The sequence below is a fragment of the Patiria miniata genome, unplaced genomic scaffold, assembly GCF_015706575.1.
Source record: "Patiria miniata isolate m_02_andy unplaced genomic scaffold, ASM1570657v1 HiC_scaffold_11, whole genome shotgun sequence".
NCBI lineage: Eukaryota > Metazoa > Echinodermata > Asteroidea > Valvatida > Asterinidae > Patiria > Patiria miniata.
Window position 1 is genome coordinate 3,421,768 of NW_024037049.1, and position 71,821 is coordinate 3,493,588.

The 71,821-nt window shown below is 42.6% G+C and overlaps 3 protein-coding genes and 2 long non-coding RNA genes across 5 annotated transcripts in view; 3 read left to right on the forward strand and 2 right to left on the reverse strand.

The window, feature by feature from the left end:
* Positions 1–11,625: 11,625 nt before the first annotated feature.
* On the forward strand, positions 11,626–12,920 carry LOC119742139. Its single transcript, XR_005272823.1, has 2 exons — positions 11,626–12,211; positions 12,539–12,920. It is a non-coding gene; the product is annotated as an uncharacterized LOC119742139 (long non-coding RNA).
* Positions 12,921–18,384: 5,464 nt separating this feature from the next.
* On the forward strand, positions 18,385–19,405 carry LOC119742142. The gene is made up of 2 exons (XR_005272824.1): positions 18,385–18,696; positions 19,024–19,405. It is a non-coding gene; the product is annotated as an uncharacterized LOC119742142 (long non-coding RNA).
* A 17,181-nt stretch (positions 19,406–36,586) lies between these two features.
* On the reverse strand, positions 36,587–43,589 carry LOC119742147 (legumain-like). The gene is made up of 12 exons (XM_038218191.1): positions 43,303–43,589; positions 42,347–42,444; positions 41,894–41,975; positions 41,627–41,712; positions 40,961–41,036; positions 40,573–40,635; positions 39,918–40,103; positions 39,155–39,328; positions 38,609–38,725; positions 38,268–38,438; positions 37,840–37,910; positions 36,587–37,316 (listed from the first exon to the last, which is right to left on the reverse strand). The coding sequence occupies exons 1-12, from the start codon at positions 43,459–43,461 to the stop codon at positions 37,283–37,285; spliced, it is 1,317 nt and encodes a 438-aa protein (XP_038074119.1). The 5' UTR covers positions 43,462–43,589; the 3' UTR covers positions 36,587–37,282.
* Positions 43,590–49,931: 6,342 nt separating this feature from the next.
* On the reverse strand, positions 49,932–53,267 carry LOC119742159 (cdc42 homolog). The gene is made up of 2 exons (XM_038218201.1): positions 52,844–53,267; positions 49,932–51,009 (listed from the first exon to the last, which is right to left on the reverse strand). Exons 1-2 carry the CDS (start codon positions 52,968–52,970, stop codon positions 50,480–50,482), a joined length of 657 nt encoding a protein of 218 aa, XP_038074129.1. The 5' UTR covers positions 52,971–53,267; the 3' UTR covers positions 49,932–50,479.
* A 137-nt stretch (positions 53,268–53,404) lies between these two features.
* The window catches only part of LOC119742179 (circularly permutated Ras protein 1-like), a 23,983-nt gene continuing 5,566 nt past the window's right edge, over positions 53,405–71,821 (forward strand). The window contains exons 1-15 of the mRNA XM_038218222.1: positions 53,405–53,551; positions 57,401–57,595; positions 59,485–59,547; positions 60,956–61,078; positions 61,690–61,872; positions 63,260–63,452; positions 64,300–64,564; positions 65,664–65,744; positions 65,992–66,040; positions 66,950–67,115; positions 68,017–68,101; positions 68,412–68,615; positions 69,922–70,111; positions 70,777–71,028; positions 71,510–71,632. Coding sequence (XP_038074150.1) covers positions 57,431–57,595; positions 59,485–59,547; positions 60,956–61,078; positions 61,690–61,872; positions 63,260–63,452; positions 64,300–64,564; positions 65,664–65,744; positions 65,992–66,040; positions 66,950–67,115; positions 68,017–68,101; positions 68,412–68,615; positions 69,922–70,111; positions 70,777–71,028; positions 71,510–71,632 — 2,142 coding nt within the window. The 5' untranslated portion in view covers positions 53,405–53,551; positions 57,401–57,430. The remainder of the gene's footprint in view (positions 53,552–57,400; positions 57,596–59,484; positions 59,548–60,955; positions 61,079–61,689; positions 61,873–63,259; positions 63,453–64,299; positions 64,565–65,663; positions 65,745–65,991; positions 66,041–66,949; positions 67,116–68,016; positions 68,102–68,411; positions 68,616–69,921; positions 70,112–70,776; positions 71,029–71,509; positions 71,633–71,821) is intronic.

Genomic DNA, 71,821 nt, shown 5'->3' on the forward strand with positions numbered 1-71,821 from the left:
ATTTGTCAGCGTATTGGCCTATTCATCCGCTATCCAACAAGCTATAGTTTGTCAAAATCCATCCATGTTAAGGTACCTTTAGACTGCGACACATGAGAGCCATGTCGGTGGCGCTGACAGCCCTTGCTATTGGACTTACTGCACAAACACGAAACTGGGGGCATCATGTACCTACGTCTGGGGCTCACTAAAAAGTTTCAAGTCTGAAGCCTTGCCGATTGGTCAGCTTGTTGGCTTATTCATCCGCTATCCATAAGCAATAATTTGTCAAAATCCATCCATGTTAAGGTACCTTTACACCGCGACACATGAGAGCCATGTCGGCTGACGCTTTCAGCCCTTGATATGGGACTCACTGCACAAAACGAAACTGGGGGCATCATGTACCAACGTCTGGGACTCACTCCAAAAGTTCCGAGTTTGAAGCCTTAGCGTTTTGTCAGCTGGTTAACCTATTCATCCGCTATCCAACAATTTATAGTTTTGTCAAAATCCATCTATGTTAAGGTACCTTTAGACCGCGACACATGAGAGTCATGTCTCCTGGCGATAACAGCCCTTGCAATGGGACTTACTGCACGAAAACGAAACTGGGGGCATCATGTACATACGTCTGAAGCTCACTCCAAAAGTTCCAAGTCTGAAGCCTTGACGATTTGTCAGCTTGTTGGCCTATTCATCCGCTATCCAACAAGCTATAGTTTGTCGAAATCCATCCATGTTAAGGTACCTTTACACCGCGACACATGAGAGCAATGTCGGCTGGCGCTGACAGCCCTTGCTATGGCACTTACTGCACAAAAACGAAACTGGGGGCATCATGTACATAAGTCTGGAGCTCACTAAAAAGATTCAAGTCTGAAGCCTTGCCGATTTATCAGCTTGTTGGCTTATTCATCCGCTATCCAATAAGCAATAGTTTGTCAAAATCCATATATGTTAAGGTACCTTTAGACCGCGACACATGAGAGCCGTGTCGGCTGGCGCTTTCAGCCCTTGCTATGGGACTTACTGCACAAAAACGAAACTGGGGGCATCATGTACCTACGTCTGGGACTCACTCAAAAAGTTCCGAGTCTGAAGCCTTAGCGATTTGTCAGCTGGTTAACCTATTTATCCGCTATCCAACAAGCTATAGTTTGTCAAAATCCATCCACGTTAAGGTACCTTTAGACCGCGACACATGAGAGCCATGTCGGCTGAGGCTGACAGACCTTGCTATGGGACTTACTGCACAAAAACGAAACTGGGGGCATCATGTACCTACGTCTAGAGTTCACTCCAAAAATTTCAAGTCTGAAGCTTTGCCGATTTATCAGCTTGTTGGCCTATTCATCCGCCATCTAACAAGCTATAGTTTGTCAAAATCCATCCATGTTAAGATACCTTTAGACCGCGACACATGAGAGCCATTTCGGCTGGCGATGACAGCCCTTGCTATGGGACTTACTGCACAAAACGAAACTGGGGGCATCATGTACATACGTCTGGAGCTCACTCCAAAAGTTTCAAAATCTGAAGCTTTGCCGGTTTGTCAGCTTGTTGGCCTATTCGTCCGCTATCCAACAAGCTATAGTTTGTCAAAATCCGTCTATGTTAAGGTACCTTTAGACCGCGACACATGAGAGCCATGTCTGCTGGCGCTGACAGCCCTTGCTATGGGACTTACTCCACAAAAACGAAACTGGGGGCATCATGTACATACGTCTGGGGCTCACTAAAAAAGTTTCAAGTCTGAAGCCTTGCCGATTTATCAGCTTGTTGGCTTATTCATCCGCTATCCAACAAGCTATAGTTTGTCAAAATCCATCGATGTTAAGGTATCTTTAGACCGCGACTCATGAGAGCCCTGTCGGATGGCGCTGACAGCCTTTGCTATGGGACCTACTGCACAAAAACGAAACTGGGGGCATCATGTACATACGTCTGGGCCTCACTAAAAAAGTTTCAAGTCTGAAGCCTTGCCGATTTATCAGCTTGTTGGCTTATTCATCCGCTATCCAATAAGCAATAGTTTGTCAAAATCCATCCATGTTAAGGTACCTTTACACGCGACACATGAGAGCCATGTCGGCTGACGCTTTCAGCCCTTGATATGGGACTCACTGCACAAAAACGAAACTGGGGGCATCATGTACCTACGTCTGGGACTCACTCCAAAAGTTCCGAGTTTGAAGCTTTGCCGGTTTGTCAGCTTGTTGGCCTATTCGTCCGCTATCCAACAAGCTATAGTTTGTCAAAATCCGTCTATGTTAAGGTACCTTTAGACCGCGACACATGAGAGCCATGTCTGCTGTCGCTGACAGCCCTTGCTATGGGACTTACTGCACAAAAACGAAACTGGGGGCATCATGTACATACGTCTGGGGCTCACTAAAAAAGTTTCAAGTCTGAAGCCTTGCCGATTTATCAGCTTGTTGGCTTATTCATCCGCTATCCAATAAGAAATAGTTTGTCAAAATCCATATATGTTAAGGTACCTTTAGACCGCGACACATGAGAGCCGTGTCGGCTGGCTCTTTCAGCCCTTGCTATGGGACTTACTGCACAAAAACGAAACTGGGGGCATCATGTACCTACGTCTGGGACTTACTCAAAAAGTTCCGAGTCTGAAGCCTTGCCGATTTGTCAGCTGGTTAACCTATTTATCCGCTATCCAACAAGCTATAGTTTGTCAAAATCCATCCATGTTAAGGTACCTTTAGACCGCGACACATGAGAGCCATGTCGGCTGAGGCTGACAGCCCTTGCTAGGGGACTTACTGCACAAAAACGAAACTTGGGGCATCATGTACATACGTCTGGAGCTCACTCCAAAAGTTTCAAAATCTGAAGCCTTGCCGGTTTGTCAGCTTGTTGGCCTATTCGTCCGCTATCCAACAAGCTATAGTTTGTCAAAATCCGTCTATGTTAAGGTACCTTTAGACCGCGACACATGAGAGCCATGTCTGCTGGCGCTGACAGCCCTTGCTATGGGACTAACTGCACAAAAACGAAACTGGGGGCATCATGTACATACGTCTGGGGCTCACTAAAAAAGTTTCAAGTCTGAAGCCTTGCCGATTTATCAGCTTGTTGGCTTATTCATCCGCTATCCAATAAGCAATAGTTTGTCAAAATCCATCCATGTTAAGCTACCTTTAGACCGCGACACATGAGAGCCATGTCGGCTGGCGCTGACAGCCCTTGCTATGGGACTTACTGCACAAAAACGAAACTGGGGGCATCATGTACATACGTCTGGGACTCACTCCAAACTTTTCAAGTCTGAAGCCTTGCCGATTTATCAGCTTGTTGGCCTATTCATCTGCTATCCAATAAGCAATAGTTTGTCAAAATCCATCCATGTTAAGGTACCTTTAGACAGCGACACATAAGAGCCATGTCGGCTGGCGCTTCCAGCCCTTGCTATGGGACTTACTCCACAAAAACGAAACTGGGGCCATGATGTACCAACGTCTAGAGTTCACTCCAAAAGTTTCAAGTCTGAAGCATTGCCGATTTGTCAGCTTGTTGGCCTATTCATCCGCCATCCAACAAGCTATAGTTTGTCAAAATCCATCCATGATAAGGTACCTTTAGAGCGCGACACATGAGAGCCATGTCGGCTGGCGCTGACTGCCCTTGCAAGATATGGGACTTACTGCACAAAAACGAAACTGGGGGCATCATGTACCTACGTCTAGAGTTCACTCCAAAAGTTTCAAGTCTGAAGCTTTGCCGATTTGTCAGCTGGTTGGCATATTCATCCGCTATCCAACAAGCTATAATTTGTCAAAATCCATCCATGTTAAGATACCTTTAGACCGCGACACATGAGAGCCATGTCGGCTGGCGCTGACAGCCCTTGCTATGGGACTTACTGCACAAAAACGAAACTGGGGGCATCATGTACCTGTGTCTGGGGCTCACTCCAAAAGTTTCAAGTCTGAAGCTTTGCCGATTTGTCATCTCGTTGGCCTATTCATCCGCCATCCAACAAGCTATAGTTTGTCAAAATCCATTCATGATAAGGTAACTTTAGAGCGCAAGACATGGGAGCCATTTCGGCTGACGCTGACAGCCCTTGATAGATATGGGACTTACTGCCAAAAAACGAAACTGGGGGCATCATGTACCTACGTCTAGAGTTCACTCCCAAAGTTTCAAGTCTGAAACCTTGCCGATTTGTCAGATTGTTGGCGTATTCGTCCGCTATCCAACAAGCTATAGTTTGTCAAAATCCGTCTATGTTAAGGTACCTTTAGACCGCGACACATGAGAGCCATGTCGGCTGGCGCTGACAGCCCTTGCTATGGGACTTACTACACAAAAACGAAACTGGGGGCATCATGTACATACGTCTGGGCCTCACTCCAAAATTTTCAAGTCTGAAGCCCTGCCGATTCATCAGCTTGTTGACTTATTCATCCACTATCCAATAAGCAATAGTTTGTCAAAATCCATCCATGATAAGGTACCTTTAGAGCGAGAGACATGAGAGCCATGTCGGCTGATACTGACAGCCCTTGCTATGGGACTTACTGCACAAAAACGAAACTGCTGGCACCATGTACCTACGTCTGGGACTCACTCCAAAAGTTCCAAGTCTGAAGCCTTGCCGATTTGTCAGCTTGTTGACCTATTCATCCGTCCTCCAACAAGCTATAGTTTGTCAAAATCCATCCATGATAAGGTACATTTAGAGCGAGAGACATGAGAGCCATGTCGGTTGGCGCTGACAGCCCTTGCTAGATATGGGACTTACTGCACAAAAACGAAACTGGGGGCAGCATGTACCTACGTCTGGGGCTACCTCCAAAAGTTTCAAGTCTGAAGCCTTGCCGGTTTGTCAGCTTGTTGACCTATTCATCCGCCATCCAACAAGCTATAGTTTGACAAAATCCATCCATGATAAGGTACCTTTAGAGCGCGAGACATGAGAGCCATGTCGGCTGGCGCAGACAGCCCTTGCTATGGGACTTACTGCACAAAAACGAAACTGGGGGCATCATGTACCTACGTCTGGGGCTCACTCCAAAAGTTTCAAATCTGAAGCTATGCCGATTTGTCAACTTGTTGGCCTATTCATCCGCTATCCAAACAGCTATAGTTTGTCAAAATCCATCCATTTAAAGGTACTTTTAGACCGTGACACATGAGAGCAATGTCGGCTTGCGCTGAAAGCCCTTGCTTTGGGACTTACTGCACAAAAACGAAACTGGGGGCATTATGTACCTACGTCTGGAGCTCACTCCAAAAGTTTCAAGTCTGAAGCCTTGCCGATTCGTCAGCTTGTTGACCTATTCATCCGCCATCCAACAAGCTATAGTTTGTCAAAATCCATCTATGTTACGGTACCTTTAGACCGCGACACATGAGAGCCATGTCGGCTGGCGCTGACAGCCCTTGCTATGGGACTTACTGCACAAAAACGAAACTGCGGGCATCATGTACCTACGTCTGGAACTCACTCCAAAAGATTCAAGTCTGAAGCCTTGCCGATTTGTCAGCTTGTTGACCTATTCATCCGCCATCCAACAAGCCATAGTTTGTCAAAATCCATCCATGTAAAGGTACCTTTATGACCGCGACACATGAGAGCCATGTCGGCTGGCGCTGACAGCTCTTGCTATGGGATTAACTGCACAAAAACGAAACTGGGGGCATCATGTACCTACGTCTAGAGTTCACTCCAAAAGTTTCAAGTCTGAAGCTTTGCCGATTTGTCAGCTTGTTGGCCTATTCATCCGCTATCCAACAAACTATAGTTTGTCAAAATCCATCTATGTAAAGTTACTTTTAGACCGTGAAACATGAGAGCCATGTCGGCTTGCGCTGAAAGCCCTTGCTATGGGACTTACTGCACAAAAACTAAACTGCGGGCATCATGTACCTACGTCTGGAGCTCACTCCGACATTTTCAAGTCTGAAGCCTTGTCGATTTTTCAGCTTGTTGACCTATTCATCCGCTATCCAACAAGCTATAGTTTGTCAAAATCCATCCATGTTAAGGTACCTTTAGACCGCGACACATGAGAGCCATGTCGGCTGGCGCTGACAGCCCTTGCTATGGGACTTACTGCAAAAAAACGAAACTGGGGGCATCATGTACCTACGTCTAGAGTTCACTCCAAAAGTTTCAAGTCTGAAGCTTTGCCGATTTGTCAGCTTGTTGGCCTATTCATCCGCCATCCAACAAGCTATAGTTTGTCAAAATCCATTCATGATAAGGTACCTTTACAGCGCGAGACATGAGAGCCATGTCGGCTGGCGCTGACAGCCCTTGCAAGATATGGGACTTACTGCACATAAATTAAACTGGGGGCATCATGTACCTACGTCTAGAGTTCACTCCAAAAGTTTCAAGCCTGAAGCTTTGCCGATTTGTCAGCTGGTTGGCATATTCATCCGCTATCCAACAAGCTATAATTTGTCAAAATCCATCCATGTTAAGATACCTTTAGACCGCGACACATGAGAGCCATGTCGGCTGGCGCTGACAGCCCTTGCTATGGGACTTACTGCACAAAAACGAAACTGGGGGCATGATGTACATACGTCTAGAGTTCACTCCAAAAGTTTCAAGTCTGAAGCTTTGCCGATTTGTCAGCTTGTTGGCCTATTCATCCGCCATCCAACAAGCTATAGTTTGTCAAAATCCATTCATGATAAGGTACCTTTAGAGCGCAAGACATGAGAGCCATTTCGGCTGGCGCTGACAGCCCTTGCTAGATAGGGGACTTACTGCACAAAAACAAAACTGGGGGCATCATGTACCTACGTCAAGAGTTCACTCCAAAAGTTTCAAGTCTGAAGCTTTGCCGATTTGTTAGTTTGTTGGCCTATTCATCCACTATCCAACAAGCTATAGTTTGTCAAAATCCATCCATGTTAAGGTACCTTTAGAGCGCCACACATGAGAGCCATTTCGGCTTGCGCTGACAGCCCTTGCTAGATATGGGACTTACTGCACAAAAAACGAAACTGGGGGCATCATGTACCTACGTCTAGAGTTCACTCCAAAAGTTTCAAGTCTGAAGCCTTGCCGATTTGTCAGATTGTTGGTTTATTCGTCTGCTATCCAACAAGCTATAGTTTGTCAAAATCCGTCTATGTTAAGGTACCTTTAGACCGCGACACATGAGAGCCATGTCGGCTGGAGCTGACAGCCCTTGCTAGGGGACTTACTGCACAAAAACGAAACTGGGGGCATCATGTACATACATCTGGGGCTCACTCCAAAAGTTTCAAGTCCGAAGCCTTGCCGATTTATCAGCTTGTTGGCTTATTCATCCACTATCCAATAAGCAATAGTTTGTCAAAATCCATCGATGATAAGGTACCTTAAGAGCGCGAGACATGAGAGCCATGTCGGCTGATACTGACAGCCCTTGCTATGGGACTTACTGCACAAAAACGAAACTGCGGGCATCATGTACCTACGTCTGAGACTCACTCCAAAAGTTCCAAGTCTGAAGCCTTGCCGATTTGTCAGCTTGTTGACCTATTCATCTGCCATCCAACAAGCTATAGTTTGTCAAAATCCATCCATGATAAGGTACATTTAGAGTGCGAGACATGAGAGCCATGTCGGTTGGCGCTGACAGACCTTGCTAGATATGGGACTTACTGCACAAAAACGAAACTGGGGGCAGCATGTACCTACGTCTGGGGCTAACTCCAAAAGTTTCAAGTCTGAAGCCTTGCCGGCTTGTCAGCTTGTTGGCTTATTCATCCGCCATCCAACAAGCTATAGTTTGTCAAAATCCATCCATGATAAGGTACCTTTAGAGCGCGAGACATGGGAGCCATGTCGGCAGAAGCTGACAGCCCTTGCTATGGGACTTACTGCACAAAAACGAAACTGGGGGCATCATGTACATACGTCTGGGACTCACTCCAAACTTTTCAAGTCTGAAGCCTTGCCGATTTATCAGCTTGTTGGCCTATTCATCTGCTATCCAATAAGCAATAGTTTGTCAAAATCCATCCATGTTAAGGTACCTTTAGACAGCGACACATGAGAGCCATGTCGGCTGGCGCTTCCAGCCCTTGCTATGGGACTTACTCCACAAAAACGAAACTGGGTGCATCATGTACCTACGTCTGGGACTCACTTCAAAAGTTCCCAGTCTGAAGCCTTGCCGATTTGTCAGCTGGTTGGCTTATTCATCCGCTATCCAACAAGCTATAATTTGTCAAAATCCATCCATGTTAAGGTACCTTTAGACCGCGACACATGAGAGCCATGTCGGCTGGCGCTGACAGCCCTTGCTATGGGACTTACTGCACAAAAACGAAACTGGGGGCATTATGTACCTACGTCTAGAGTTCACTCCAAAAGTTTCAAGCCTGAAGCTTTGCCGATTTGTCAGCTGGTTGGCATATTCATCCGCTATCCAACAAGCTATAATTTGTCAAAATCCATCCATGTTAAGATACCTTTAGACCGCGACACATGAGAGCCATGTCGGCTGGCGCTGACAGCCCTTGCTATGGGACTTACTGCACAAAAACGAAACTGGGGGCATGATGTACATACGTCTAGAGTTCACTCCAAAAGTTTCAAGTCTGAAGCTTTGCCGATTTGTCAGCTTGTTGGCCTATTCATCCGCCATCCAACAAGCTATAGTTTGTCAAAATCCATTCATGATAAGGTACCTTTAGAGCGCAAGACATGAGAGCCATTTCGGCTGGCGCTGACAGCCCTTGCTAGATAGGGGACTTACTGCACAAAAACAAAACTGGGGGCATCATGTACCTACGTCAAGAGTTCACTCCAAAAGTTTCAAGTCTGAAGCTTTGCCGATTTGTTAGTTTGTTGGCCTATTCATCCACTATCCAACAAGCTATAGTTTGTCAAAATCCATCCATGTTAAGGTACCTTTAGAGCGCCACACATGAGAGCCATTTCGGCTTGCGCTGACAGCCCTTGCTAGATATGGGACTTACTGCACAAAAAACGAAACTGGGGGCATCATGTACCTACGTCTAGAGTTCACTCCAAAAGTTTCAAGTCTGAAGCCTTGCCGATTTGTCAGATTGTTGGTTTATTCGTCTGCTATCCAACAAGCTATAGTTTGTCAAAATCCGTCTATGTTAAGGTACCTTTAGACCGCGACACATGAGAGCCATGTCGGCTGGAGCTGACAGCCCTTGCTAGGGGACTTACTGCACCAAAACGAAACTGGGGGCATCATGTACATACATCTGGGGCTCACTCCAAAAGTTTCAAGTCTGAAGCCTTGCCGATTTATCAGCTTGTTGGCTTATTCATCCACTATCCAATAAGCAATAGTTTGTCAAAATCCATCGATGATAAGGTACCTTAAGAGCGCGAGACATGAGAGCCATGTCGGCTGATACTGACAGCCCTTGCTATGGGACTTACTGCACAAAAACGAAACTGCGGGCATCATGTACCTACGTCTGGGACTCACTCCAAAAGTTCCAAGTCTGAAGCCTTGCCGATTTGTCAGCTTGTTGACCTATTCATCTGCCATCCAACAAGCTATAGTTTGTCAAAATCCATCCATGATAAGGTACATTTAGAGTGCGAGACATGAGAGCCATGTCGGTTGGCGCTGACAGACCTTGCTAGATATGGGACTTACTGCACAAAAACGAAACTGGGGGCAGCATGTACCTACGTCTGGGGCTAACTCCAAAAGTTTCAAGTCTGAAGCCTTGCCGGCTTGTCAGCTTGTTGGCTTATTCATCCGCCATCCAACAAGCTATAGTTTGTCAAAATCCATCCATGATAAGGTACCTTTAGAGCGCGAGACATGGGAGCCATGTCGGCAGAAGCTGACAGCCCTTGCTATGGGACTTACTGCACAAAAACGAAACTGGGGGCATCATGTACATACGTCTGGGACTCACTCCAAACTTTTCAAGTCTGAAGCCTTGCCGATTTATCAGCTTGTTTGCCTATTCATCTGCTATCCAATAAGCAATAGTTTGTCAAAATCCATCCATGTTAAGGTACCTTTAGACAGCGACACATGAGAGCCATGTCGGCTGGCGCTTCCAGCCCTTGCTATGGGACTTACTCCACAAAAACGAAACTGGGTGCATCATGTACCTACGTCTGGGACTCACTTCAAAAGTTCCCAGTCTGAAGCCTTGCCGATTTGTCAGCTGGTTGGCTTATTCATCCGCTATCCAACAAGCTATAATTTGTCAAAATCCATCCATGTTAAGGTACCTTTAGACCGCGACACATGAGAGCCATGTCGGCTGGCGCTGACAGCCCTTGCTATGGGACTTACTGCACAAAAACGAAACTGGGGGCATTATGTACCTACGTCTAGAGTTCACTCCAAAAGTGTCAAGTCTGAAGCTTTGCCGATTTATCAGCTTGTTGGCCTATTCATCCGCTATCCAATAAGCAATAGTTTGTCAAAATCCATCCATGTTAAGGTACCTTTAGACCGCGACACATGAGAGCCATGTCGGCCGGCGCTTTCAGCCTTTGCTATGGGACTTACTGCACAAAAACGAAACTGGGGGCAACAGGTACCTACGTCTGAAACTCACTCCAAAAGTTCCAAGTCTGAAGCCTTAGCGATTTGTCAGCTAGTTAACCTATTCATCCGCTATCCAACAAGCTATAGTTTGTCAAAATCCATCCATGTTAAGGTACCTTTAGACCGCGACACATGAGAGCCATGTCGGCTGGCGCTGACAGCCCTTGCTATGGGACTTACTGCACAAAAACGAAACTGGGGCCATGATGTACCAACGTCTAGAGTTCACTCCAAAAGTTTCAAGTCTGAAGCTTTGCCGATTTGTCAGCTTGTTGGCCTATTCATCCGCCATCCAACAAGCTATAGTTTGTCAAAATCCATTCATGATAAGGTACCTTTAGAGCGCAAGACATGAGAGCCATTTCGGCTGGCGCTGACAGCCCTTGCTAGATAGGGGACTTACTGCACAAAAACAAAACTGGGGGCATCATGTACCTACGTCAAGAGTTCACTCCAAAAGTTTCAAGTCTGAAGCTTTGCCGATTTGTTAGTTTGTTGGCCTATTCATCCACTATCCAACAAGCTATAGTTTGTCAAAATCCATCCATGTTAAGGTACCTTTAGAGCGCCACACATGAGAGCCATTTCGGCTTGCGCTGACAGCCCTTGCTAGATATGGGACTTACTGCACAAAAAACGAAACTGGGGGCATCATGTACCTACGTCTAGAGTTCACTCCAAAAGTTTCAAGTCTGAAGCCTTGCCGGCTTGTCAGCTTGTTGGCTTATTCATCCGCCATCCAACAAGCTATAGTTTGTCAAAATCCATCCATGATAAGGTACCTTTAGAGCGCGAGACATGGGAGCCATGTCGGCAGAAGCTGACAGCCCTTGCTATGGGACTTACTGCACAAAAACGAAACTGGGGGCATCATGTACCTACGTCTGGGGCTCACTCCAAAAGTTTCAAATCTGAAGCTATGCCGATTTGTCAACTTGTTGGCCTATTCATCCGCCATCCAACAAGTTATAGTTTGTCAAAATCCATCCATGTTAAGGTACCTTTAGACTGCGACTCATGAGAGCCATGTCGGCTGGCGCTGACAGCCCTTGCTATAGGACTTACTGCACAAAAACGAAACTGGGGGCATCATGTACCTACTGTAAGAAGTTTTCGTGTATTTTCCCCCTTTTCGCGAAATGGTATAGTCTCAAAAGTTTCTTCCAATAGCACTAACTGCATTTATCACAGAACCGGTCTTTGTTACTCTGTGCGCGTTATGTAACCGTTTTTTTGCAGCAAGCTTTTTCGGTAGTTGTGGGTTTTCTCTCCAGCAGCATTACAAAAGCCATGGTTGTGTGTAAATTAGGTGTTTGCAACACCTTTGGTGAATAATAGAATTCAGGTGTTTAAACAAAAGTTACTAGGGAGTTGCTTTGCCAACAGTGAAGGAACAGTGGAGTGATTGGGTGTGTGTGGGTTTCTGACGGAAAAGTGAGAGTGATCATGAAGGAATCAGATCAGAGCAGACCAGATCGTGGTAGAAAGCAGATGTGATTTTGAAGAATTGTCTTGTGTGTGTCACTGCATGAACCTGAGCCAACAGGCATAGCAAAGCTATAGCAGGCAGTTTATGTTGAATAGTTGAGAGCCTATTTGAGGCAGTAATATTTGGGCTTGAATTTCAAGGCCCCAGTGAGCAGTTTTGTGCTCAGTTAAACACACCAAGGAGATCTGGGATTTCAAGAAACCACACAACCGTAAGTGTTTATAGCTAAACTATCCACTTGTAAATTTATCATTTTGTTGAAGAAAATAATAGTATTGTTGCTCCGATTTTATGAAAACCAGTAGTAATCTTGGAAAGAAATACTGATTTTAGTACCTTTGATTTATGTTGATTAAGCATACTTTAAAGCATGATTAATATTAGTTTGAAGATCAGACTGATGTTTGAAATAAGTGTTGGATTTTTATGATGAAGTTATACCTTTCGACAAGATAACTGATGGATCATTGATTTGTAAATTACTGATGTCAAGTGAAAGATATTTATTGTAAGGATCACTTGAATATTTTGTAAATAGATGGCTGTCTGGTGAAGGACAAGGGACGAGCTGTAGCCATTAGCTGGGCATCGAACTGGTGCGGCTGTAGGACACCCAACCCAGGAGGCGGTGTATCCAACGATCAACCGGCATCAGACGATTCAAGACAGTACCGTGGGCTGATATCCTTAAAACGCCTGCTCCTCCCATTTAAAGACCCTTGTATAGAGTAAAATAATTTAAAGTAACTGCAGAGTGGAAGTTTGTTTAAAGATTAATTGCTATTCATTTAAAAGGAAACACGAAGGACATAATATGATCTAGAATGTGAATTAATGTAACAAGTGAAGAAATACCGGCCTACCACAGTTGTAAATAAGTGTTAATTGTTTGTAAATAGAACAGATATACTGAAGGAAAAGCTTATTGTGTTTAGTGTGTTTCTTTCGTTGTTGAGGAAATAAATAGTTGTAGACTATTGGACACGAATTTAGGGAAATCCTAACATTTGGGGGCTTGTCCAGGAATTGAAAAACAAAACCGGAAAAGAAACCTTTTGTTTGACTTAGTGTTGCTAGTGTTATTTTTTTTTTCTTTTTTTCCAATCCATTTCAACTTGTGAAGTCATTGAAGTGTCCTGTCACAACTATGAAAACAACGAAGGATTTACCATTAGTTTATGAAATACGAACTGAATTTCCTTCTCTGAGGTGTGTTAGATGCAACCAAATTCATGACTCCTAATCGCTGCCAGCTAGTTAGCTTTGCTTGTGCCTTAGTGGTGTTAGGTTTGTGTGGAGTAGTAATGGATGTTAAAGCAGAGGTTGAGAGTTTGACAGAACTAGGTGAAAAGTGTGGATTACAGGGAAAGGAACTGTTAGATTTTGTGTGTGCCGAGAGAGACAAACTCAAGAAAGAAAAAGATCGATTCGATCGTGATGTTAGAGCGCATACCCGCGAGAAACTTGAACTAGAAATTCAGCTAGAAAAAGCGAAGCATAGCGCAAACATTGACTCGGGTAATTCTAAGGACGGTGCACGGGCAAAAGCGCGCACTCCTAAGCTACCCTTTTTCGACGACGTTCATGATGATTTAGACGCGTATTTGCAAAGGTTCGAGCGTTATGCAACTTCGCAAGCCTGGCCAAAGAAAGAGTGGGCAATCAGTTTGAGCGCACTGCTAAAAGGCAAAGCTCTAGAAGTCTACTCTAGGTTATCCATCAATGATATAGCCGACTACGAGACACTTAAGGACGCGTTATATAAGCGCTTTCATCTCACCGAGTATGGTTTTCAGGTGAAATTTCGCACCGCGAGACCTGAAGACGGTGAAACACCTCCGCAATTCGCAGTAAGGTTAGATAACTTACTTTGTCGATGGATAGACATGTCCAAAGCCGAAAAGTCTTTCGCTGGTCTTAAGGATCTGTTCATTAGGGAGCAATTTTTAGGAAGTTGTAATGACGAGCTAGCGACTTTCTTGAAAGAACGCAAACCGCAAAGCGTTAAGGACATGGCGCACTATGCCGAGCAATACTCTGAAGCGCATGGCGGATTTAATGCACGCCCTTGTCCTCGGAAACAGCAACCGCAGCACATGCAAAGACAAATGCAGTCACCAGTTAGTAGACCACCGATGCATCCCACAAATTACGCGCAGCACAAACAGCCACCATATCAGCAACCAAATCGGTCACAAACACCGAATAGGACTTCATATCAACAGCACGATAGAGCGCAAAGAACTTGCTTTATTTGCCATAAGCCTGGTCACATCGCCCGCGACTGCAGAAGCAGAGAGTCAAAATTTTCTAAGATTGCGAATGTTATTACTTCAGCGCTAGTCAGTGTGTTAAGTGATGATCAAGATCCACAAGCACAGTCTGACCTAAATAGTTCAGCAGAGAATGATGTTCAAAGAAATCAAGTAGCGCAAACAGAAACTGCGTATCCCACTGAAACGATAGCTTGCATGATAACAGTGCCACCCCCTACACAAGCGCTTAGTGATTGTTGTACACAAGATGGTATGATCAAACTTGAGTGCGGACATCAGTTACCTTTACTCAGCGCTGCATGTAAGAGCACAGATGTAAAATGCATGCCAGTAACTAAGGGATTAGTAAACGGTACCACCGCATCGATACTGCGCGATAGTGGTTGTAGTGGAGTAGTCGTTCGTAAGGACTTAGTTCGCGTTAACCAGTTTCTTGAACACGATCGAACATGCGTAATGGCCGACGGAACAGTCAGTAATTTACCAGTAGCATACGTACCACTTGACACGCCATACTTCGTCGGTACGGTAGAGGCAGTATGCATGACAAACCCTGTTTATGATGTACTTCTCGGTAATATAGTAGGCGCAAGAAACCCCGGTGATCCGAAACCCGACTGGGTACCCGCGAACTTGCCACTAAATCCTACCCGAATTAGCCGAAATGAAAACACGAGTACACGTAACTTTAACTACGACACAGAGCCCATCGGCGCCGTGCAAACGCGCTCACAGAAATTTGCCGAAGGCAAACCGTTGAAAAAACTCAAAGTACCCGACGGTCTACCAGAAATTAGCAGAGACGAAATACGGCAAGCACAACAAGAAGATGTGACATTACTTCGAATTCGTGAATTAGTAGAAAGTAGCGAACCGCGAATGAACCGTTACGGAACCTCGCGTTTTCTAAATAGGGATGGTTTGATTTGTCGCGAATTTCAATCCCCGAAATTAGATCACGGTGATACATGTCACCAACTCGTAGTACCTCAGAAATTCCGTGTCCATGTCATGAAATTGGCACACGAATCAGTGTTAGGTGGACATCAAGGCCCAAAGAAAACGAGTGACAAAATTCTGAGCAGTTTTTTCTGGCCTGGCATTCATTCAGATATTTTGCGATTTTGTCGATCATGTGACATATGCCAGAGAACAATCTCAAAGGGCAGAGTCACCAAAGTACCGCTTGGTTCAATGCCAATTATTGATACACCTTTTCAGCGAGTCGCGATTGATATCGTAGGACCCATCCAACCCATGACCGAGCGTGGAAATCGTTACATTCTAACTATCGTAGATTACGCTACCCGCTATCCCGAGGCGATCCCGCTACCAAGCATAGAGACCACTAGGATTGCAGAAGCGATGGTGAACGTGTTTTCTCGTGTCGGCATTCCGAATGAAATCCTAACTGACCAAGGAGCTCAATTCACCTCTGGTCTCATGAAAGAAATCAGTAGACTCTTATCTATCCGTCAACTAACGACAACGCCATATCATCCCGCGTGTAACGGTCTTGTTGAACGTTTTAATGGCACACTGAAAACAATGCTTAAACGCCTTTGCGCAGACAAACCGAGAGATTGGGACAGATACGTAGCACCGCTTCTTTTCGCATATCGCGAGACACCGCAAAGTAGTCTTGGATTCGCGCCATTCGAACTGTTATACGGTCGAACAGTACGTGGCCCAATGATTATCCTCAAGGAACTTTGGACGGGAAAAGTTGAATCTCCTGAAACCAAAACAACGTATCAGTACGTACTCGATCTTCGAAATAGGTTAGAAGATACTTGCAAATTGGCACAGGAAGAACTTCGTGTAGCGACTAAGAACATGACGAAATACTACAACAAGAAAGCTCACGCAAGAACATTCAAGAAAGATGATCTTGTATTGCTCCTCCTACCCACTGATAACAATAAATTACTACTGCAGTGGAAAGGCCCATTTCGCGTACTAGAGAAAGTAGGAAGTGTGGACTACAAAATTGACCTCAACGGTAAAAGCAAAACATTCCATGCAAATCTACTGAAAAAGTACATTGGCCGAACAGAATCTCAACCCGAAACGCCCAAGTCTAAACCAGATATCTCCGACGGCGTGTTAGAATGCGCAACCGTGTCAATTATTGAATGCGAAGAACCACTCTCTGACTCCGAATCTCTCACCGAAACTGTCAAAACTATAGGTACCGATAACGAAGAAGTACTCGTGCTCCCGTCATTGAAAACCACTGAAACGGCAGCCGACGTTCAAATAGGCACAAATTTGAGTTCCGAGCAAACAAAACAAGTGAAGCGACTTCTCGGCAATTATCAAAGTACAATGACTGATATGCCTGGCAAAACAAACTTAGATGAACACGCGATTACACTGTCCTCAACAGAACCAATCCGAAGCAAGCCTTACCCACTTCCCTATGCATTACGAGAAACGGTAGATTCTGAAACCGCGGAAATGTTCGAAATGGGTATTATAGAGTCATCCAATTCGCCCTACGCATCGCCAATTGTAATCGTCAAAAAGAAAGACGGTAGCAATAGATTTTGCATTGACTTCCGCAAACTCAATAAAATCACAACATTTGATGCAGAACCCATCCCAAATCAGGAGGAAATCTTTGCCAAATTATCGAAAGATCACTACTTCTCCAAATTCGACTTAAGTAAAGGATACTGGCAAATTCCGCTTAAAGAAAGTGACAAAATAAAAACGGCATTTCTGACCCCAAATGGATTGTATCAGTTTAACGTGATGCCGTTCGGCTTAATCAATGCCCCTGCAACTTTCTCGCGTATGATGAGAACACTATTACACGGTATGGATCACGTTGATAATTTCATTGATGACATTTTAATTCATACGCAAACTTGGCCAAGTCACTTAGAAACTCTCAAAGAACTTCTACGCAGACTCCAACGCGCAAATCTAACCGCAAAGCCCAGCAAATGCGTGATAGGAATGGAAACAGTAGAATTCTTAGGACACGTAGTAGGTCAAGGTCAGCTAGCGCCACAAGATGAAAAGATCGCAAAGATTCAGTCTGCACCTCGTCCAGAGACGAAGAAACAAATGAGATCATTCTTAGGACTTGCCGGATATTATCGCAAATTTATTCCCAACTACGCGGCCAAAGCATCACCTCTCACAGACAAAACAAAAAATTCAGAGCCGAACAAAATTACATGGGATGATAGTTCTAAGAAAGCCTTCGAAACACTGAAAGCTAGTCTAATCAGTGCACCCATACTTCATCTACCAGACTGCAATGAACCATTTGTACTTAGAACTGATGCGTCCGAAGTCGGAATAGGTGCTGTACTATTACAAGAACGTGACAATCACTTATTTCCCGTTGCATATGCAAGCTGCAAACTCCTGAATCGAGAAAAAGCATACTCGACGATAGAAAAGGAATGCTTAGCGTTAGTATGGGGCGTACAGAAATTCCAGCGCTATGTTTACGGAAAACCGTTCGTGCTTCAAACTGATCATCAGCCTTTGATGTACCTGCATAAGTCTAAGGTCGCAAATGCCAGAATTATGCGGTGGGCGCTCGCTCTGCAGCCTTACAGAATTCGCATCCAGGCAATCAAAGGTTCGGAGAACGTAGGCGCTGATTATCTCAGTCGAAATGTGTGAGCAATAACAGGCACCTGTTTAAGGTTAAAGCAGCGAACCCAATTATTACGGTACACGGAAGATAGGTTTTTATGACGTTGTAAATATATTTTTGTATATAACGAAATGATCGCAGTTTTTACTTTAATTCGCTCTTTTTTGAAAATACGGTGCATTTTCTTTGAATGGGGGTTATTTGTAAGAAGTTTTCGTGTATTTTCCCCCTTTTCGCGAAATGGTATAGTCTCAAAAGTTTCTTCCAATAGCACTAACTGCATTTATCACAGAACCGGTCTTTGTAACTCTGTGCGCGTTATGTAACCGTTTTTTTGCAGCAAGCTTTTTCGGTAGTTGTGGGTTTTCTCTCCAGCAGCATTACAAAAGCCATGGTTGTGTGTAAATTAGGTGTTTGCAACACCTTTGGTGAATAATAGAATTCAGGTGTTTAAACAAAAGTTACTAGGGAGTTGCTTTGCCAACAGTGAAAGAACAGTGGAGTGATTGGGTGTGTGTGGGTTTCTGACGGAAAAGTGAGAGTGATCATGAAGGAATCAGATCAGAGCAGACCAGATCGTGGTAGAAAGCAGATGTGATTTTGAAGAATTGTCTTGTGTGTGTCACTGCATGAACCTGAGCCAACAGGCATAGCAAAGCTATAGCAGGCAGTTTATGTTGAATAGTTGAGAGCCTATTTGAGGCAGTAATATTTGGGCTTGAATTTCAAGGCCCCAGTGAGCAGTTTTGTGCTCAGTTAAACACACCAAGGAGATCTGGGATTTCAAGAAACCACACAACCGTAAGTGTTTATAGCTAAACTATCCACTTGTAAATTTATCATTTTGTTGAAGAAAATAATAGTATTGTTGCTCCGATTTTATGAAAACCAGTAGTAATCTTGGAAAGAAATACTGATTTTAGTACCTTTGATTTATGTTGATTAAGCATACTTTAAAGCATGATTAATATTAGTTTGAAGATCAGACTGATGTTTGAAATAAGTGTTGGATTTTTATGATGAAGTTATACCTTTCGACAAGATAACTGATGGATCATTGATTTGTAAATTACTGATGTCAAGTGAAAGATATTTATTGTAAGGATCACTTGAATATTTTGTAAATAGATGGCTGTCTGGTGAAGGACAAGGGACGAGCTGTAGCCATTAGCTGGGCATCGAACTGGTGCGGCTGTAGGACACCCAACCCAGGAGGCGGTGTATCCAACGATCAACCGGCATCAGACGATTCAAGACAGTACCGTGGGCTGATATCCTTAAAACGCCTGCTCCTCCCATTTAAAGACCCTTGTATAGAGTAAAATAATTTAAAGTAACTGCAGAGTGGAAGTTTGTTTAAAGATTAATTGCTATTCATTTAAAAGGAAACACGAAGGACATAATATGATCTAGAATGTGAATTAATGTAACAAGTGAAGAAATACCGGCCTACCACAGTTGTAAATAAGTGTTAATTGTTTGTAAATAGAACAGATATACTGAAGGAAAAGCTTATTGTGTTTAGTGTGTTTCTTTCGTTGTTGAGGAAATAAATAGTTGTAGACTATTGGACACGAATTTAGGGAAATCCTAACACCTACGTCTGGGGCCTACTCCAAAAGTTTCAAATCTGAAGCTATGCCGATTTGTCAACTTGTTGGCCTATTCATCCGCCATCCAACAAGTTATAGTTTGTCAAAATCCATTCATGTTAAGGTACCTTTAGACCGCGACTCAAGAGAGTCAAGTCGGCTGGCGCTGACAGCCCTTGCTATGGGATTTCCTGCACAAAAACGAAACTGGGGGCATTATATACCTACGTCTAGAGCTCACTCCAAAAGTTTCAAGTCTGAAGCCTTGCCGATTCGTCAGCTTGTTGACCTATTCATCCGCCATCCAACAAGCTATAGTTTGTCAAAATCCATCTATGTTAAGGTACCTTTAGACCGCGACACATGAGAGCCATGTCGGCTGGCGCTGACAGCCCTTGCTATGGGACTTACTGCACAAAAACGAAACTGCGGGCATCATGTACCTACGTCTGGAACTCACTCCAAAAGATTCAAGTCTGAAGCCTTGCCGATTTGTCAGCTTGTTGACCTATTCATCCGCCATCCAACAAGCTATAGTTTGTCAAAATCCATCCATGTAAAGGTACCTTTATGACCGCGACACATGAGAGCCATGTCGGCTGGAGCTGACATCCCTTGCTATGGGATTAACTGCACAAAAACGAAACTGGGGGCATCATGTACCTACGTCTAGAGTTCACTCCAAAAGTTTCAAGTCTGAAGCTTTGCCGATTTGTCAGCTTGTTGGCCTATTCATCTGCTATCCAACAAGCTATAGTTTGTCAAAAATCCATCCATGTTAAGGTACCTTTAGACCGCGACACATGAGAGCCATGTCGGCTGGCGCTGACAGCCCTTGCTATGGGACTTACTGCACAAAAACGAAACTGGGGGCATCATGTAACTACGTCTAGAGTTCACTCCAAAAGTTTCAAGTCTGAAGCCTTGCCGATTTGTCAGATTGTTGGCTTATTCGTCCGCTATCCAACAAGCTATAGTTTGTCAAAATCCGTCTATGTTAAGGAACCTTTAGACCGCGACACATGAGAGCCATGTCGGCTGGAGCTGACAGCCCTTACTATGGGACTTACTGCACAAAAACTAAACTGCGGGCGTCATGTACCTACGTCTGGAGCTCACTCCGACATTTTCAAGTCTGAAGCTTTGCCGCTTTGTCAGCTTGTTGGCCTATTCGTCCGCTATCCAACAAGCTATTGTTTGTCAAAATCCGTCTATGTTAAGGTACTTTTAGACCGTGAAACATGAGAGCCAAGTCGGCTTCCGCTGAAAGCCCTTGCTATGGGACTTACTGCACAAAAACTAAACTGCGGGCATCATGTACCTACGTCTGGAGCTCACTCCGACATTTTCAAGTCTGAAGCTTTGCCGATTTGTCAGCTTGTTGGCCTATTCATCCGCCATCCAACAAGCTATAGTTTGTCAAAATCCATCCATGATAAGGTACCTTTAGAGCGCGAGACATGAGAGCAATGTCGGCTGGCGCTGACAGCCCTTGCTATGGGACTTACTGCGCAAAAACGAAACTGGGGGCATCATGTACCTACGTCTGAGGCTCACTCCAAAAGTTTCAAGTCTGAAGCCTTGCCAATTTGTCAGCTTGTTGACCGATTCATCCGCCATCCAACAAGCTATAGTTTTTCAAAATCCATCCATGATAAGGTACCTTTCGAGCGCGAGAGATGAGAGCCATGTCGGCTGGCGCTGACAGCCCTTGCTATGGGACTTACTGCACAAAAACGAAACTGGGGGCATCAGGTACATACGTCTGGGGCTCACTCCAAAAGTTTCAAGTCTGAAGCCTTGCCGATTTGTCAGCTTGTTGACCTATTAATCCGCAATCCAACAAGCTATAGTTTGTCAAAATCCATCCATGATAAGGTACCTTTAGAGCGCGAGACATGAGAGCCAAGTCGGCTTCCGCTGAAAGCCCTTGCTATGGGACTTACTGCACAAAAACTAAACTGCGGGCATCATGTACCTACGTCTGGAGCTCACTCCGACATTTTCAAGTCTGAAGCTTTGCCGATTTGTCAGCTTGTTGGCCTATTCATCCGCCATCCAACAAGCTATAGTTTGTCAAAATCCATCCATGATAAGGTACCTTTAGAGCGCGAGACATGAGAGCAATGTCGGCTGGCGCTGACAGCCCTTGCTATGGGACTTACTGCACAAAAACGAAACTGGGGGCATCATGTACCTACGTCTGAGGCTCACTCCAAAAGTTTCAAGTCTGAAGCCTTGCCAATTTGTCAGCTTGTTGACCGATTCATCCGCCATCCAACAAGCTATAGTTTTTCAAAATCCATCCATGATAAGGTACCTTTCGAGCGCGAGAGATGAGAGCCATGTCGGCTGGCGCTGACAGCCCTTGCTATGGGACTTACTGCACAAAAACGAAACTGGGGGCATCAGGTACATACGTCTGGGGCTCACTCCAAAAGTTTCAAGTCTGAAGCCTTGCCGATTTGTCAGCTTGTTGACCTATTAATCCGCAATCCAACAAGCTATAGTTTGTCAAAATCCATCCATGATAAGGTACCTTTAGAGCGCGAGACATGAGAGCCATGTCAGCAGACGCTGACAGCCCTTGCTTTGGGACTTACTGCACAAAAACGAGACTAGGGGCATCATGTACCTACGTCTGGGGCTCACTCCAAAAGTTTCAAATCTGAAGCCTTGCCGATTTGACATCTTGTTGGCCTATTCATCTACTATCCAACAAGGTATAGTTTGTCAATATCCGTTCATGTTAAGATACCTTTAGACCGCGACACATGAGAGCCATGTCGGCTGGCGCTGACAGCCCTTGCTATGGGACTTACTGCACAAAAACGAAACTGGGGGCATCATGTACCTACGTCTAGAGTTCACTCCAAAGGATTCAAGTCTGAAGCTTTGCCGATTTGTCAGCTTATTGGCCTATTCATCCGCCATCCAACAAGCTATAGTTTGTCAATATCCATCCATGATAAGGTACCTTTAGAGCAAGAGACATGAGAGCCATGTCGGCTGGCGCTGACAGCCCTTGCTATGGGACTTACTGCACAAAAACGAAACTGGGTGCATCATGTACCTACGTCTGGAACTCACTCCAAAAGTGTCAAGTCTGAAGCATTGCTGATTTGTCAGCTTGTTGACCTATTCATCCGCCATCCAACAAGCCATAGTTTGTCAAAATCCATTTATGATAAGGTACCTTTAGAGCGCGAGACATGAGAGCCATGTCGGCTGGCGCTGACAGCCCTTGTTAGCTGTTGGACTTAGAGCACAAAAACGAAACTGGGGGCATCATGTACCTACGTCTGGGGCTCACTCCAAAAGTTTCAAGTCTGAAGCCTTGCCGATTTGTCAGCTTGTTGACCTATTCATCCGCCATCCAACAAGCTATAGTTTGTCGAAATCCATCTATGATAAATTACCTTTAGAGCGCGAGAGATGAGAGCCATGTCGGCTGGCGCTGACAGCCCTTGCTATGGGACTTACTGCACAAAAACGAAACTAGGGGCATCAGGTACAAACGTCTGGGGCTCACTCCAAAAGTTTCAAGTCTGAAGCCTTGCCGATTTGTCAGCTTGTTGACCTATTCATCCGCCATCCAACAAGCTATAGTTTGCAAAATCCAATTATGATAAGGTACCTTTAGAGCGCGAGACATGAGAGCCATGTCTGCAGACGCTGACAGCCCTTGCTATAGGACTTACTGCACAAAACGAAACTTGGGGCATCTTGTACCTACGTCTGGGGCTCACTCCAAAAGTTTCAAGTCTGAAGCCTTGCCGATTTGTCAGCTTGTTGACCTATTCATCCGCTATCCAACAAGCTAAAGTTTGTCAAAATCCATCCATGATAAGGTACCTTTAGAGCAAGAGACATGAGAGCCATGTCGGCCTGCGCTGACTGCCCTTGCTATGGGACTTACTGCACAAAAACGAAACTGGGTGCATCATGAACCTAGGTTTGGGGCTCGCTCCAAAAGTTTCAGGTCTGAAGCCTTGCCGATTTGTCAGCTTGTTAGCCTATTCATCCGCTATCCAGCAAGCTATAGTTTGTCAAAATCCATCTATGTTAAGGTACATTTAGACCGCGCCACATGAGAGCCATGTCGGTCGGCGCTGACAGCCCTTGCTATGGGACTTACTGCACAAAAACGAACCTGGGGGCATCATGTACCTAGGTTTGGGGCTCACTCCAAAAGTTTCAAGTCTGAAGCTTTGCCGATTTGTCAGCTTGTTGGCCTATTCATCCGCCATCCAACAAGCTATAGTTTGTCAAAATCCATCCATGATAAGGTACCTTTAGAGCAAGAGACATGAGAGCCATGTCGGCTGGCGCAGACAGCCCTTGCTATGGGACTTACTGCACAAAAACGAAACTGGGTGCATCATGTACCTACGTCTGGGGCTCACCCCAAAAGTGTCAAGTCTGAAGCCTTGCCGATTTGTCAGCTTGTTGACCTATTCATCCGCCATCCAACAAGCTATAGTTTGTCAAAATCCATCCATGATAAAGTACCTTTAGAGCGCGAGACATGAGAGCCATGTCGGCTGGCGCTGACAGCCCTTGCCAGCTAAGGGACTTACTGCACAAAAACGAAACTGGGGGCATCATGTACCTACGTCTGAGGCTCACTCCAAAAGTTTCAAGTCTGAAGCCTTGCCAATTTGTCAGCTTGTTGACCTATTCATCCGCCATCCAACAAGCTATAGTTTTTCAAAATCCATCCATGATAAGGTACCTTTCGAGCGCGAGAGATGAGAGCCATGTCGGCTGGCGCTGACAGCCCTTGCTATGGGACTTACTGCACAATAACGAAACTGGGGGGATCATGTACCTATGTTTGGGGCTCACTCCAAAAGTTTCAAGTCTGAAGCCTTGCCGATTCGTCAGCTTGTTGACCTATTCATCCGCTATCCAACAAGCTAAAGTTTGTCAAAATCCATCCATGTTAAGGTACCTTTAGACCGCGACACATGAGAGCCATGTCGGCCGGCGCTGACAGCCCTTGCTATGGGACTTACTGCACAATAACGAAACTGGGGGCATCATGTACCTAGGTTTGGGCTCACTCCAAAAGTTTCGAGTCTGAAGCCTTGCCGAATTGTCAGCCTGTTGACCTATTCATCCGCTATCCAACAAGCTATAGTTGGCAAAATCCATCCATGTTAAGGTACCTTTAGACCGCGAGACATGAGAGCCATGTCGGTATGCGCTGACAGCCCTTGCTATGGGACTTACTGCACAATAAAGAAACTGGGGGCATATGTACATAGGTTTGGGGCTCACTCCAAAAGTTTCAAGTCTGAAGCCTTGCCGATTTGTCAGCTTGTTGACCTATTCATCCGCTATCCAACAAGCTAAAGTTTGTCAAAATCCATCCATGATAAGGTACCTTTAGACCGCGACACATGAGAGCCATGTCGGCCAGCGCTGACAGCCCTTGCTATGGGACTTACTGCACAAAAACGAAACTGGGGGCATTATATACCTAGGTTTGGGGCTCACTCCAAAAGTTTCAAGTCTGAAGCCTTGCCGATTTGTCAGCTTGTTGGCCTATTCATCCGCTATCCCACAAGCTATAGTTTGTCAAAATCCATCCATGTTAAGGTACCTTTAGACCGCGACACATGAGAGCCATGTCGGCAGCCGCTGACAGCCCTTGCTATGGGACTTACTGCACAATAACGAAACTGGGGGCATCATGTACCTAGGTTTGGGGCTCACTCCAAAAGTTTCAAGTATGAAGCCTTGCCGATTTGTCAGCTTGTTGACCTATTCATCCGCCATCCAACAAGCTATAGTTTGTCGAAATCCATCCATGATAAATTACCTTTAGAGCGCGAGAGATGAGAGCCATGTCGGCTGGCGCTGACAGCCCTTGCTATGGGACTTACTGCACAAAAACGAAACTGGGGGCATCAGGTACATACGTCTGGGGCTCACACCAAAAGTTTCAAGTCTGAAGCCTTGCCGATTTGTCAGCTTGTTGACCTATTCATCCGCTATCCAACAAGCTAAAGTTTGTCAAAATCCATCAATGATAAGGTACCTTTACACCGCGACACATGAGAGCCATGTCGGCCGGCGCTGACAGACCTTGCTATGGGACTTACTGCACATTAACGAAACTGGGGGCATCATGTACCTAGGTTTGGGGCTCACTCCAAAAGTTTCAAGTCTGAAGCCTCGCCGATTAGTCAGCTTTTTGACCTATTCATCCGCTATCCAACAAGTTATAGTTTGTCAAAATCCATCCATGTTAAGGGACCTTTAGACCGCGACACATGAGAGCCATGTCGGCCGGCGCTGACAGCCCTTGCTATGGGACTTACTGCACAATAACGAAACTGGGGGCATCATGTACCTAGGTTTGGGGCTCACTCCAAAAGTTTCAAGTCTGAAGCCTTGCCGATTTGTCAGCTTGTTGACCTTTTCATCCGCTATCCAACAAGCTTTAGTTTGTCAAAATTTATCTATGTTAAGGTACCTTTAGACGGCGACACATGAGAGCCATGTCGGCCGGCGCTGACAGCCCTTGCTATAGGACTTACTGCACAAAACGAAACTTGGGGCATCTTGTACCTACGTCTGGGGCTCACTCCAAAAGTTTCAAGTCTGAAGCCTTGCCGATTTGTCAGCTTGTTGACCTATTCATCCGCTATCCAACAAGCTAAAGTTTGTCAAAATCCATCCATGATAAGGTACCTTTAGAGCAAGAGACATGAGAGCCATGTCGGCCTGCGCTGACTGCCCTTGCTATGGGACTTACTGCACAAAAACGAAACTGGGTGCATCATGAACCTAGGTTTGGGGCTCGCTCCAAAAGTTTCAGGTCTGAAGCTTTGCCGATTTGTCAGCTTGTTGGCCTATTCATCCGCCATCCAACAAGCTATAGTTTGTCAAAATCCATCCATGATAAGGTACCTTTAGAGCAAGAGACATGAGAGCCATGTCGGCTGGCGCAGACAGCCCTTGCTATGGGACTTACTGCACAAAAACGAAACTGGGTGCATCATGTACCTACGTCTGGGGCTCACCCCAAAAGTGTCAAGTCTGAAGCCTTGCCGATTTGTCAGCTTGTTGACCTATTCATCCGCCATCCAACAAGCTATAGTTTGTCAAAATCCATCCATGATAAAGTACCTTTAGAGCGCGAGACATGAGAGCCATGTCGGCTGGCGCTGACAGCCCTTGCCAGCTAAGGGACTTACTGCACAAAAACGAAACTGGGGGCATCATGTACCTACGTCTGAGGCTCACTCCAAAAGTTTCAAGTCTGAAGCCTTGCCAATTTGTCAGCTTGTTGACCTATTCATCCGCCATCCAACAAGCTATAGTTTTTCAAAATCCATCCATGATAAGGTACCTTTCGAGCGCGAGAGATGAGAGCCATGTCGGCTGGCGCTGACAGCCCTTGCTATGGGACTTACTGCACAATAACGAAACTGGGGGGATCATGTACCTATGTTTGGGGCTCACTCCAAAAGTTTCAAGTCTGAAGCCTTGCCGATTCGTCAGCTTGTTGACCTATTCATCCGCTATCCAACAAGCTAAAGTTTGTCAAAATCCATCCATGTTAAGGTACCTTTAGACCGCGACACATGAGAGCCATGTCGGCCGGCGCTGACAGCCCTTGCTATGGGACTTACTGCACAATAACGAAACTGGGGGCATCATGTACCTAGGTTTGGGGCTCACTCCAAAAGTTTCGAGTCTGAAGCCTTGCCGAATTGTCAGCCTGTTGACCTATTCATCCGCTATCCAACAAGCTATAGTTGGCAAAATCCATCCATGTTAAGGTACCTTTAGACCGCGAGACATGAGAGCCATGTCGGTATGCGCTGACAGCCCTTGCTATGGGACTTACTGCACAATAAAGAAACTGGGGGCATATGTACATAGGTTTGGGGCTCACTCCAAAAGTTTCAAGTCTGAAGCCTTGCCGATTTGTCAGCTTGTTGACCTATTCATCCGCTATCCAACAAGCTAAAGTTTGTCAAAATCCATCCATGATAAGGTACCTTTAGACCGCGACACATGAGAGCCATGTCGGCCAGCGCTGACAGCCCTTGCTATGGGACTTACTGCACAAAAACGAAACTGGGGGCATTATATACCTAGGTTTGGGGCTCACTCCAAAAGTTTCAAGTCTGAAGCCTTGCCGATTTGTCAGCTTGTTGGCCTATTCATCCGCTATCCCACAAGCTATAGTTTGTCAAAATCCATCCATGTTAAGGTACCTTTAGACCGCGACACATGAGAGCCATGTCGGCAGCCGCTGACAGCCCTTGCTATGGGACTTACTGCACAATAACGAAACTGGGGGCATCATGTACCTAGGTTTGGGGCTCACTCCAAAAGTTTCAAGTATGAAGCCTTGCCGATTTGTCAGCTTGTTGACCTATTCATCCGCCATCCAACAAGCTATAGTTTGTCGAAATCCATCCATGATAAATTACCTTTAGAGCGCGAGAGATGAGAGCCATGTCGGCTGGCGCTGACAGCCCTTGCTATGGGACTTACTGCACAAAAACGAAACTGGGGGCATCAGGTACATACGTCTGGGGCTCACACCAAAAGTTTCAAGTCTGAAGCCTTGCCGATTTGTCAGCTTGTTGACCTATTCATCCGCTATCCAACAAGCTAAAGTTTGTCAAAATCCATCAATGATAAGGTACCTTTACACCGCGACACATGAGAGCCATGTCGGCCGGCGCTGACAGACCTTGCTATGGGACTTACTGCACATTAACGAAACTGGGGGCATCATGTACCTAGGTTTGGGGCTCACTCCAAAAGTTTCAAGTCTGAAGCCTCGCCGATTAGTCAGCTTTTTGACCTATTCATCCGCTATCCAACAAGTTATAGTTTGTCAAAATCCATCCATGTTAAGGTACCTTTAGACCGCGACACATGAGAGCCATGTCGGCCGGCGCTGACAGCCCTTGCTATGGGACTTACTGCACAATAACGAAACTGGGGGCATCATGTACCTAGGTTTGGGGCTCACTCCAAAAGTTTCAAGTCTGAAGCCTTGCCGATTTGTCAGCTTGTTGACCTTTTCATCCGCTATCCAACAAGCTTTAGTTTGTCAAAATTTATCTATGTTAAGGTACCTTTAGACGGCGACACATGAGAGCCATGTCGGCCGGCGCTGACAGCCCTTGCTATGGGACTTACTGCACAATAACGAAACTGGGGGCATCATGTACCTAGGTTTGGGGCTCACTCCAAAAGTTTCAAGTCTGAAGCCTTGCCGATTTGTCAGCTTGTTGGCCTATTCATCCGCTATCCCACAAGCTAAAGTTTGTCAAAATCCATCCATGATAAGGTACCTTTAGACCGCGACACATGAGAGCCATGTCGGCCGGCGCTGACAGCCCTTGCTATGGGACTTACTGCACAAAAACGAAACTGTGGGCATTATATACCTAGGTTTGGGGCTCACTCCAAAAGTTTCAAGTCTGAAGCCTTGCCGATTTGTCAGCTTGTTGGCCTATTCATCCGCTATCCCACAAGCTATAGTTTGTCAAAATCCATCCATGTTAAGGTACCTTTAGACCGCGACACATGAGAGCCATGTCGGCAGCCGCTGACAGCCCTTGCTATGGGACTTACTGCACAATAATGAAACTGGGGGCATCAGGTACATACGTCTGGGGCTCACTCCAAAAGTTTCAAGTCTGAAGCCTTGCCGATTTGTCAGCTTGTTGACCTATTCATCCGCTATCCGACAAGCTAACGTTTGACAAAATCCATCCATGATAAGGTACCTTTAGACCGCGAGACATGAGAGCCTTGTCGGCCGGCGCTGACAGCCCTTGCTATGGGAACTTACTGCACAAAAACGAAACTGGGGGCATCATGTACCTAGGTTTTGGGCTCACTCCAAAAGTTTCAAGTCTGAAGCCTTGCCGATTTGTCAGCTTGTATGCCTATTCATCCGCTATCCAACAAGCTATAGTTTGGCAAAATCCATCCATGTTAAGGTACCTTTAGACCGCGACACATGAGAGCCATGTCGTCCGGCGCGTACAGCCCTTGCTATGGGACTTACTGCACAATAACGAAACTGGGGGCATCATGTACCTAGGTTTGGGGCTCACTCCAAAAGTTTCGAGTCTGAAGCCTTGCCGATTTGTCAGCTTGTTGGCCTATTCATCCGCTATCCAACAAGTTATAGTTTGTCAAAATCCATCCATGTTAAGGTACCTTTAGACCGCGACACATGAGAGCCATGTCGGCCGGCGCTGACAGCCCTTGCTATGGGTCTTACTGCACAATAGCGAAACTGGGGGCATCATGTACCTAGGTTTGGGGCTCACTCCAAAAGTTTCAAGTCTGAAGCCTTGCCGATTTGCCAGCTTGTTGGCCTATTCATCAGCTTCCCAACAAGCTATAGTTTGTCCAAAACCATCTATGTTAAGGTACCTTTAGACTGCGATACATGAGAGCCCTGCCGGTTGGCGCTGACAAGCCTTGCTATTGCATTTACTGCACAAAAAAACGAAACTAGTGGCATCATGTACTACATCTGACGTTTACTCCCAAAGTGTCAAGTCTGAAACCTTTTCGATTTGCCAGCTTGTTGGCCTATTCATTAGCTTTCCAACAAGCTATAGTTTGTCCTAAACCATCCATGTTAAGGGACCTTTAGACTGCGATACGTGAAAGTCATGCCGGTTGGCGCTGACAGGCCTTGCTATGGCATTTACTGCACAATACCTCGGACGTTTTCTCCAAAAGTTCCAAGTCTAGAACCTTGCCGATTTGGCAGCGTCTTGGGCTATTCATCAGCTTTCCAACAAAATGTAGTTTGTCCAGAACCATCCATGTTAAAGTACCTATAGACTGCGATACATGAGAGACATGCAGGTTGGCGCTGACTGGCCTTGCTATGGGATTTACTGCACAAAAACGAAACTAGTGGCATCTTGGGTCACGAGACTTGTCTTTTCTTCAGCTTGTTGGCCCACAACTTTCCAACAAGGTATAAGTTGTCCAGAACCATCCATGTTGAGGTACATTTTGACTGCGATACATGAGAGACGGTTCGGGTTGGCGATTATAGGCCTTGTTATGGGATTTACTGCACACAAATGAAACTAGAGGCATCATATAGTTCATCTGGCATGTTCTCCCGAAATCTTGGGTCTCGAGACGTGTCTTTTTATGACTGAGTTTATGATTATTGGGACCCCCTAACAGTTGTCTAAAGTTAATCTTGATTCCATTCATGTTGGTAATTGTATGGTTACACCTGCACCCATTACTCGTAACTTAGGCTCATGGTTTGATGTGCATATGTCAATGAACACTCACGTTCAAAAGCTTTGTTGAGGGGCATTTTATTATTTACATAACATCAGACGTATACGAAAATACCTGTCCACTAAGTGTACTGAAACTTTGATTCATGCTTTCATTTCCAGCCGTTTAGATTACTGTAACAGCCTTTTATTTGGCTTACCTGACTGTCAGATTAATCATCTTCAACGAGTACAGAATGCCTGCGCTCGACTTGTTTTTAAGTCTTATAAGTATTGTCATGTTACTCCATTAATGGTTGATCTTCATTGGCTTCCAGTGAGGTTTAGGATTAATTTCAAAAGTCTGTTGATTTATAAATGTTTTTATGGTTAAGCTCCGGTTTACCTTAGCCAACTTATCATTAAGAATCCCTCATCCTGTTAAAATCTTCGTAGTTCTCACGATGACACTCTACTGGGCTACCCTTTTCGCCGTACCAAAGTTACCCTTGGGGATCGTGCTTTTGTTAATGCTGCCCTACACTCTGGAATGCCCTCCCGATTCACATTAGGAGAGCTAACAGTGTTGATAACTTCAAGTCTCTGTTAAAAACTCATCTTTTTAAGTTGGCCTTTTACTGATTTTATTGTTACTTCTTTGTATTTCAACATGTGAAATGGTGGGTCGTTCTAAGCTCCTTGCGAGTAATTTTTTGCTGTTACTTTTTGATGTTTAATGTGTGTAATAGCGCGTCATGGTACATTTTTAGAGTGTATTTTCTTGTATTTTAATTAATATTTTTACTGTACAACGCATTTGAACAAAATCATATTGGAATTTGCGCTTTATAAATGAATAAATTATTATTATTATTATTATTTTCCCAGGTTATTGTGCCCCTCATAAGCTTTCCAACAACATATAGGTTGTCCAGAACCATCCACGTTAAGGCACATTTTGACTCTGATACAGAGAGGCGGTTCGTGTTGGCGCTGACAGGCCTTGCTAAGGGATTTACTGCACACAAAAAATCGGCATCATGTAATACATCTGGAATTTTCTCCTGAAACATTGTGTCTCCAGACTTGCTTTTCCCCAGCTTGTTGGCCCACTTATCAGCTTTCCAACAACGTATAGGTTGGGGGAGTGTCCAGAACCATCAATGTTAAGGTACATTTTGACTGCGATACATAAGAGCCGGTTCGGGTTTGCGCTGACAGGCATTGCTATGGGTTTTACTGCACACACAAAATGAAACCAGTGCCATCATGTAATACATCTGGCATTTTCTCCAAAAATCTAAGGTCTCGAGACTTGACTTCTACCCAGCTAGTTGTGCCACTCATTAGCTTTCCAACAACGTTTACGTTGTCCAGAACCATCTATGTTAAGGTGTATTTTGACGGCGATACATGAGAGCCGGGGCAGGTTCACGCTGACTGGCTGATTTTTTACTGCACAAAAATGAAATTAGTGGCATCATCTAATAAATCTGGCATTTTCTCCAAAAATCTTGGGTGTACGTGTCAAGACTTACTGTTTCCCAGCTTGTTGGCCCACTCATCAGCTTTCGATCAACGTATAGGTTGTCCAGAACCATCCACGTTAAGGCACATTTTAACTGCGATATATGAGAGCCGGTGCAGGTTGGCTGTGGCAGGCCTTGCTATGGGATTTACTGCACAAAAACTGAAACTAGTGGCATCAGGTATTAAATACATCTGGCATTTTCTCAAAACGTTTTGGGTCTTGAGACTTGCCTTTTCCTCAGCTAGCTAGTTGGGCCAGTCATTAGCTTTCAAACAACGTATAAGTTGTCCAGAACCATCCATGTTAAGGTACATTTTGACGGCGATACATGAGAGTCCTCGCGGGTTGGCGCTGACAGGCCTTGCTATGGGATTTACTGCACAACGGCGCACTGAGTACTACATGTACCGCGATTAATGTCGGAAAATGCTCTTACAGGCAACGAACGTGCAGTCAATTAGACCGCTCATGGTAAATGCAACATCAATAAACAAATTTAATCCTTTCTAAAGTATTGATGTCCAATATCAAAATTAATAATATTTGGTATTATCATTAATGATATTAGGTATATTTCGGTATAGCTGAAAAATTCGCCCACCACAAAGCCACGCAATCATTCCCAGATAACTTTGAATATGAACGAATACCATTTGTTTACAGTAAATACAAGTCCCATTCAATGTGCACATAAATGCACAGACGGGACTAAGGCTTTATGTTTGTTATAACCAGAATTTTGTATTAACAGAGTTTGTACTAACGAGATTCGACTGTGCCAACAAGCCGTTCGGGGCACTGGTTCGACTCTGTAACCCCGAATGATCCAAAATTTCAAGTGCAATCACCCATGCAGCGCAACATAAATAGGTCAATTTAGAATTTGGTAAATGTAAACTCATTCACTCCGTCAGGTTTTCTCCTCATGAAGATTAGAGCCTATTAATCGGAGCAATAATTTCACGAATAAAGTTGGTTTATCTTTAGATGCACCGATGCAGATGACCTGAGCATACTGGCTGATTGCACCGTGACGACCAAACGGTTGTTTCAGAAAAACCCCGATAGTCCCAAAAAAGATTTATACACCTGCTGTTGTCGCACACCCTCATAGTTTACACTAACCCCATGCCAAGTGCCAAACCTTCCCATTAATTAACTTGCACGTTACTGAATTTATTATTAATTATCTTCTCAAAAGACATGCACCCGTATGGTGTTTCTACAAACGGAAGGTTTATTTAAATTACCAGTGATAACTCAAATCAGTGTTACCCGCCAGCTGCATCGCCGACACCAATACACAGTCGAACCCTTTGCCTAACTATGCATAGGTGTGACATGTGAAACATGTATTCAACGTGGCCGGCCCAACACTGGCCAAAAGGAAATACGTACTAGGTATTTGCATAGACGTTCATTTCACCAACGATTTGTAAATTAAACTCTGCATCTGTTCCACAAGTATTCATTCACATGGTGCTACCGCAAACTATCACTAGTTAGCACTAACCCAAGCGAAGGTACAAATGTTATGAATCCTGTATTACAATACATTCACATGTACATGTATATACACCCACAGTGTAACCTTTTAGCACCTAAATGGATGTTGGACAACTACAACCTGGTGCCACACAATCGGCCTTACGTCCGCCAAAATAAATACATTTCGGTTCACAAACTAACTTCTGATCAACAAGCCTAGTTCCGTACGTAATATCAGAATGGATACTTGGGGAATACCCGGTACCGGCATTCGCTGCAATGCATGGGCCTATTGCAATTTGAAGTTGTACATTTCAATGTCAAAGGGTACTTATCATTGTTTACAAAGCCATACCTTGCGACAATTATGCATGTACGTGGGTTTAATTGCAAACAGGAAACATATCTTACTTGTGTATTTTAGGATACTAAACATTATCTATTTGGAAGTAAGTAAAGGTATTTCCCAATTTCAACTATATCAACCAGATAATCATAATCAACACACTAAATGTATGGTTCCATGACAATAATATAATATAAAAGACGCTGCCCGAGCCCTGCGAGTCCGCTTCACTCAACTCCAAGTCGAAGTTGTTCTAGATGTTCATCCTTAGCCCCTCTGTGTAGGGCTTATCCACCTTGGCTAGTGACCACTCAGTGCATGGGGTGCAAAGCTGTCCTTCGTGACTCCATGGAGGAATAAGAAATTCCTCCATGGTGACTCCACGTTTACATGTTCCTATCCTCAGATGTATTGTTCCAAATGTTTACCTGGTCACCCTGCCGCAGAAAAAATACTCAGAGCAGCAGCTGTATGTTTGTTTGTTTTTGTTTTATTATTATAATTCAGCTGTATTTCCGGGAAAGTTGTAGTTAGGTCTATAAATTTCATTGTCATTATTGAATAAATAAAAATAGATCTCGTGCAATGATCACAAATGTTTACGAAAGGTTCATGCACTACCATAGTTCAAGACGTGTGCTCAGCCATGTGCTATGTTGCTCGAGATAAATCGAACCGGCTTGTTGTCAGGCAACTCCATACATTTTCCGCAGCATGATTCATGAATGTGCTCAACATAAATGATTAACGAACCGGAACGGCTAATGGCCAAAAAGGAATACAATGTATACACAATAACAATGCATAAAAGGGCACAGTGAAAGCACTTAGAAGAGCGCAATACAAGGGACATAAATAACATCAGTATGGTGAGATGTAGCAGCCCGCTGGGACGCCTGATATGTAAATCACTCATAAAAGCTTTGACATCCTAGCTGAATAAATAGGAGAAGATCCGCATCAACCACGCCTACACCATTGTATTAATGTAAGGGGGATCCGAATTTCGCAGCATTTGTTTGAAAAACCAGTAAAATTAGCTGCAAGGAAAAACTGACTTTCCTCAACTTAAAACATTTAAAACAACCTCAACAGGAATGACTTGCCTGTGAAACATACCAAAACAAATCTGGTCTACGCAGCGGTTTCAGACCAAACCTGTCCAAATTGACTTATTTATTTATCTATACAATTTCTCAAGCTAGCTTATGCACCAATACTTTACATGGATTCCACTCGGGCCCAGCAGAAATTACAAATTATCAAATAGCATTCAACAAAATATAGCTAATCTAAATAAAGTTGCAACCCAATGTCCTTTTTTTTCATAAATCGTAGATTCTCTCGATGAATTTAGCCACTGCAAAACTGTTGAAAATGCATGCATCTAGCTCTGCCTGAGAACCATTTCCCAATTTGTTTGAAAGTATTTTGAGAAACTGCACTTGACTCTCGACATTCGCTAAATGCGACCGCAGAATTGGCAACGGCTACCACAAAATGTTAGGAATATAAAAAGTGAACCGCCACATACTAACCAATTTCTAACCACGGTCATACGTACCCATGTGATGCAAAAAATATGGAGCAAGTGACTGCAAAAGAAAATTCAATGTTTTAAGAATACCAGACTATTTTTGGAAAATCCTCACCGATTCAACCAACTCTATCCAATAGCCTCAATTGAATTGTCCTCAATTGAAACTTTCGCGTGTCCATCGCGACTAGGCCTAAATGTAAAGAATTGTGGCCTACAGCTGAAGGCAGCGGCGTAGCATATCCAGCTTTTGATGTCGGGGGGGGGGGGAGGAAACCGCACATCCGCGCCGAAATGTAGACTTTTTTTTCAAAAAGCGGTGGGGGGGGGGGACTGGTACCCATCTTCCAAATGGGGGCGCTCTTCAAAACTGACCATTATTATGCATACTACATATTATATAACATTTTCACGGCGCATTGTAATGGTTGTTGAGCGGGTTTTCTTTGGTGGGATTGATGTCAGAAGAATTCTATTAAATTATTGGGGTCAAAGAAATTGTTACAAAAAAAATCCGCCAGGGTGGGCAAGGTCCCCCCCCCTCCCTTTGCATAGTAAGGTGCTATACATTGGGTGTACAGTTCCCTTTAATGGACTATAAAACACGGGCATGGTTCGCAATTTTTATAAAACATTCAGGGTACTAAGTATTTTAATGCTCCACCCTTTATGGAATAAGGTACATGCATCATTTGCTCTTGCTGACCTCTTTTCGTTTGAAACAAAAAAAATGTTTTAAATATTTAGTAGAGTGCATAACCTGTTGTAGTTTCATCCCAGTGGCGACGTTCTATACATGTTGAGAAAACAGGAAAAATATATGTAGATCTACTGGATTCCGTTGCTAATACACGTGACAAGCATGCCCGCCGTCACACTTTTTTAAGAACCACCTTCAACGTTTCTTTCTCTTAAACGAATACATTTCTGATGGAATAATTTCACATAGGATTTAGAGAATTTAGAGGATCTAATTTTATTTCGTTTTATTAAATTTGATATTTGCCTCATTCGTCCTTTCGTTATGGGTTCTGTTTTGTGTCCATGTACAGTGACACGAAAACAATGATGTTCGTGTCATGTTCACAGCTTGTTTAATATCTCAACCTATTTCATCCGCATATTAATTTTAAAAAAGTACACTTTTTTAACCATAATTATAAGCCAATTAAAAACTATTTTCAAAAATGTATCAATCTAAAAAGAAAAAAGCAACAAAATAAAACAAACAAAGCTGCTGTTGATAAAACGTTGCGCGTAAACTCGCCCATAAAAATGAGGCAATATATTCAAATTCCCTGCAAGCGAAATGAATGCATTAACTGTTGAACTAATTAACATAAGAAAAGTTCATATTCAAAATATTTCACTACAGATTTTGAAAACTAATTCTCATTTAGTATTAGAAGGCATCACTGCATGTAAGATACGTAATGAAAAGCAATTGATACCCGTAAGCATAATTAATTTCAATACGTAAAACGTTTTGTGTCATCATTAATTTGGGATTTAAGAAAAGACGATTGGAAACTTTACATCTTAGAATTAAAAAATAACCAATTAAAACAGTTCAAGGAAACTGAGGGTTGCTTTAATTAATTATACAGTCCGCCTATATGCTGCTCTCCGTTTCTGCTAAGCTTTCCTCTAAGGGCAAGCAACTTTGAGGGCCAAAGTGATTCTGTAAAAGAAACGAGAGAAACGGTCGTCATTAATGATTTCCCACTATTCGTCGATCGACATTTCTTTCGTTTAAACACCAAACGTCAATTCGTGCTGATTGCCGGAAGTTTGCATACTGTAATCGGATATGTTTCCAGCGAGGGCATATTGATAAACCTAAAGGTTTTTAAGAGGAAATTTTCCACCCATTTCAGTTTGGGAAGTGTCTGGTGATTGACTAGTGGTTAACAGTTGTATATCTGAAATGCATTCTTATCACAGTTTACAAAACCAGCTATTGCAAAGCAAAATAAAAGTCCGTTCTATGAGAGTTCCTTTTACGAAAAAAAAAAGGAAAGGAGAGAGTGAATTGTAGACTGAATTGTTACTTCTGATCTGTGGAACATGTATGTTATCCCACAAAATGAACAGTCTTCGAATGGGACAATTTTCTCAATAATAACAAAATTGGTTCACAGTTCATAAATGTTGTTTGATGTGCATTAGTCATAAATCAAAAATATCACAGGATTTGAACTCACTCAGTAGTTTTGCAGTTGGTCAGGTCACAGAGGTTAGCAAGCACATGCATTTGCCCATAAGCATAGGGAAGCTGCAAAGAGAAAATATGTATTTAATCAGTTGAAGGAAAATAGTTTTTCGTCCATGTTACACTTTGGGCCAGTTTGTTTCGCTTTGCTTTGGTTAAGGCGCAGGACTTTTGTATGGTGCGAACCGGTAACTTGTTTTAAAAATCAAAACGTTGGCAACTAGGTCTTCCTAGACATTTTGGAAAGAACGAAAGCATTCATTGTAACAGACTCAGACATACTGAGCGGGAACAAAAGCAAACTTGTATACTGCTTTGTTGGTTAGAGCCAAAGTTTTTCTTGTTATTTTATCACCATGCAGTCAAGTTCAGATTAACTACGTCTTCACAAAAACCTGGTCAATTATGTTCTTTAATAACCTCAGTCATTGAGAAGCACTCATCGCTGAAGGTTTGCAGCGAGGCTGTGAAACAGTCCCAATTCACGACACCACGCCCTCTAGTGTTCAGCACCATGTCAGTCATGGTCGCGTCTCCATCCGTCATTTGGTAGGCGAGGTTGTACAAAATTTCGTGCACAACGCTTTGTTTCTGAATCAGAAAGACATACAAAAACATGTTTACTTATAATGTATTAGAATAATTGTAGTAAACACTTGCTCACCCCCTTTACTGAACATTATATCAGAATTATTCATTTTGCAAATGTCATTGTCATTGGTTTAATCAAATAGGCCTAAAGAAATTTGAAAATTCCTTACGTCTGCCATATTCGCCACTTCCGTCATTAATTTTCTCTTCTGCACGGGATCAGTCTCACATTCATAGCGTCGAAACAGAAGATCCAGGGGCACATCGCGGCTGTTGATGGCATTCAACTACGGTTAACAGTGAAAAGCCTAAAATCAGTCAAACGTACGATCTAGGCAAAATATCATGATGTGTTTGTACTTCCATTGCAGTGCATTATCTTCGGCATGTCAATTTCGAAACATTTTTTTAAAACGCCATCGATTCGGTTGGTCAGTTGGCTTTGGGACTTATAATATGCTTTATCCTTTCACAGACTTGATTTTATAAGCACTGTATATCAATCAGTGCTGTCTGAGGGCCTGCGGGAAAACATCAGTGTCTTCATAGTTTTTGTCGTTTTTGCCATTTTTTATCCAAAAACGACCAAAAGGGGTCAGAAACGCAAATAGCAATGAAATATGAATCAATTGGACAAAGGGTTCAATCCATGAATTCCAAATTCATTGCAAGGCCCTTAAATACAATACGTGCATGCTGGCCATGGTGTACCATACCGGTGATGGAGGGAAGGGCTTCCCGGGAACCGAGCCTTGCCCGCCATTGCCCTGGTAGTTGATCAGTGTTTCCTGGTCGAGCTTGAGATCTCCGTACTGATGGACAACGCTGGTGTTGGTCTCCCTCTTGACGATTTTGAACTGTGCCTCCAGAGTCTCCTTGGTAAGATCTTCCTAAAGGGCCAGAAGAGAAGGAAACAATTATTGGCAAGTTCATTTCCAAATAATATCCGTTTGAACAAAGTGAGCTGGTTGCAGGGTTATGAAAACTAATATAACATACCCAGTAGACAGCTATTTGTAAACAATATTTTTCACTTTATTGTATTCTGAAATTTTCTTTAACTATGTCGTTACCTGGAGTCGATACTGATTTAAATTTGCAGAACATTTTTAGAAATACAAAGGTCACCATATTTAAGTTTTGTATTTTTTTTAGCCAGCATTCTCTGTTTTCAAAACAGGCATTCATTTTCAGAACATCGGATTACAGGGTCAAAGCCAGTGATGGCGCTGTATTACTGCTGTTACGGTCTTGGTAAAACAATAAACCCAGTATCGGTATCACGTTTATTGAAGCATTGCAGTAATTTACATTAATTTAACAATTAAATACTGTAAATATGTAATCTGTTTATTACAGCAACATGTTTATTTACGTTAATAACCAAGGATTCTATGCTGTTTTATACCACAGAAATGGCGTCGTAGGGCGCCCTCATTCTCTAAAGAAATTTTTAAAAAAAATACCTTTCCGTTTTACCTTGTCTGAGTCTTCCATCCACTTCACACTGTACACATCGCCCAGGTAGGTTCCCAACTTCCCGTCAAAATAGCAGGCATAGGATGAGGTATCCGGTCCCGAAGCCGTGGTGGCATAAATGTTAATGTCCTTAGGAAGCTTCAGAAACATGGAACCAGACTCGCAGGCTTCCAGGTAGAACACCAACTGCAAGGACAAAAGATATATATAATATCGGTGAAAGTACGTTGGGTGTCTAGATTTAATCCTGCGAGATTTTCGAGACTTTCATTACGCATTATCTCCTTTTAATAATCTAAATACCCTCCATGTCATATCCGCAATGTTTCTCCAATTGTTCATATACATGTAATCCAACATGGGCATTTGTTTTTGTCTCGAGTGAAGGCCCATAAAATAATAATCATAACAAGAAAACGAGTCCATGAAGTTAAAGGTGAAATCATGGTTCATTTTTTTTTAATTATACACCATAAAGACAATACGGTGTTAAGGTAGTGTAGTTTCAGAGAAAACCGCATCGATCAAGCTCCTGGAGACAACACAGATTAAGGCTACATGGTGCTAACCCTCACTCCTACACGGTTTGCGAAAATCATATTAATTGGAGGATTCAGGACAGTTAATAAATATTGCATATGAAATCAATACCTACCTTCTGATATTTGTTCTCGGTGTGCATCTTCTTGAGGGTTGCGATCAGCTGTTTCGCGTAAAGCTGCAATTAAAACGCAAACGATTGTCCACTTATTCCTTGCCTCGATAAAAACAAGGACGTGGCTTTTCTGAGTAGCACATTGCAGAGTAGTTAGTATAGAGAAAGGAACCACAATTCCCGCTGGAACTATTTGAACTACAAAATGCGTAAAATGATGTTCACTTCCATGATGATATAAACAAGTCGTACACAACAATCATCGAATTTACAAAATAACATTGAAACAAACACGAGGGAACCTTTTGAGCAGATTCACATCTATTCCGTGGATTACCGTAATTATTATGCCGATTAAATCGAAGTAAGGTTAAAGTTCCAAACATACGTAGTCATCCTGGAAAGCGATGAGGTTGGTGGCTCCATGGTCGGCAAAGTACACGAAGACGTGATCATCTGGACCGCTGTAAATAATAAAGGCAAAATAATGAAGTAGCCAGGGGAATGGTCAGGAACTATTACTACACAACCTTAACTTGTAATATTTAGTAATCGGTGAAATAATTAGCCATGATCTTAAAAGTCCCTTTTCAGTTTTGACCCTGGTTCTATACGGCCTAATACCTTTGACAAGTAGTCACCCAAAGGGGGGCCGTCGGTGGGCTTTTTTTGTGTCAATTTTTTTTAGTCCAAGTCCCACGATTTGACCGTGGTGATTATGTATGTGGCCAATTTTCGAATAGTAAAATAGGGTGTTAATGGCACCACCAACGTCAGAATAGTCCCCCCCCCCCAAAAAAAAAAAATTAATAAATAAATAAATAATAAATAAACAAGAATAATAATAATAAAAATAATTGTGCAACATTTTTTGAAAAAAAAATCTAAAATAAAATTGAAAAAAAGTGTTTACCCCCCCCCCCCCAAAGCCGAATCCTGGGTGCGCCTTTGACCTTTGAAGGTCAAAATGACAATGATGGTTCGAAATGACTGAAAGTTATGTTAGTTTGTTATTGTATTTTTTCTGTTGCTTATTTGTTTCTTCGCGACTGACCTGGCAATGACTTTGCCGCTACCAATTCCCTTCATCGCCGTCTTGTTGCCGCTAAGAATATGCAAGAAGTTCTTGGGGTTCACCTCCTACAAAAGAAGCAGTTGTTTTAGGATAGCATCTAGATGAGCGATATAGCTTTGATCAACGGCTGACATTGGTTATCGATTTATCGAAAATTAGTTATCCATTAATAATAGTTTGAGCATCACAGATAGATCACATCACAAATAATAGTTTGAGCATCACAGATAGATGTTAAGGACTTACCGTCTTCGTGTAATCTTTCAAGACTCCGTGGTACACGTCCGGTCCATTCGGGCGATTGATAATTATTCCTTTAGTGGGATTCCTAATGCGAATAAAACAACACTTTTCTACTTTTCTCATCCATAATCAACAAGTGCCATTTACCCCTAAATTGTTCAAAGTTCATCAAACAGACAATAGTTCTTTTCGCCCATTAAAATAATAATCAGCGACAATAAAGTAAAAAATAAATGAAGAAAAAAAACACAGAAATTGTACTTCATTAAAAAAAATTAAAACAGTTTCTTTTTTAATAATGTATTGCTTTTGTCACCTGACTGATCCATGTGATTAGTCTAACAGCCTTAAGACAAGTATACGCAGAATCGCTACCACTGTTATGGGGGATATGTCCTTCGCCATATTACCTTGGGATAATCGCCCATCTTGCATGTTAATATATGGATGACTTACATTGAATTGTAAGCTATGTCATCATACATCATGACCACAATGTTCTCGTCCGGTATGCCATTCTTGTGCAGGATCTGGTAAGCATGACAAATGTCAGCCTGAAAAATAAACAAGAAAATGAGGGGAATGACATGTCAAAATCTGTTCTTCTTCTTCTTTTTTTTAAAGAAAATTGGCAACTATACGCTCACCGTACGTATGTAAGACATTCACTCCAAAATAGTAATATTTATTTTTCACGATCTTAAAAGTCTCAGTTTTCCTGTACTCTAGTTTCCCGTTTTGAATTTTCGAATACATTTCAGTTGGAGATGTATTTTGTCTTGAAAATGAGATTGTGCCAAAACAGCCTTTTCTTGCGTTATAAAGAGACATCATAATCAATCGCATCTTCCATAAACAGGAGCAAAGTTAGGCCAACAAATTTCGAAAGTTGTTTTGAAATGAACAGATAACTGTCGAGTCATAAATAAACCATGAAAGCTATGGGTAAGCAGGGAAGGGGTAATGATGTCGGTCAAAGTAGTAGGAGTATTATGAATACAATGTATCACTGTTCCAATCAGAATTAGGTGTATCCAGTCACACAAAATACATCTGGACGTCCGTCGTGTGCAAATCGATGATAATACCTAGCTGTTTACTTATTCATTTCGTTTTCGAAAATGGATTATCTTCACAAGCTAGGATATTGGCTCATTTTGCAATCTGCAAACCTCTGCAAACCAGCCGTTGGTCATTTTTCGAAGGACCCGAATGGCCAGGCTATTGTCTTTTGACTGAATCACTGACCCACTGACTGGGACTTTCGGGCCCAGCTCGACTAGACAGCAGTAGAACAGCGAGAGGTACTAGCGCGCAAAATAAAAGCCTCCAAAAAGGCAAAAGCACAAAGCAAAGAAAAAACCTAGTTCTTCAATCCTACGTAAATGAAGCAATCGACAATGGCGTTTTACCTGATGGCGGTAGTTGTCCCAGGTGTTGGAGCCGGCCACCAGCAAACCCCAGTGTTTACCGGGTGTAGGCTCCGCCTGCGGATTGGGGAAGAAATCCTCAGACGGGAAGGCAGCCACCAAGGGCACAAGGAGAAGGGCAACAAACAACTTCATCATCATCTAGTAAACGCCAGGCGTGATTCAGATTCGGAAACGTCAGGCAGAGTGACGGGGCTCAGAACCAGCGCAGGACTAAATATGCCTCGATTTTGTCACCTGACCGAGCATCATCCATAAATATAGAGCCACTACTGCAATATCATGTGACAAATCCACCCCTTTGTGTACCGTCTCCATTGTATGATTTCAATTGCCATACAGCAATTCAGGTCAGCAATATCAATATGATCAAAGTGCACTTGTAGCTTGTTTTGCATAGTCACTGTACATTGGGTGTTCAGTTCCGTTTCCTGTAGTATACACGGTCACAGTTCCCAAGTTGAACATCCATGTTCCACCATTGGCTCTGTATGCGATTCATTTAAAGTATCTGTATGAGATCGTTGCTCTTTGTGCACTCTATGAATTTGGAGCAACAAAACTGTTCAAATGCTTAAGAAGGATACAAAACAACCATTTACCTGTTGAAGTTTCAGCTCAGTGGCTAATATGTTTTTGGGGAAACTAAACCGTACCCGCGGGCACACTTTTGAAAACAACCTTCAATGATTCCTTTCTTTCGTTAACAAATTAGTTCTGGTGGAGTAATTTAACCGGGCATTTTGGAATTTTATGCAAGGTTTTCCTCATCAAATTTGTGGTTAATTTCCGAGTTATACAAAATAAGGCTGTGAGGACAATTCAATTTGCCCTTGGTACACCGAATTCAACATCAAATTTGCAAGTTGCTTTTAATTGCGTGACGTGAAGCCCCGAAATGGCTTGCGTCGGCTAGTTATTTACAACGTAGGCCTATCATGTTCGTGCACTGGTTAGAGATGCTGCATTTTGAAATTAGCATAGCCGTTGGCTTTCTTTTCATGGTTTCTCAATTTGCCCAGCGTGAATAAAAAAAAAACAGGTAAAACTCAACGACCAAAAAACTCCGGAGCAAATTGTTGCAGATCCAGTATACATCGCTAATTCATGGTTCATATACAATTCCTTTTTAGTGTGAATGCTTCTTCAGATTTTAAATACTAAAATAAAGTGCCATGGTCGTTAAAAATGTTCGACCAAGCAGATCGGTGGACAAACATGCCTTATGCTTCAATCACGTATCCTCAAAGACAGTCCCTACAAATGAACCCTATCCAGTTTCTTGATCACCCCAGCATCAAGCTTGTGAGCAACATGTAAACAACAATTCCTGCGGTACTTCTTAGCGCAGGAAATATACTTTCTAAGACTTTGCACTTCCGAGTAATTGAGCACAAACTAGATCGGGGACGGGGAGAGCCAGGGGACATCAAGAGAAGGGAGTAAAAGTACTTGGCCAACAAATACTGAAATTTTAGGATCAGTCCCAATTACGCGCTCGCGAGGCGCCGCTCAACGCGAAACAAAAACACGATCTCGCAAGCATCGAGCAGCGGCGTAGCTACGGGGGGGGGGGGGCGTTGGGGCGCATGTCCGCATAGTGCCTGTAAGAAAAACTCACCCTCGTTTGTTTATGGTGTAAATCGAGGATTGTCTTTTGTTCCTTTCCCCTTTTCATTTGTTTGTACTTTTTTGCAACAGCTCTCATTTGTTTAGTACACGAATCGAGACGTCGGTCTCGATTTGGTTCCTGTCCTCAATTTATCGATGATGTTGCACGTCGTGTCCTCGATTTACACCATAAACAAACGCGCACACACGCCCCTATGATGAGTATCCTGGCTACACCGCTGGCATCAAGGAAAGTCACTATCTCGCATTTGTTATCAAAGTCAGTCGGTCACAGACGATCCATATGAGTTTAGTTACTACTCTTTTAAAAAAAGTATTAACTAAAGCCCCTGTCACACATCAAAGACCAAGACCCCGCCAAGACCATGAGATTTAAAATATCTTCTAAATCGTACTAAAAACGTAGGAAATGTGGCGCCAAATTCAAATTTCGTCTTCTGAGCTCCAGTCTGCAGACCATGATCAGAATGTGCTGCGATGTCATCCCGAATAACACGACTCAGAAACGACCTCGAACCGAATACTACGACTTCGTTACGAATTAGATCCGTTCAATTGATTTTTTTCACGACTGAGTCTCGATCTAGTTACAACATAAGCGACATTTGGTCGTTTCAAAGTCAGCTAAAAAATCTGGCCGACCATGTTCGACCACTTCCGATCTCGAAAACAGTATTGCGATGTCGTTACTTCTTCCTTACGACTTCGTTGCGACACAACCGTTTGAGTACAGACAGAGAACAGACTCTGATCCGATACGACCTGTAGGATGCCGTAACGACGCTCAAGAAATCGCTCCGATAAAGTTCAGATGTCGTTCCGAGTTTCACGATGTCGTCGATTCTTGCGTCTCAGCATTGTCTTATCGTGATCAGGAGGCTACATTGTGACAGTGTGACAGGGGGCTTAACCTACTTTAAACTCATCTTTTTAGCATAATTTTTGCATCACTTAAAGGTAATTGTTACGTTTAAGTATATGCCTGCTTGATTGATTTATAACTGTTGTTTTTTTTATTTCTTAATAACCTGCGGATTTTAATTGTACAGCACTGTGCGATGTCTTTGTGTCAAAGAAAGCGGGTTTTTTTTAATAGTTCATATTATTTTACTAAATGCTATAATAGGGCGACAGATTTTGCTAACTCCGTCCACAATAGGTCGACACACCCTATTAAGGCGACATATAACTGTCGCCCTGAGTTGTGAAAAAGACCCCTAGGACAAGGAATTTTGCGATGGTTATTATTAAACACATATCATATCGCCGGGAACTGGAACTTCCACGTGATACCCCGACTTGCTGCGCGATAATAAAAGTCAGGTGATCCATTACCGCCCCTTTTGCGTATATGTTGCAGAACCCAGGCTTTATTTATTGGGTTCATATCTTGTCGATTGCGTTATCATGTGACGCCAGTGTAAATTTACATTTCTAAATTTATGATTTTATGTATTTTGAGTGTGCTTTTTGCATATTTAATTGTAAAGTATAAGGCAGGTGTTAAACGCTGACAAATTATTTTAAATAAGTACTTTTCTTTGACGTATAGGAGACGAAAGATACGAGCGAAGTGCGATCACAGACGGAAGGAAATCCAATGGTAATCTGCTGAAATGGCGGGTTCATCTTTTCCCTGCATGTAGAGCGGGGCAGATATAGGCAGATGTGATAGAAAAAAAGGCCTTGAAACTGAATTGACCTACAAATCAAAAAAAAAAAATCTGCTAGAGCTTCAACGTACAATAGAATATGCGAAACCTACATTTAATGAATCAATTAAGTTGGGGTTTTTAGTTTTTGTGTGGGACGTTACTGCATAAACATTAACATAGTTTCCATGTCTCCGGTAAATTTCGTGTTTTTGGTACCATAACTAAGTATGGGATAGTTCAAGCTGCGAAAGCTTGGAATAATCATTAAGTACAACTCACGCGATGTTTGTCATACACCTATTTTCATCAAAGTTCAAGTTTGTCTCTTTTTGTGCTAAGGTCCTTGATATTTATCGTGTGGTTTTAATCAGAATAACAACTATCATCAGATGTCAAGGTCTTCCTTCAAGGAGTTGTGTCAATAAGATAACTAAGATCAAATGATTGTCGGGGTTCAAAACCAACAGACGGTAAATAATAAAGCCTTTCATCGTGCTGAATCCGACATCTCTGAAAAACAAAGTTGCAGTCGGTTTGAGAAAACAACCTCGAGTTTTTTTTTATCTAACTGTGTGGAATACTCATTGATTCCCTCAAAAAAGGTTTTAAACGGTCCAAACAAATTGTATTATCACCGTCATGCACATTGACAATCTACATACAACTTGATGAACCTGTATTCGTCCGATCGCTGGACAAAGCGCTCGAGTTTGGGATCGATCATGCCTCCAAGTGTATCGAAGGTCTTGGGAGCGAGGTTACCAAGACGATACATATTTTAAATATCTTTAGATTGATTTCTTTCGTCTTAAGCCGGACTGCAAAAAAAAGAAGAAAAAAAGGTTGGCCGTTGAGAATTAATTCAGATAATCAACTATGAAGGAAAGAACACTCATTAACAGTGCAAGAAATTCCCAGTCATGATTTTGATTTCGAAGCTATGGCTTTTTCAAAAATCTTATTACTACAAATATTCATCAGATATCGCTGGGTTCTATGGAACTTCTAGGTGAAACAAATAAACGAGAAACGAGAAAACTTGAATTTTCCCAACAATCCACGGTCACGTATAAACAGCGACAAACAAGACAAACGGGTGGCGTCCATCAATGAGAGAGTCTTTTATAATTATGAAGTCATCCTCTCTTCAGGCAATAGACACCTTGCCAATAGCAGCCATTTTGGAGGTTCTTTTTAATCCTAAATCCGTAATGATGAATGCTATACTCATGCTGATGAAAGGGCTGTACTCATGCGTACCCTCGTGGAGCAAAAGAACACCATCATGGCTTTAATGCAAAGCATACACTTGACTTCTTGAAATAATGAAAAAAGGAACCCTCATTTTCTCGCTGGACCAAGAAGACTACCTTAAAGCTGACCCACAGCTAGTGTTATTTTCAAGTAGCTGACAGAGTCGACCAAGCAGGTTTCGATGAAGGTATATTTCCCTTCTCCATTAAAATTAGTATTGGTGTTAATAGGACAGGTGTTGCTGTTGTATTCTGTTTTTCCCCAGATATTCAGATTGAGCTTGATATAGTTGTACGTAATAAATAAGTTGCCAGAGATTTGGCTTTGGTTACAGATGTGGTTGTTGATGGCTATGGTTATTGTTTTCATTGTGCAGATATCCTCTAGGACTAGCTGTTGTCATTTGTTGTTGGAATTGTGGTTTTGATTCTCATATATTTTTTTTAAAATAAAACAACACTTCCTCAGCTAATTTTGTTGCATATCTGTGTCCTCATCTGACATGCTTTCCATGCCCTCGAAAAACTAAGATAATAACATCAAGCAATTTATTTTAATTTTTTTTTTTTTTTTGAAAGGTAATTTTCTCAATCATTCCACCAAACGTCACCCTATAGGACTTTAGAGCTATATTTCGCGTGTTCAAGGGCTATTTGTTTAACCCTGAATATTTTCTTTCGTTTTTGAATAATCAGTTTCAATTGAAGACACCCACCGGCGGAACGACCTGACCCTGCTGACCCATTTCAAACATTCAAAGGTCGTCCTGGGATCTGTCGCCATCCGATCGCCAGCAGTAAAGTGGAATCGGTGGCCGAAATTCAGGCAAGACTGAAGAGCGCCCTCAAGTTCATCCCAAGTGAGAGGCTGGTCGTGGCCCCTGACTGCGGTTTGGGGTTCCTTCCTCAGCACATCATGCGACAAAAACTGAAAAATATGGTAGAGGCCGCTAAGTCTGTACCTTGACAATTGTTGGATCGACACGCACTGTCAAAATCTAGAGATTCATGTCTTTTGAAAGTTTATGTGAATGATAAAAGCTTCAATTTAAAATTGCCCACGGCTTCAGAAATGCATCAAATTAAATAATGTTGTACAAGAACGATTTAGATTTAATCGCAGATTACATAAGTGCAAGGTGCCATGATGGGTAAATATAGAAGGTACACGTAGGGCTAACTTTTTGGTCAAAAAGAGGTTTTTGGAGCCAATAAGCTGTACATTGGATGACGTTAAGTTACACTAGGGACCATTAGAAATTGTGTATATGGTTCGGGATATGCAGCTTAAAACTAGCAGGTTGTATCATTTTACGTGGTTTTTCCACCAAGCCAACATATACATCTTGACATTTTGATATATGCCCGATCATGGAACCATGCAAAATTATGTTGATTTAACAAGCAAATGTTTTCGAGCGGCAATGGTGTCCCATATCCATACAACTTTTAATGGTCCCTATATAGCCTACAATGTATTGATTTCAAATCAGGCGAATCTATCCATGAACAATTTCACTAAAAAATACTTACGAGCAAAACTAACTTATTTAAAATTAAAAAAAGGTTTCCTGAAATATCGTTTTTCATTTCTTTGAGCATACAAGGTGCTCATTTAAAGATGTATGTTTTATTGAGGCTATATTAAAAAAATTACATGTCATAAAACAGATATGACAATAAATACTGTACATAATAATTTAACAAAATATTATAGTGTAAAATCTAATCTTGTGACAACTGAGGATTACATTATTGACCACCGTTGTCCATGATTTTCCTTTTTGTTAAACATGAATAAACGGTGCATGCGTCACTTTTTAAGACTATTAATCTCAGGATGTATCAAAAAGAGTGATCTGAATATTGATACTGAATTTGTGATAAAGCTATGGATACCGCAGTTAATTGTATATCCTGCATATTGTGTGATAGCTTATCTTTTATAAATGGATCCTAAAAGTGGAGTGCCGTGGCCTCGTGGTCTGGAGCATTGAACTCGTGGTCTGCGGGTAATTCTGCAGGTTGTTGGTTCGATTCCAGCCTGGGGTTATGGTGGGCGTGCCCTTGGGCAATGCACTTTGTCACTCATTGCTTCTCCCCACCCAGGAGTAAATGGGTACCTGTGAGGGAAGGGATAGTTGGGTAGAGCTGTATATTCCCCAGGAAGCTGCGATTGTATTTTTGAATGTTTCATTGGCTCAATGATAATGTAAAGCACTTTGATCAATAAGAGGGCTATAATTAAGTACCCGTTATTATTATTATTATTATTATGATTATTAATGGATTGTCAGCTTTCCGTTAACATTATTGAGTAAGTGGACATCGCTAATAAAGATTGATTGTATTATATTCATGTACTCAAAGTTATTTTGGAATCGAGGTAGCTTTCCCTATGCTGCGGCGTTTTTAGTACTAAGCGAACACGGGCTCATCCGCCCCCCCCCCTCCGGCCCCATGCCAAGCCCTGAAGGCCTGTGTGCCTTCTGCTCAGAATTTTGAGGAGGAAAGAGAGCACCATTTTAATAACAAAAATTACGTAACCCACTCAGCGCCTTAGAATTCCAGTGTGCGCACCCCCACCTCCTGGTTCCTACCACACCCAATCGTTCCATTTCATGCAAGCGAGTATATCATCTTTCTTATAGAGTGTCTGATACCGCAGCTCCTCCCCCTAGTGCGGCACCGTCGACGCCTGGCCGGACGCCTGAGGGCGACCTCTATCAGTGCCTCGTCAAACACAGCTTTGATCCCATCTTGAGTCAGCGCCGAGCACTCCTTGTAAGCTACGGCTCCAAGTCGTCTGGCTGCCGCCTCCCCCATCTCGCGTGTCACCTGATCGCCTGATACCCGCCTCCCCTTCTTCCTCCAAGATTTGCGCGTTTCCCCTGGGTCATTCGTTCTAAGATCCGTCTTCAATCCGACTAGGACGAAAGGAATGTGTCGCCCACAGTAGTGCCGAATCTCAGGCACCCAAGTGTCGCTGACGTTCTCCAGCGACTCGGGAGAGTCTACGGCGAAGCAGACGAGAAAGATGTCGGTGGTTGGGTAGGCGAGAGGTCGAAGGCGATCGTAGTCTTCCTGTCCGGCCGTATCGAATATTGTTAACTGGACTGGCTGATGTTGATTCTTAACAGACACCGTCACTATGAGTGAAGAAAATGGAAGAAACTCAACTTTAGCATACCCGTCCTCGCTCTTTGTATCGGTAGTGATATAATCGTAATCTCCGTATTTCGTAGTAGCCTTTTGTATGCATGGTTAAAAATAAACGTCCGAACCAATTTTTGGTAACTATGATGACACACATACAAAATCTTCAATGATTTATCTAAAACTCAAAATGACAGATCGCCCCCCGTCTCCCGGTACATGCGCCTTGCAAGATGGCGCCATTATGAATTTTCTACAAAGTTACTTTTTAGATTTTAGATTACTTTTGTCACACTTTTCTTGCTCGGTGTAAAAAAAAAGTTCCAAAATTAAAATAAACATCAACCTATACAAACATAATCATATTACACTCACAATTATCTTTTAGGTTCCGTTTTAGTTGAATAAACTCTAATGTAGAATGGCGAAGTCATGCGAATCTGACGTAAGGTATAGCTGAAAACTCCAAGAATTTAATGTGAAAACTGATTATAGGTTTTCCCGGCTATTTTAAAACATTTTCCATTCAAATTCACAACTTCTAACATTCAATCTCGTCCGATAAAAAATTCACAAGCTTTTAACAATACCAATTAAGTCATTCATCATTCAATTTGAAAGTTGTATCACCCTCTTCAGACACCGGGTCGAGAATATTCGTTATTACAGATCAAATTCGTCTAAGCTGAATGGCAGCATACAGAGATCGAATTCGTCTTATAATTATAAATCAGCAAGACGAATTTGATTTCTGAATTACAAGGTTTGGCGTAGACGAGACGGAATCGAATACTCCGGGACGAAAACGTGTTCTCATTGTTTGAATTTGCTTAAACTAAATTTGAAATTGTCAGACAAAAGACGTATATTTAACATTGGAAGTGCACTAATTCGATGTTGATGGACGAGTTTGAATATTAGAAACGGTGAATTTGAATAATAGACGTTTTAAAACAGCCGGGAAAAACTATATTATGTTCACCACTGAAAACCACAAGGGATTCACAAACGGATGGAGCATGCAGGCAGAATCACACCAGGTTTTTTTTCAGGATAAAGTTCAATTTTATGAGCTGTTCAGTTCAAGTGGCGGATCCAGGATTTTAAAAGGGAAGTTTGAGGTGTTAAAAGTTGACATTGCACACGAAATCATTTTTGCAGTGGTATCGGACGTATATGGCAGGAAGGAAACGTTGGGTCAGACGGAAGGAGGTTGTATAACCAACCCATCACCCCCTTAAATCCGCTCTTTGGTTCCCTTGACGTTTTTAATATGTTTATGACGAATTGGAGTAGTGGTCTTCGCGGTTTCATACGAAATGTTCTTGGATGACGGAAGAAGAGATCATTATTGAAGTGCGAGACTCTGTGGCCATGTAACCTCAATGTCCTATATTGCACGCGTACGATTCCACGTTTAGGCCTACTACCTTCATCGATAGGTTTGGTTAATAATAAAATAGTCTGGCATGTCAAATACCATCAGGGAAAAGACTTTAAAATTTGATGATTAAAAGAGGTCTTAATGTGTGTGTGTTTTTTAAGTTTTTTTTCTTCAAGTTTTGCGTATTAGTTTCCAAGTTTCCTTAATACTTTATCTTCATTAGTAGTTTCTGAAGATCAAGTTTTAGAAATGCAACTGTAAAGTTCCAAGTAAAAAAAACCGAGTCTTTTCAGTGGTTTCGCCGAATCGCATTGATCATGACTTTAATCAAAAACAGTTGAGCATTGAAATACAACAAAAATAATGTCACAGTTGACATGAAAAAAAAAACGTGTTGAAAGATTTCGACCGTGGCTTGTCAAGGTCTCATGTATTTAACTTACCGGAATATGTGTCAAACACCGTCGGGATGTGGTCGGTCAAGAATCGCCCCCTCGCGTAGGAGAACAGGAGACTCGTCTTTCCTACGGCACCGTCACCAACAACAACAAGTTTGTAGTTTGAATTCATTTTTTTTTTCCTCAAAAAACAACAACAGTGATTTTCCTTCGAAGCTGAACTTATCACAAGTACCAACTGAATTTGAGTAACGAATCTACTTTGCAGGTAAAACTGCGCACTGCCTGCGATATAATGAGCAGTTATGAGATGTGATTTGATGCCTCAAAAGTCACTCAGTATTTTGTACACAAGACTATATACATGTATGTACATGTAGCTCCGTTACTGTGCTCAAATGTTCGTATCACCAGATGCTTGTTTCCCAAAAGGTTTTCAAACAAGTTTTTATAACATAACTCCAAAAAACTTTTTTCGGACTATGACTAAACGGGGCGGAGCCTGCTGGCGGTTAACAAGATCCAAGACCCGGCGCGTGGACCAATCACATCGTCTATTCCAAAAATAGTGTATGACGTCTCATCTATAAATAGAGCTCACGCACGTATACATATGTTCGCCCTCACGGACGTAAACACGCATACCTGCGCCGCGTTCTTTCGAAGTAAATATCGCACGGTTTGTTTCCACTCAACCATCTGGCAGATTTCAACCATTTCTTCAGTTCCCAGCCAGTCAGTTTACAGTCTAGAGTAAGTGCGATACAACATTACAAGTAATTCTCATAAATCGTCGTGTGATGAATTTGGGGAAAGCCTATAGTAAAAGATTTTGCAAACGTTAACCACACGGCCGGCTATGTACTGTGTACTGTACGTTGAATGGGTGCAATACAACATGCACTTGAGTGGCTCAGAGTTACTCCTAGAACTATGAGGCTCCACACTACGTGGAGCCTCATAGTTCTAGGAGTAGCTCAGAGTAGAATGGGAAGAACATTACCGCAAGGTAAAATCTCGAGTTTTCCATTTCACGAGGCGAAGCCGAGTGAACTGGAAAAGTCCAGATTTTACCGAGTGATAATATTCCTCCCATTTCACAATTTATAGCCACTCAGTATTTGTTTTATAACTGACACAATCCTTGTTATACTATTGAGGGCCCTATTTTAACTTTTATTTCAAAACACAAAATTGGTGGAAAATTTAAAACATTTAGACCTATTAAAATCATTTGAAAATTCTCAGTCCACTCAGCAGCACATTTTGCCCTGTACTGGTACTCATGGGGAAATTTACACTGGTGTCTGGTAGGCCTACCTAGCCTGGGTCCGCTCATAAGTCCGACGCCTCATATAAGTCCGACGCCTCATAAGTCCGACAAAATCGCATCCCCTAACCAAATAAAGGCCCATAAGTCCGACGCCTCATAGGTCCGACGCCTCATAAGTCCGACGCGGCAAGATTACCATATGCGAAGTTCACTAATTTTCCTCTGTATTGACTAACATAACAAGCCCCCAGATAGCAATTTCATGTCATCAAAGTCAATTTGAGCAGTGAGAAAATACAAGCATTTTCTTAGAAAACACTTAGAATTTTTCAGTCCACTCTCATAGAGTTTGTACACAGAGTGTTGAGTGAACTTCGTATATGGAAATCTTTCCGTCCGACACCTCATAGGTCCGACGCCTCATAGGTCCGACGCCTCGTAAGTCCGACAAGTTAAACGTCTCGTTTTTCCGTTGTCGGACTTATGAGGCGTCGGACCTATGAGGCGGAATAAATAAATTTTATGCCTCATAAGTCCGACGCCTCATAAGTCCGAAATTTCGGACATATGAGGCGTCGGACCTATGAGGCGTCGGACTTTATGATACGGCCCCGGCCTACCCACTAGTGTGGCCTTGGTATCTCTGGCCACACACCTGCCTCTCCAAACTACTGTGGAGTTTGTCCAAAAAAAACCCCACAAATTTGTTTACAAATTGTTGTATTCTATGATGTCTCAGCTTCTTTCCTCGGGGTTGTTAAATCGTCCTTCTATCCAATTTTTCGAGAAATTTAGGCACTTCTTGAGTCCGTGTGTAGGATAAAACGTCTGTGGATGGCAGCCATTTTGAATGTAAGAAGCAATGACCCCAAAGCTGTGACGTCGTGAAATGCAAATCGATCTTGTCGAGTTGCAATGAGACGGCTGTTTCTTGCTACAATGGATTCGCCCAGACGGTTGCGCGCTAATATCGGTTGAGAGATTACCCTAATTCATGTAATTACTACCTTTTACCCTTGACTACACGCAGACACCTCCGTATGACAAATGTATGATCGTACACCAACAAATTGCCAAAAAAAAATTTCCTACCTACACAATGTACCTACCCTTTTTTTCAAATGCCATGTGATTGGAAGCAGTGGGTCTTTTTTGGCCTTAAATGTATGGTTTTTACCCCTTTTTACTAGTACCATAACATATATCAGTGGCTGAACGGGGGGGGGAGGGGGGGGGGGGGATGCACCACCACCCACCCCCCATCCGGGTCTGCATGCCACTAGCTGTCACGTCTTCTGTCACATGTAAGCAATGGGGCATCGACAAGTTGGTGTCATTTATTGAGTGAAAAGGTGATAATATTGCAAATAAAAACATTTGAATCAATTTCCTTATTATCTGAGAATATATATAACAGGCACTTGTCAGGAATATTGAAAGTAGTAAAGCAAGATAAACCAATAGGAGAGTTGTTCACTGTGTTCAGCTAACTGTGCAGTGGTGTACGTACACGTATGTATACGTGTCCTGACAAGAACAGAGTGACTCACCAACAGGTTCCAAGGATGCAAGGTCAAAGCTTGTTTGATTGCCAAACAAAATTACAAGCGTACCTGAGTGCGGAATCACCAGGATATAGGCAGCACTGCTCCATTGGTAATCATCAGCATTGCACCACATCCCTGTGCGTTGTGCAATAATGCTTATAGCTCAGCAAACTGGCAAACATTTATGAATAATTCTTGACTTCAAAAATTAGTCCACTAGCTCCCAACCCATGGGTATACATACATTATATGACAATTGTAATTTACCAACACAGTTAGAACTAGAATTAACCTCACAATATAATACTCGAGATTGAAATTTCCCTAGTTGCCTGTTGTAATTGTACATGTAGGTTCAAATTAAAAACAATGATTTGTTTTGGTGTTCCTTTAAAATCAAGGGGGGGGGGGGTTCTCATAAACTGTGCTTCATAATTTACTGACACGGGTTCATATACTGACTTGTTTTTTACTACTTTTCTTGATCATCACAACATGTTTGGAGGAAACTGAACTTATTGATAAAGAAAGTAACACTGAATCAGAGAAAGAGTGTTTACAAGTGATCAGTCTCCCCATTTGATAGGCCTATAGGCTAGCTATGCCAGCAATGCAGGCACCTGAATAAAAGATCACTTTCAAATTTAGCCTTGGAAAAAAGAGGTTATTGTTGTCACCTCACAAGGTGAACTCGTGCTACCGGTATTATTGTGATTTGCCCAAAAAGTTTATTTACACTGTGTGCAGTATTCGCATTTTTTATAATCTGAATTGAAAGCCCAACTTATTTCTTGCATGTGATTGTAAATTTGGGCATCGAAGATTAAGTCACAGTTAAGGCAAGTTGATATTCGGCATATTGTAGCAGCAAAAGCAAAAGAAAGAAAGAAAGAAGAAAACAAACTTAAGATTACTAAAACATCACATAAAGTACACATGCACTTTGAATATGCAAACGTGAGCACGTTTTATTTGTATAACTCCAGCGAATTCGCATTGAAAGCTTCTTTTATCTCCAACTCACTTATCTCTCCATCCACATGAAGTGTGAAGCCTCATATAGGCTTCATGCATGAACAAGAGAGGGCGCTTTTTTACCACTTTTGAGAACCCAGTGGAGGGGACACACACATCCATGTTCTGGTTCTCGCGGGTATCTATAGCACGATGTACGCTTGACATACAATGTAGGACATATTAAAGATATAGTCCATCATTTGTAATTTGTAATTTGACGTGTTCTCGCTGAGCCGATTGCAGCTACATGATGTCGCGCACTGATCCGACGAATTATAACAACCGGGGGTGCGTGTGCGTCATGCCAATGCTTGCGCGCGCTTTGCCGAATAATAAAACGAACTACTAATTAAAATTGTCCTACGGTGCCTCTTAAGAAGCACCGTTGGAAAGGCCTTCTTTCGTTGATTACTTCAAAATGACAGCTTGCCAGAAAGAATAATTTCACAGGGAGTTTAGTCCCCTTACTATCAACCAAATATGTGTTTCAACAATATTTACGCCAGCTTCTTTTCGGATAGCTGCAAATGATGGGCTATAGCTTTAAATTTTATTTTGAATGTGCCATAGGTTATGCGCCGGTCTTCGCATGAGCATCAGGTGTCATTGGCAATGCCTTCGAATGTCCCTCCTGCAAATGTAGTGTTCTCCCCCAACTCTCCCTTTCTTACCGTTGACGCACAGAGCCCAGAAGGTGTTCTTAGTACACGAAGGTATGAAATTATTATTTTTAAAAGAAAGTAACATTAATTCTTTGCTGCACAGGTTTGAATTTGAAGTCCATAAGCAGTCAAGATGGAGTTTGGAGGCAAGTTTGTGTACATGAAGAAGCGGGCCAAGAGAGAAGAGGCAAATGCCCCACAGGCAGCGATTGAGGATGATGAGGATGAAGTCTACACAACTGAGGACTTGGCCCTGGGTCTCAAGACTTCCTCATCAGTCGCTGCTGATGATGGCAAGGTACATGTATGTTTTATCGCTAAGCCATGTCCACATTGGATTAATGTTTACCCGCAACACATTTTATTAATTTCTTTGGTTAACCCTAACTGCCCTGAATCCTTCAAAATCCTCTTTGCCAAAGTGGAGGAATTTGGAGGATTAAGGGTACTTGGCAAAAGTGCATTACTGATTTCGTAAGATGGACTTTGTCAAGGTCTTGGGCCGGACCCTGTGTTTTTTTTTTGCTCAGCCATGCATAAATATAGGCCTGGATTATGCTTGAAGTCCTCGGTACTGCTCCAGGATGTTACTGGTCAAGCCTCAAAATATTGACAGTCACTGCCGCAGGCAGTTGTCAACCCTCCATGGACCATATTCAAGAAATAATGGAGGATTTTGCAGGATTGAGGCATGCTATTTTTCCATGAGGCCAATTGGAGGATTTTGCAGGATTGAGGCAATCCTAGCTAACAAGCCTAGGGATCGAGTAAGGGTTAATATGGTTCTTTGGTCAGATTAGCTAAATTTGGTCCTAAACAGGTGACATCCTGATCACGTCATCATTGGTCATGTGACGTCACCTTATTAAAGACTGTGCATAATTTTGAACTGCTATCTAGAGATCTACAAGGTAATTTGGGTTTATGTTGTTCCTGAAAATGAAAAATGGTATAAAATTGACGAAAAATGATTAACAAAACACCAATCTCTTCATTCAGTAGTAGTGTTTTAGAACACCCCAACTGTATGCATATTTGGCAGGTCTCCTACCTTTCAGCCGTTAAAAATAACCTGTAAAAGTGTGGGTCTGGCTGCATAAAACGAAATAAAAAAATTTAAAAATTGGGGCCGAACATGTTATTATACGGACTTATGATGATGTTCGAGATAGTGACTGAAAGTGCATGACATTCGAGATTTCTAAGAATGCTGCCGTGTGTAGCGCTAAAAAAATTCCACGCTCGATGTTGGTTAGGTCGTTAGTTGTGTAGATGTTCCCGCTCAAAATTACATTTAAATTTGACTTAAGCCTCGCGGCATTTTAATTTTCATCCGAACCACAATCTAGGTCTCGATTGGGATTTGTTTGCGAACGTTGTTTATTTTGTAATTGTAGTTCCTGCATGTCCTGGTGTGATCAATTGAGTGAAACAAGAAGTGTTTTAAAACATTGTAAAACAATCGTTTCATCATACATGTCATACCGGTTGCAAAAGGTATTTAAGCAGAAAGTATAAAATACTTTTTCATTAGGGCATCTATATGCTATTTTTTAGTCAGAGCATGCAGAAATACAAATGACACATCATAACATGGATAATATTTGCAAGTCCATGTTATTTTGGGTTTCTATTTCAGTTTAATCTCCTTTGACTCATTCATGTCCACGGAAATGAATTGCTCACCAGAAGAAACCAAACCAAAAATGGAATGTTACGTTTTTTTTGTTTGAACATCCTCCTGGTCATGTTACTTTGAAAATGTATTTTGCTGTTTTTACCATGTTTACTATGAATCTGAACAGAGAAATTTACTCCAGCGGGATTTGAATTGTGACCTCTGGAACAAAGACATTGACAAACTAGGGAACCGCCAAGAAAGCTACAATGTACGGTTTTCCGGAGGTCGCATATTCAAACCCCACTCCAAGCAATTTCTTTATATTTATGTACCAAGTCAGTTTCCCATTCTGGTTTATTTGACGATTATTTTTTTTTAGGTATGGATTGTAGGGGGGGGGAGGCGCTAAGTTTGAAAATTGTAACGTGTGTTTAATTTTTCTTCTGAAAGTTTACTGAAAATTGTATGATTCATGTTTATGTAAAAAATTGAGTTGTAGATTTTACTATTTTACAATACATCGCTTGTGTAGCCCCATTAATGTCATTTTAAAAATACTTTTTCAGACATGCATGCTGGACATTTTGGATACTGCAGGCCAGGAAGAGTTCTCATCAATGAGGGAACAGGTAAGATTTGAAACTCACACATTCTAACACAATTTAAACGTGTGGTCTTTAATGAATACGGTGTGACATGCATAAGGGCACATATGGAAACTCCTGGCTAATTGTCTGGATGTCATTTGCCTATCAGTCATTTGTCAGTGCCTTGGATAAACGATAACGTGCTTGTTAAACCGTGGTATAAGATTGTTGTATATTTCATAGGATGCAGAGTTGTAATGAGTCACTGATTTTTGTGATTCGAGTCCAGTCGAGTCATTACATCAAGAAGGTCGAGTCGAGTCACAGTGTTTACATGTAGTAGTGTTGAGTTGAGTCAAGTATTTAGCTCGAGTCAATTCGCGTCACAAATATTTAAACACTTAATACACCCAAGAGAGAAAGTAATTTTGTTGGCTTTTCTAATTTTACATTCGAGCTACTAGATGTGGTGACACCACATTTGACTCTTAATGAAAATAAAAAGGGGGTGATCAACATTCAACTAATGGGGACACTGATCAAACCACGTATGTTACATTATTCCCGAACATTCTAACGTGACGTGAACAAAAAACGGCACTGGCGTAAGTCATTGCAAATATTTTTCTCAAAGTTTTGCTTATATTTTTGGGACTCCAGTCTTACATGTATTAGCCTTCCTCGAGTCGAGTCGAGTCATTCTGATGAGGGACTCGAGTGAAGTTGAGTCATTTGCTCGCAGTGATTTAAGTCCAGTCGAGTCATTTGCCCTTGGGGACTTGAGTCGAGTCGAGTCACCAAAAATTGTGACTCGAGTCGAGTCATTGGCTCGAGTCAATACAACTCTGATTGGATGAAAACTGTTCGTGTTTGTGTTTCAGATGTTCATAGTTGACGACCTAATTTAGTCACTTGCGAAAATAAGCTTGATGGTTCTCAAATACTTTTGAATATTTCTGTTCCTCAGCTACTTTCTTCAACATACTTATAATTACATTGTAAAATAAACCCTGCACACATGCAAGATAGGTCATGTACCCCGGTACAATTTGGTTCCGTGTGCGTGTATATCAAGACTGAAGCATTGGACTGCTCAATGAAAACGCATACGGGTACAAAACAGAGAAAAGAATCATAGAGCAAGGAGCATGATAGTGATTTTACAAAATAACTGTTGCCTGTTGTGATATAACAAAACAATTGTTGTCTGTTGTGATATAGTCAATGGGTTCTGTACAACCTCAGGGGAAATTGGGACCCCCTCAGCTTCACCTCGGGTGGCATTAACTGGCCCTCGAGCGCACAGAATGCCACATGTGGACTACATTGCAGCAGACAGCGATTGCAAACATGTACATGTAGCTGACATGAATAACTCCTTAAAATCAGACCTTCTTTAATTGATACAATGCGGTCTTTTTTTTAAAATGTTATTTCTTTTGTCCTGCAGTATGTTCGCAGTGGGAATTGCTGTATGATTATATACGCCATCGATAACAGGAAATCCTTTGAAGAAGCTGTCAACATCTACAAATGGGTCCTGCGTTTGAGACAAGTCGACAAGATGCCCGCAGTATGTATCTTATTTCCATTAAACCCTAACCCTAGCTCCCAGATTGTTCTTCTTCATATCAGGATTGATTCTTATATCAAGATTGTTCTTCCTCAAATCTTCTTCAAATCTTCCTCATATCAGGATATGAGGAAGATTATCGAGACAGCCACTATTACTTTATATCCATGGGGCTTGATGCCCCGTGAAAGTGCACATCGAAAGTGTCAAAAAATTGAATAGATACTAATTTTTAATGCCGTGGTTTCAACTTTATATTTGCCCATCTATTCAACACAGCTGTAACTCCAAAGAATATGGAGTAGAGATCTACAGAAATCTTGTGTCCAACGTTTGTAGATACATGTAGCAGTTGGGTTTAGGAATGCTGAACCTTTTACCAACATGTACAGCTGTATACTTATATTTTTTAAATATTTATCCTGCAGGAGTCGAACACGTGATAATGTAGTGCGTCCGTTTCCCATATGCTGTGAGACTTATGGTGGAGTGGTACATGTATGTTGGACGCAGGTGTGAATTGCATTCTCTCTCCCCCCCCCCCCCCCCCCCCCCCCCTCCCGGGTTAACTGAATATGTTGAGTAAATGTACGACAACTACCTTTTTTCAGATCCTGTGTGGCAACAAATCTGATCTGGCAGATGTGAGGGAAGTCCCAACAGATGAAGCTGAGAAGCTAGCCAAGGATAACAATATGGCGTTTATGGAGACATCAGCTAAAACCGGAGACAACGTTAAGGAGAGTTTCCATGCCTTGGTGCGTTGCACACCACGGACCGGGACCACCTATAAGGTACATGTGCAGAACTCTATGCCCCAATCTATAACAAATTAGCTCAAGTTATCTACTGACACTCATTCAAATGGGCCGTGTTTTGTCGACCATTAACTTGAAAAATGGACTCTCCATGGCAAACTCTCGGTGGCTATTCACTAGAAATGTTTAAACGCATCTGGTCGACACAGCGGGCCAGATTTATAGCACTGTCCAGCTGACAAGTTACAGTGAGTCAGTTTGTCAATCCGAGTCTGTCAGATACAAAGTACATGTAGACACTAGACTTGCCCCCAAAAAACGGTGAGCAGTCCTTAAATAGATTCATTAAAAGTTTTGGAATGCCTGGCCAACCCTAAATTGGAGAGTGGGAAGTGTGGCTTACTGGTAAGGGTTTGCGGCTCGCGTTCAGTGGGTCACGTGTGGTCTAGCAGTTGAGCACAGGATTCATGATCGTGAGGTTGTGGCATGGGTTTGAGCCCCGCCGTGGCTATGTGTGTTGTGCCCTTGAGTGAGGCGCTTTACCTCAATTACTCCTCTCAACCCAGGTGTTAAATGGGTACCGGCATTATCCAATGCTGGGAAGGTAACAGACTCGCTGTGGAGGAGATGTGGCGATCCCCCACAGCAGCATATGAGTCTGGCCCAATTGCTTAAGAAAGAGAGATGGGCACTCCCATCCTGTGAACACAGGTTCGTTGCATTTACCTTTTACCTCTCAGAAGGTCATATGAAAGTAGCTGCTTGCCATTGTTTGTCCGTACTCCTTTCTACAGTATGAACTAGCAGACTGGAGAGTAACCCGAGTTGCATCCCATCCAGGTGGGAAAAAAAATATTCCTACTGGTAGTTACATGTAACCAGAGCTAAACAGTAGTGAGTCATATTGACTTGAGACAGACTTTACTGACTTTAATACTCCAAATCCACCAATTCCTTCATCCAAGTTTAACAGCATTTTGGTGGTTTGGGGACTGCGTCATTTCGCCAGCATTATATATCATTTTGGCTCAATTTTTCAGTCTGGTACATGTGTGTATGCAAAGAATGTTTCATTCGGCTAATACACTGTGTTGGATTTTGACTAAATCAGAAAGACTCGGCACAAAAAGGGGAATTGTGCCTTTGATGAATTTTGGGGAATTGTGCCTTTGATGATTCAAGCATGGCTTTTGGCACACATAGTATTTTTGCAAGCTACAAATCTGCGATGGACTATAGCCAAATATCTTTCTCATGACATACTCTGACTGTGCTACATGCCAGGCTTGTATCACCAAAGGCACAATCCCATCACCTATCTGCCGTACTGGCTCCCTCTTAACTGTCAGAGTTTGGTAACTTATATCAAATGACATGAAAAATACAAAGTGCTGCATGACTTCTTTACTTGGTCGTTCTTCAGGTGATAGTTCTGGGAGCTGGTGGGGTGGGTAAGTCGGCCATCACAGTCCGTTTCGTCAGCGATCAATTTGTGACAGACTACGACCCGACGATTGAGGACTCGTACATGAAGCAGGTGGTGGTGGATAACATTCCAGCTGAGATGCTCAAAGCTGAGGCGCCTAAGCCAGCTCTGCCACAGGCCTCTCAGTCAGGTAGGTGTACAGAGCTTACTGGTGTTAACACCTTGATGAGTCCATAAAACAACAGAGTGCTTTGGGGTGGTATAAGGAGTAACAGGCAGGGCGCTTTGGGGTGGTATAAGGAGTAACAGGCAGGGCGCTTTGGGCTGGTACAGGTACCAATGGGTATAACCCTAACGATCCCCAACCCGCCAAACACCAGGGTTTGTTGGAATCTGTTAGGATGAGTACTGCACTAGTAAACTGACTGTGCTTTACGTAGGATTTGGCATACCACAAATAAACAAGGATGGCCAAATTTGTCTGCTGATCGGTTAGCATTAGTGCGAAAATTGTGATGTACATAGGCTGAAGCAAGTCCAAGATACCTAGACTGTTCTCAAGTTACGTAGAAGAATGTACTGAGTGAAAGTTTTGTGCTCTCATGCGGTGCCGTAAAGTTGCACTTAGAATGCCGGTACTCTGCCAATATCTTCATTGACTTCAATTCGATAAAATTTGAAGGATAGAGCCTTCTGTTAAAAATACAACTTGTACAAAGGTGTCACCTCAAATCTCCATATTGACTCTCGATAACTCACTGGGCTTGGTCTCATTCAAGGTTTTGGTCTGACTTACCTCAAACAGGCAATAGAGACCTTGTGAAAAATTCAGTTCAACGAACTGAATCCAAGGGAATTTAGAAAAAATGCATTATTTCCCTTTCTATGAAGGTGTGGTAGGCTTTGTTCACAATGAAAGCTTTCCAGATGGAAAACAAACAAAACGGATGTATCGGAGTGCAGACTTTGCAGCACATGTTGTTGTCTGCCAAAAAGGTTGTCAACTCCACCTGTCTTTCTTTCCCCACATATGTCAGCTCCCCCTGTTCCCAAGAGGAAAGGCTTCATTGACTCCCTCTTTGGCCGTAAAAGCTTGAACAAGAATGTCGTTCAGCAGCAACAACAACTGCATGGCGTTGCACTTCCTCCTCGTAAAAAGATGGCCGACAGGTCAGCCGACAGGTCGGCCGAGAAGTCTAAGAAGATGGCGTACCGCAAGGCAGACTCCAACATTGTCTTGCTGCCCCTGGGCACCCTTGAGAATGAGCCCACGGTGGTGACTGGGGATCCAATTCACTGCAGGTGAGTAATTAATCGCAATGGTGTAATGCCTCGATACTGCAGGAAGTATGCATGACTAATCCTATTCTAAGTGTGCACAAACCAACAGCGTGTACGGTGAAAGTCAGGTGCCAATAGTGATGCGTTTGAGTGCCACTCACTCCCAGTGGTCTCCCACAACTCTCCATATGAAGGGGTACTTGTGCACATACATTTATCGGTCATTCCATTAAAGCTATAGTCCATCATTTGCAGCCATCCGAAAAAGTAACTGGCGTAATTATTGTTGAAAAACATACTTGGTTGAAAGATAGTAAGGGGACTAAACTCCCTGTGAAATTAATCTTTCTGGCAAGCTGTCATTTTGAAGTAATCAATGAAAGAAGGCCTTTCCAACAGTGCGTCTTAAGACGCACCGTTGGAAAATTTAGATTAGTAGTTCGTTTTGTTATTCGGCGCAGCGCGCGCAAGCATTGGCACGAGGCATAGGCGCGCGCGGTTGCTATAATTCATCGGATCAGTGCGCGACATCGCGTATTGCTGCAATTCAAAACAATTCAAAACATGATTCAGCAACTTTTGATTTGAAATTGAGATCCTCGAATGTTGTTTTTCACGAAATATACAGCTAAAGCTGAGCTGAACCTTCATCAGGTTAGTTGTTCAGTATCTTTCATTAGATTTTGAACACTTTTGTTGCTTCAAACGAACAAAATGCACAAATTACAAATGATGGACTATATCTTTAATGTGGGGTCAAATTTTTTGTGTCATTTGACATGTATAAGATTTTGTAATTCAGGACGCATTCTTTAATGTCTTCTATCTCCAAGAATGATTATGTTTAAAAGTACCTGCCAAACAAATACAAAATAGTGTGAAGTCAATTTTAATACTTGAATGGCAAATTACACAGGTCAGGTGTAACAGGGACACACAAAAATGTCACGCTTGTGGACCCCAAATTTATGGAGTGACCATACTGCATAGTATTTCACTCCCTGTACACTCCCTTCACAAAATAAACGGCCTGAAACGTTTTCGTAGATATGTGACATCTCCAGATAGAACTCATGATCATTTGTCTTGAACATTGGTATTTTGTGGTTCTTGCACACAGTGAATGCCAGTCCGTGCTTTCCCATGTCTCTAAGCTGGATCAAGCTGAGGCGGATGGAGATAGCAACAGAAAGTGGAAATGGTAGGTACATCAACACATGGCCAGTTCATGCTTCACGCTATTGGAATGCGAGTGAGAAGAAAATTGACGTCAGGAAACATTTGCAGCGAAATTCGAATTCGAAGTTGAAATGTGTTCAGCTTTTGCGAATTTACAGTGCAAATACTTGCCATGCATAATCTCATGTTTGAGTTTCCGCTCGCTTTTGGAGGTTTTTTTTCGTTACCTATAAGATGACAACTACTTTTCTTTGACTTTTTTTTTCCAGTGAGTTTTGCGGCCACATCAATGAGGGATTGGATGTTGTGGAAGAAGAGGTGAGGATTTGGCTTCCGTAATTCCTGTCTTTGTTAAAAATGAGTCATACAGTGGAAGGGAATGTCATGTGGTGGAACCTTCCAGATTAGGCCATAGGCCAAGCAACTGCCCCCCCCCCCCCCCCGGCCCCGTCCCGCCCCGCCCACCTTTGGTTTGTGTGCATTTCTCACAGTGCTTGTGATGGAGTGCAACTCAGCTACCGTGGTCACCTGACCGAAAGTCAAAATCCAATTGGTCAATTTGCACTGTTTGATTGGCAAGCATGAAAGGTCCACATATTGGGTTATGCCTTTTATGAATATAGACGTGATTTCTTTTGGTAAGCTTTTTGACTGTACTTAGTGTAGTACACAGTGCTTATAAAATTACATACTGGAGGACAAAAACCCAGTATCGATATTAAGAATTCCTGCAAATATGGGTATGAAAACGTATACTAAAGAACAAGGGAGGAGCATTCAAAGTCAGGTTTAAAGAGAAACAAAATTCTAAATTCTTCTACAAATTTTCCAAAACATCTCAACTAAACCCAAATTATAAAAATTGAACATACCTTCACTCGATCTTCCTTTGGGTTTAATAAACATACATAGCAGAAATAATTTATGATGTTTTCAAACGTGGTTAATTCACAAAACCTTAGAAGCACTGAAGTGTTTGGTTACCTTCGGGCTACATGTAGTTAAGTTTTCACTTTTTCAATGACTGCCTGCTATTTATTATGTCGATCATTGTTGATTTACCATGTCAATCAAGCCGGTCTGCAGACAGAATGGAACCTTTTGGATGTGGCTAACGTTTAAACGGTGTTTAAAACATTTGCTTAACGATTTCAAAACACAAAGTCACAACCTTAGTTCCTATGTACCTTTAGATAAAAAAAAAACCACTGAATCTCTCCTTTCTAGATTCCCAAGGAGAAGAGTGTGGACTATCTTATGGAGGCAGCCCCAGCCAAGGCTGCTGCTGCTGAGGGTGATGCCAAAGCCAGCCTGTCTGGCACTGGCACCGTGGTGTATTGCATTGACACCAGTGGATCCATGTCCTCTACTACACAAATCTCGGCCCTGCAGTGTTAGTACACAGACTTTGTGATTATAAAAAACGATAACATTCCAGGCCTTTACATGTTGAATTTTCAAATAAAGTTGCACCCCGCCCCAGTCCTTCTGATTTGAGGCGTGTGATCGCACCCCCACGCCATCGCACGCCTAAAACTTCCAGCGAATAATCGCACGCCTGAATCCCTCAGTACCGCACACCACGGCATACATTTACGACATAATTATTCTTCATATACGGTGAAGAGAAAAAAAAACCAAGATGAATATCATAAAAAATATACCAGTCCCAGCTTTGACCACAGAATCACACGCCTAGAAAATCACACGCCTAGAAAAATCCGGGTATGCCCTTCTCCACACACCTGTGATTTTCAAATCAGAAGGACTGCCCCCCCCCACCCCCCCCCCCCCCCCCCCCCCCCCCCCCCCCCCCCCCGCCCTTTGATTTTTCCCCGTGAGTGCCTTTCCAGAGCAAAACTTTTACAACAGTTTTTGTTTTAGTTCTCAGATAATGCGAGTGATAGTTGGAAATTCGTGAAAAGCAATTCCTTCATGCTAACTTCAGAATTTCAGGAATTTGTTCAAGTGCGTCAATTTAGGCAACCCTCTGCCAGTCTGCCCGAATTTGTGCCCAATTTTTAGAAGCCACCTTATATTAATTTTCAGACTCCATTTTCGGACTCTTGAAAATTCTTCATCAGGTGTCTTTTTTGTCACTAAATTACCAGTAAAGGTACCAATATTTTACTGACAGGATTTTAAACTTAGCAACTTAGAAATTGTGCAGCCCCATTTAAAGAAATTTGAGGTAAAGTAAAAGTACATATGCCACCTAATATTCAAGTGCTGCCTTTAATCAGTGATTTTTGCATTAATGCTATTTCTGATTCTTTTCTTTTTTTACACTTTAGCTGAATGGATGGCTGTGCAGGGAATAGGTGGGGGTGGTCCCAAATACGTATCAAGGCTGGATTGCATGAAAATGGCAGTCACCAGGTAGGGTTCCAGACCTGTAATTCGTTGCCAGATTGTTGAAATGCCTGCCAGTTTATTAAACAATTTCTAGAAAAAAACTTGACACCCGTGCTTCAGTGAAGTGTCAGTGGCATTTTGAGTCAACGATAGAAAATTTGTGTCTTTGTTTTTGAGCATGCAGTTTGTGCAGAGTGCAGTAAAAAGGATCCATCTTTTTGAAAACCAAGTTCAAGTTATCTTTTAAAAAATCCTTTTAGGGGGAATGAAACTTCAAAAATAGCATGGATTATCACATTCAGTGCTTCAGTTTATTACGTTTTGATTCTTGCAGGCAGCTGGAACGCTACGAGCTGGAGCACCCCGACAAGAAGGTCATCCTGGTGAACTTCAGCCATGAGGTCAAGGTTCACGGCGACGGCAGTCAGCTGCCCACGACAGTCACCGGTCAGAAGCTGAACCAGCTGGACGTCCTGCTGAGAGAGGGCCAGGAGCTGGCTGCTCTGCTGAACATAAAGCCACTCACTGAATCAGCCAGGTCAGATCAGACAGCTCAATTCAATCACCATGTTTGTATAAGCAAAAAAGATCTGTAGAAATCTGTGTGCATGCGTCCGCATCCGCATATGTGTCATTCTATAAAATCGGGGTCCACTTTTTTTCCCCCGGCCTTGCTATAACTGACATGTACATGCATGATTTTATAATTCTGATGCACTTCTTAACTCTTTCAGTGCCCGCGAAATTTGAAAAGTTTAACCCTAAAGTGCCCAATTTCAAGCGTTTTTTGTAATTGTTCAAAATTCTGTAAAAAAAAAAAGTAAATATGTTTTACTCACTAAATTTGTTGTTGTTGCTCTCTGGTATATCCTTGGTATATTGGAAAGTCAATAGTAGTCACGTACATAGTGCTACACCCTGAAACACTGTCCTACACACAGGGGAATTCCGCACTTTTGCAGAAAATATGAGTGTCAGTGCTGGGCCCTCTCGCAAGAACTTGAATAAAACAATAAATATAGGCTGTACCTGAATGAAAATGATATTATTAGAAAGAGCGAGAGCGCCCCCTTGAGATAACATGCGTACTCTACCTCGTACATGTACAAGGTTTGGCGATTTTAAGTACAAACATTACCTCATATATGTATGAGGTTGGCACTGTTGAACTAACAAATATACCTTGTACTTGTACGACTTTGGCACTGAAAGAGTTAATGCAGTCGTCCTCAAAGAGTGATTATGACAAAATTTGTTTCAAGTCGTTCGTAATAGTACTGGAATGGCAAAGTCCAAGGTACCAAGTTAACAGGAACAGGAAGAATGTGACACTTTGTACTCAAAATGTGTAGAATGTGACCCGTCCCTACAAACTGAGCTTAAAGTGGGACTTTTTAAAAATTCTGCTGTTGTATTTCAGTGCATGAACAGTCAACTTACACGTATTGAACAGGATGAAAATAGATAAAGATGTTTGAGCGAACAAAAGCAATGGGAAAGTTAGAATAGGAGGTCCACCTTAAAACTAAAAATTGACCTCCCCTTCAAAGTTTTGCTTTGTCCCAATGTAGAACAAAATGGCATTTTCCGACTTTCGAGATGACAGGTCACATACCCATGTGACCCAGGTAGAAATTGGGTTGAGTTCTGAAAGTGGCACCATGCAACAAAAGGATCTCTGGTTACGTTGAACGCACAGCTGAGAATGAAGACCACCAAATCGGAAGTTTGTGTACATGACACAAATAAAGTGCTGCTGGAAAAGCTATTTTTTGACAAATTCGGCAGAAATGAACACCATTTTAAAGAAATCTGCGGTTTCTCTTGTTTATTTAATCTCACAGCTGTCTGAAGACTAAAGTTGACAGTCTCAGTGAGGGTGGTTCTACGGCCTTGGGCCCAGCCTTGGCGGTCAGCCTGGGACTCCTTGCCAAACTACCAGGATCTGAGATTGTGCTGTGCACCGATGGCATGCCTAACGAGGGAGTGGGATCTCTGCAGCGACATAGCTACGACTCCAATTTCTACAACGAGGTATTAAATACACAGAGCTAGTAGGCCATCAGCCTGGGGTTTAGTCAGTATCAAATCAGGGCATAAATGATTATAGTGAGCATGCACAAGGTATATCGCCCCTAGTGTGGTAACAAGCATTTTGATTGACATTTTGAGAAAAAGGGTGATAACACCCAAAAGCTGCCACCGCTGCTATGCTATCACATATTTTCCAACTCCGGAGGTGTATACCTTGCCAAAAATCGCAATGACGATTATTTTCCCCCCCCCCCCCCCCCCCCCATTTGATACCGGTGGCCAAAATTTTGGACCGAGGATGATGGCCTATAGATTACAATACTGCTTTGAGAGATGTGGTAAAAGTAGCCTCCTGTGGTGATCCAAGGAGTGTTTCGTTTTTTTTCACTGTAGCGAAGGCGAGGGAAGAGGAATGCTCCATGGATACCCAAGTGATGCTAGTGTGACAACCCCATGAGTGAAAGTATTCAGTAGTTGTTTTGTAATGCCTCGCCCACAGATTATGAGAGAATAACAAGGCCATGGCACTCCACACTTACTTGTTATTGTTGATGACCTAGATGATAGCTCTGTAGACAAGATATTCAGATTCAGCCTTAATGTTTTTTGTTTATTTACAACTTGAAAACTCGGAATTTTGTTTTGTTTTGTAATTTGTTGACCAGGCGGGCCGTATAGCTGAGCAGCAACAGACTACCATATCCATCATCGGTATACAGACAGACAGCCACTGCGACTTTGAACAAGTCAGCAAGTGCGTGTCTATCTCCTCGGGGACCATCAACATCCTGAACCCCCACGAGCTGACGCGACAGATCCGCCAGCTGGGACAGGACAAGGTGGTTGCCACCAACGTGGCGGTCACCCTCATGCTGCACCCAACCCTGCAGTTTGACCCCGAGACCGAAGGACCGGAGGTAAGTCTTAAACCAGAGTCCAGTCAGTCATAAGTCAACCAAGAGTCAGTCACATTTCATGATGACCAAGGAATGCCTTGTCACTGTTCAGTAGCACTAACCCCCTAGCTATAGGGTGTTCTGGCTATAAAAACCCTGCTAAAAGCAGTCAAAATGACAAGCCCTCTTAGTGTAGCAAGATCCATCAGGTAAAAAATCTCAGGGCCAAACTGCCTCAGAGTCTGTGGTCACCCACTGCAGCAGGATACAACTCTGGCATTGTTCAGTGAGACCCTTTATCTCAGAATTGGCCATTTATGCAGTGGCCGTGATAGCTCAGTGTGCAACTTGGTTCCACAGACTTTTACACTTGATGTTGCGTCTGAGTTCATGTGCCAGTAGCTTTTGCTTTTTCATCACCAAATGAGCTGTAGAGTCCAGAGTAACATCCATGTAACATAAATTTACAGAACACATGTTGTGTTGATCTCAAACCATGCAGGCTGCAGGGAAGAGTAAGATTTTCAAGAACTATGGTAACGTTCAGCAGTCTACTGACCTGACCTTCAGTTTCCAGCTGCGTCCGGAAGCTGACATTTCAGACTTGACCAAACTGCCATTCCAGGTAAGTAAAAGAAAAAAAGCTGCAAAAAACAGTTGTGGTTGTTTGTCACGATCCCCAGTTCCGTGCACAAGTACCTCCTAAATAGTTAACAAATGGAGAGTAAGTGGGACACTATAAGGAGGGATATTTATAAAGGCATTGATTGTGTGTCGTGCCTGATATGTATACAGATACATTTTGTGCAGTTTC

Excerpts from the sequence above, each read along its gene's own strand:
- LOC119742147 (XM_038218191.1), bottom strand. The coding sequence starts at position 43,461 with ATGATGATGAAGTTGTTTGTTGCCCTTCTCCTTGTGCCCTTGGTGGCT. Across the intron at positions 40,104-40,572 it reads CCGAGAACAAATATCAGAAG|TTGGTGTTCTACCTGGAAGC; the intron begins GTAGGTATTGAT and ends TTGTCCTTGCAG. Across the intron at positions 39,329-39,917 it reads GGATGGAAGACTCAGACAAG|GAAGATCTTACCAAGGAGAC; the intron begins GTAAAACGGAAA and ends CTGGCCCTTTAG.
- LOC119742159 (XM_038218201.1), bottom strand. The coding sequence starts at position 52,970 with ATGAATTCAAACTACAAACTTGTTGTTGTTGGTGACGGTGCCGTAGGA. Across the intron at positions 51,010-52,843 it reads GGTGTTTGACACATATTCCG|TGACGGTGTCTGTTAAGAAT; the intron begins GTAAGTTAAATA and ends CTTCACTCATAG.